Source organism: Ambystoma mexicanum, chromosome 7q (assembly GCF_040938575.1).
Source record: "Ambystoma mexicanum isolate Mex_15411 chromosome 7q, UKY_AmexF1_1, whole genome shotgun sequence".
Lineage (NCBI taxonomy): Eukaryota > Metazoa > Chordata > Amphibia > Caudata > Ambystomatidae > Ambystoma > Ambystoma mexicanum.
Window position 1 is genome coordinate 538,946,802 of NC_090941.1, and position 72,089 is coordinate 539,018,890.

Sequence of the window (72,089 nt, forward strand, 5' to 3'; positions counted from 1 at the left end):
CCCCCTATCTACCACATGCCAGCTATAAATGCACACACGCATTTTAGAAATCGTTCTTTCACATCTCGTATCTCTGACTATGGCCTTCCAAAGGAGGTTCATCCCCACAGTATTTTGAGGCCATACCAATGGAAGTAGGCACTACACAAATGCCATATAACAAAACATATAGTACATTTTAATCAGCCAACACTTGTTTTGCATACATGGTGCTGCCTCATAGATTGTAGAATTTAACAATCATCACTTCAGGTTTTGATTTTGAGTAAGAACCAGAATGTTAGCTGGAGATTGTATCTGGATAGCTTGCTATCTCATTAATAATTTGCAAAGCAGCATTGCACAAGTGTAGCGCCACAGCCACATCCCTGCAGCATAGGGAATTTAGCCCATGAAAATTGGGCACTAAGGGAATGTTACTTAACTTTGCCACAGAGAAGGCAACCCAGAGTGGAAAAATACATTGAAGAATGTGTATGGGTAGGAAGTTGTCCCTTTAAATAAGTTTGGTAGTGCTGAAGTGGATTCAGGTGGTGTAACAGGCATGGTTGCACTCAGTATCGAATGGATGGCGAAGTTAAATGTAGTGTAATTTGTCATTTGTATAGTGCCTTTTCCCATTAGTATGGTCTCAAGACGCTGTAAGGTGAACGTCTACGGGGGACCAAAGTTCAAGGTATCTGTGCATTTTAGCCAATACAAAGGTGGGTAGGGATGACTAAGTCCCTACTAGCTACCAGTATTGAGCTGGCATGTGGATGGGTGCTTTGAGGTTGTCTGGAGATTATGTGAGTGCAGGAACTCATTATGTATTCACCTAGACCATATTTTTGTCATGGGGGATAGCTACATCTTTATGGCAGAGGTCTTGTGTGATGTGTCTTAAAAGTGGTGTGTGATAGCAGTTGTGTGTGGGTGCGTTGCCTTGCCTTCGGCTATTTTCCATAAGCATGGAGTGTTATATATACCCATGTGTTCTGTCTGGTTTCTTGGTTTCCTAGATGTGGTGTGGATTCTGTCCTGTGGTCTGCTGGAGTTTATTCTCGCCATCGCTCTGTACATTTTGTGGTGGGTTCATTGCTGCCCCGGCCCATCTTAAAGGTGGTTGAATAAATTAAGTGTGGCATGGGTTTTGGCAGGATGCAGAGGGGAAAAGCCAGGTCTTGAGGGCCTTCCGCAAGGCAATGTGATCCTCTATGTGTCGAACGCTAAGGAGAATTGAGTACCACATTGAGGGGGACTGGACGTAGAAGGCAGATCCCATATTCTTGTTGATTTGAAGGGAGGGATCACAAGGGGGACTGCAGTGCCTGTTCGCAGGTTTCTGTTGGATTGGTGGTGGATGAGTTTCTGTTGAAGGTATTCTGGACCTGTCTTGTGGCGGGCACAGTGGGTAATGCACGTGAGTTTGAAAGTGGCCTGTCCCCCAACAGGAAGCCAGTGGAGGACATGGATGGTGGGTGTGATGTGCTCTCTGGGAACAACTGCCAGGAGGAGCCTAGCTGCAGTGTTGTGTACACATTGGAGCTTTCTGAGTTGATATGTGGGGGTGACCAGGTAGAAGGATTTGGGGTAGTCTAGGCAGCAGAGGACGATGGACATGATTGCAGTGACTTTGTGAGGGTAGGAGAGGGGTAAGGGAAAATGTATCTGAGAAGGCGTGGTGTAGATAGCAAGATTTCGCAACAGAGTTAATGTGGTCTCAAAGTGTCATATCAGCATCCATTGTGCATCCCAGGTTCTTTACTGTGTTGGATGTGGTGGGGGAGGGCCTAGGGAGGATGGCCAAGGTGTGGGTTTGGGGAAGAGAGCTGTTTTCCTGCTGATCATGACTTTGGTTTTCCCAGGGTTGAGGAGGAGTTGGTTAACCATCATCCAGTGGTCAATGTCTGTGAGGCAGGATGCAAGGTCAGGGTGGGGGATGGAAGAGGCCTTAGGGATTCGGTGAGAAGCCTTAATCCCAACATCCTTTTCCAGACCAGCCACATTGCTGCTGAGGTGAAGTCCAGATCCAGGTGCTGAATTCAATTGCTTAATATCATGACATGGCAGTACCTGACTCTGAATGGAGAGTGTCCAACAACTCGAGGATGAGAAGCAAACATGAGTTTGATTATCAAGGGTCAAGAAGGACACATGGAAATACATAAAAGTCTAAAACAGAAAGTAACTCTCTTTGTGCATCCTGGTAGGAAGAACGATGTACAGGGCACTAGGGATGGGTATATGACTTTATAATTTATGCCCGTAAAGGAGAAGCTATCCTAAAATGTGTGTTGTGTTTTTCATTTCCATTATCTTACACATTTTCCCAACCTTGCAAATACCCCAAATAAAAACTGTTTTACTTTTGCAACGTAATATAGCTCTTATAGTCTTCATGGCAGTACATAGTCCCAATTTCATTGGTGACATTCACAGGTAACAAGTCCGATTATTTGTATTGTTGCTTAGATTGATTTCCCAAAGGGAAAGAAATCTGAAAGAGTCCACCATGTAAAGGCACAACAAGAGTTGACTGAAAAGGATCAATTTGCTACACAGGAGCTACCAAACAAATGTTGACCAAGGATTCTGATGAAAACTTGAAAGGTTGTGAAATCTAACCAATAGTCCAGCAAAAAGGAATTAAGGGGCAATGAAACAACCACAGTTTCAGTTGTTGCAACCAACTATCACTGCCTCCATGTAGATCTTGCAAACCTAGTCAGTACATGTCACTGATCTTGTTTAAATAACATTTCAGTTGTTCTTTGTCAGCTCGGTGGCCCCAGAGAAAGTATAGCAATCCTATCCAGTTGTTTACATCAGAATAGATTACTCTCTGTGAAGGCATCATGAAGCAAGACACAGACAACAGATTCGAAGTTCAAAATAAAAGGGTTTATTAACTCATATTTTAGCATGGTAGAAGGCTTAACTTGCCCTATGATAAGGTGGTATTTCCTTACCTGAACGAAACTAAGAAAGGTCTGAAGTCAGAAAGTTCAACTTAAAAGTCTGTGTTCAAAACCTATCCTTGCCCTCACAACTGAAGCTAAACAATGTGTCGGGATGTCAATAACAAAAGAAATGGTGATCAATGTAAAGTTCTGAGCTTCCAGCTCTTAGCTTCCTTTTCAGCTCCTCTTCCCCAAGTTCAAGAAAGTTCAACAAAAGTTTCAAGATCCCCTTCTCAAGTTCAAGGCAACACAGTTCCTCACAATCACTGGGATTCCCTTGCCCAAGTTTCAGACGACACAGTCCAAAAGGAAAGGGGTCTTGAGGCTTCGTCCTCAAGACAGCTTTTGCAGTTCACCTCAGGGTTCCCTTCCCCAAGGCTTCAACATAGCAGCGGATATTTGCTTCAGTCGTTCAAAGTTCAACACAACTTGACCTTTTTTCTGGCTCACCAGTCTATATACCTTCAATGCTTCTTCTTAGTTTGTTTCACAATGTCTTTGGTTTACACAATTTAGGGCGCACTGGTCGAGGCACAGTTGTCAGACCACACAGTCCACCCATCACATGTCACGCAACAAGGAACCCTCAGGCTCTTCAGCCCACACAGATTTTTCTGTACTTTCCCCTGTGTACTGATTCATATTCCCTTAGCTTCTCCTTGCCATACTCTTCGCTCTATGAGCAACTTCACGCTCGCCTGGATTCTTCTAGTTAACCTCTTGGCTTTGCTGTAACGTGTCACATCTCTTTCCAGCCTTTGGCTTAGACGCACTGTATCCACTCATAAAGTTCACTTGGTGGTGGTCTGGTTCATGCCCCACCTTTCTGTCGCATTCTTTCACACTTGCACTTTTTTCCGCAGGTGACTTTCAAATGGGCATGTTCCCTTTTTGGCTTTCTTCAGCTATTAGCCTTGCCCATAACGTTTTATTAATTTCTGCAATCAATATACTTCCTTTCAGATTTTCATACAGTTCAGTATTCAATATGCTTAGTTTAAGTTCTTCATTCAGTTCGTTATTCAATGGGTGTATTGTCAGTTTTTCATTCAGTTCGGTATTCAATAGGCTGAGTTTTAGATTTTCATTTGTTTCGGTATTCAATATACTTAAATCAGCTTGATTTTAAGTTTTCATTCATACGGCACTTTGTTCCATATGCGCAGCCCACTAGGAGCGCCCTGGCTTTTGAGTGGCTTCCCCGCAGACACTTACCGGTCCTCGACGGTCCACTCCAGTGGCTCTGCTCTGTCCTTTCTGCTTCTCAGGGCGGTGGGTCACCTAGGCAACTCCACTGTGTCAGCACAGATGCAGACGGCATCCTTTCTTCTTGTTCCATCACTCACAGTTCCAGCTACTTTATTTTCCACACAGAAGCTCCCATGCCTGTGGCAGTCTAACAGCCCCAGTAGCCCGGGGCTCCACATGTCCTCTGCAACATCGCCCAGCGTCCTGGCCTCCTCTCAGGCCCCACCACAGATGCCTCCTTCTGAGAAGGGTCCCCTGTTGGTCCCTACCTGTTGCTCTCTAAGATGCTCTTTGGTTCTCCCTTTATACACCTGCAATCACTTGACAGGTTGCAGGTGTGGAGTCTCAATTGGTATTGCCTGACTATAACTAAAGGGACATGCTTGACCCACACAGTACTCTGCAAGCATCTTCCTCGTCACAGTACTAGAGAGCTGAAATTAGGTGGTAGTGTTCTTTACTCTCAGTCGCCGCTTCCTCATCCCAGTACTGTCAGAGGTCAAATGTGGGGAAATGAGGGGAGATGTTTTACAGTAGCCTATAAAGGCCGGGGAGGGTTAGGTTGGTCTTCAATAGGGAAAGGGGGATACCATGTCTCGCATGTGGGCACCCCATTCCCAATCCCCAAGGACCCTCTACCCTCATGATCCTCCCTCGCTTCCCTACCCGCCAGGTCTGAATCCAAAAGTGATGGCCTTTCCCTGGCCACTGAGAAGATGATCCAGGGGGAGTAGGAGTGAGGATACCCTCGTGTTTTTGTGGACATCACCTTATTATGATGTGCAAACAAGACAACAATTTAGCTCAACATAACTCTAAAAGTACATGACTCCCAAAGTACAAAAGGGATAGACAGTATAATTCAGTTCACTATAATACACTGCATGGCTCAAATAACGTTGTACCAAAATGTCTGCAGACAACACAAAATCTGTGCATATGGCAAACTAAAAAACACTGCACCACTTGTGAAGTAGTGAGAATATCATAGCAGATAGCTCAGGGGCAATGTGCTCAACTCGGTAACAAGACAAAGCATTGCAACATGAGTTTTAATAAATGGGAGAGTTTATTCTGATATAAATTCTCCACTTCAAATGGGAGATTGCATGTTGCTACTGAGTCTCCTCTTCAAAGGGGTTAGACAATATTCTGCTATGGAGTCTCCCATTTGAAGGGGGAGTTTATTCTGCTATGGAGTCTGCCATTTGAAGGGGGGAGTTTATTCTGCTACAGAGCTTCACCTTCAAGGGAGTGAGTATATTCTGATAGAGTCTCCGCCTTCAAGGGGAAGAGTTTATTCTGCTACAGAGTTTACCCCATCAAGGGGGAGAGTGTATTCTGATACAAAGCTTGACCTTCAAGGGGAATGTATATTCTGATACAGATTCTCCCCTCAAGGGGGAGAGTTTATATTGTTGTCGAGTCTCCCAGTAGAAGGGGAGAATTTATTCTTATATGGATTCTCCTCTTCAAGGGGTTTATTCTGATACAGTGTATCCTCAAGGGGAGAGCTTACTGTGATAGTGTCTACACATCTGCTATGGAGTTTACCATTCAAGGGGGAGAGGTTGTCTTCTGATACAGAGTCCCCCTTCAAGGGGGAGAGCGTATTCAGCTAAAGAGTCTCCCCTACAACGGAGATTTCTTTTGGATACAGGTAACGGGAAAATAACGGAACATCTTGGGAACTACTTACCAGTTCGTCAGGAAGACCATCACCTCCAAGACATCTTTCGTCCCTTGGATTCCTGAGAACCATTCATCTTTAGTTCTTCTCGACCTGCAAGACAAACAATAGCACAGGTTAGCCATTTGCAGGACGCTCTCTGCGCCGCTTGGCGTACCATATTACCTTCTTGAACTTGGCCCCAGCTTCCATCGCAGCTTCCAGCACCTGCAAGAAGAAGGGAAAAGGTTACTTAGTACAAACCCTGATAAAGACATTGCTTTCACATTTAAAGACTTACCTGAGAAGAAGGAGTTGCAGCCGGTCTGAACTCCGGCCCTCGCCAGTGAAGAAACTCGGCGGAACGGTGCCTTTAACAACGCGCCCCTGCCTGGTGCGGCAGGACGGAGAGCGCATCCTTATAGAAATCAAGATGAGAGACGTTCCCTGGAAGGGACAGCAGTTAAACTTCACCTCCTGTCTTCTAGAGCCGATCCTCGACAGCCCGAACTCCAGGAAAGGTGAGAGGTCCCGAAGAGCATCCCGGCTCATCGTGAGGTGTCCCCGTGGAAACAAGGTGAGCGTTACAGTTTCTCCCATTAAGGGGGTGAGTTTATTCTGCTGCAAAGTTTCCCTCATCAAGGGGGAGAGTTTATTCTGATACAGATTCCCCCTCAAGGGGAAGACTTTATTCTGATACAGAGTCTCTCCATCAAGGGAGAGAGTTTATTCTGTTACAGCGCCTCCACTTCAAGAGGCAGACTTTATTCTTATATCGTCTCTCCTCCACAAAGGGGAGAGCTTATTTTGATACAGTGTTTCCCCCATCATGAGAGAGGTTTTATTCTGATACAGAGTTTACATTTCAAAGGCGAGAGTTTGTTCTGCAACAGAGTCTACCATTCAAGGGGGAGAGTCTATTCTGCTCCATGGTCACCCAATCAAAGGGGAGAGTTTATTCTGATACAGAATCTCCTTCTCCATCAAGGGGGTGAGTTTATTCTTGTACAGTCTCCCCTTCAAGGAGGAGAGTTTATTCTGATATAGAGTTCCCCCAAAAAAGGGGGTTGGTGTTATTCTACTGATTCTCCCATTTAAGGGGCAGAGTTTATTCTGATACAGTCTCCCACATCAAGGGGAGAATGTATTCTGATACATTCTCCCTTTCAAGGAGGAGAGTTTATTCTGATATTGAGTATCCCCCCAACAAGGGAGAGGGTTATTATGCTACATAATCTCTCCTTCAAGGGGGGAGTTTATTCTGATACAGTGGCTCCCCCTTCAAGGAGGAGAGCCTTTTTTGATACAGCATCTACCCCATCAACGGAGAGGTTTTATTCTGCTACAGAGTTTAACTTTCAAGGTGGACAGTTTATTCTGATACAGAGTTTCCCTTTCAAGGGGGAGAGTTTATTCTGATACAGTCTCCCACATCAAGGGGGAGAATTTATTCTGATACGTTCTTCCCTTCAAGGAGGAGAATATATTTCTGATATAAAAGGGGGGTGGGGCTTTTCTGTTACAGTGTCTCTCATTTAAGGGGGAGTGTTTATTCTGATACAGAGTCTCCCACATCAAGGAGGAGAGTGTGTTCAGCTATAGGGTCTGCCCTACAAGGGGGAGAGTTTATTCTAGTACAAAGTCTCCCTTTCAAGGAGGAGCGTTTATTCGGATACAGAGTTTTCCCTTCAAGGAGGAGAGTTTATTCTGATATAAAGTCTCCCCCCAAAAAGGGGTGCAGGGTTATTCTGGTAAAGAGTCTCCATTTAAGGGGCAGAGTTTATAATGATACACTCTCCCACATCAAGGGGGAGAGAGTATTCTGATACGTTCTCCCCTTCAAGGAGGATCGATTATTCTGATATAGAGTCTCCCTAAAAAAGGGGGATAGGGCTATTCTGCTACTGTGTCTCCCATTTAAGGGGGAGAGTGTATTCTGATACAGTCTCCCACATCAAGGGAGAGAGTTTATTCTGATATGTTCTCCCCTCCAAGGAGGATAGTTTATTCTGATACAGAATCTCCCCGAAACAAGGGAGGGGGTTATTATGCTATATAATCTCTACTTGCAGAGGGGGAGTTTCAACTGATACAGTGTCTTCCCCTTCAAGGGGGAGAGCCTTTTTTGATACAGCATCTACCCCATCAACTGAGAGGTTTTATTCTACTACAGAGTTTAACTTTCAAGGTGGAGAGTTTATTCTGATTCAGAGGGCCTCATTACGAGTTGGGCAGTATCCCGACTGGGATACCGGCCAACTTTATTTGTGTTAGTTCCCACCCATCCGGCGGGTTGGGCACTAACACGGGTTGTGGGCTAATCATTACTCCCATTCCCCCATTCTCCTATTCCCCATTGAGTCCATTGGACTCAATGGTGAATTTTCACTGCAATTACCACACGGTAATACCGCCAGTGGTAATTGTGCCAAAAATGAGAATTTTCTGGCGTGTTTACCCCCAGTTCTGAGCTGTGGGTAAACACTCCAAGCTCAATATTGGGCAGAGTGGTAAATGCGGCAGTAACACCATTACTGCCGCATTTAAGGGCTACTGCCCAACTCAAGATGAGGCCCAGAGTCTCCCTTTCAAAGGGGGAGAGTTTATTCTGATAGAGAGTCACCCCAATAAAGGGGAATAGTTTATTCTGATCGAGAGTCTGTTGGTCAAGGGAGAGAGGTGATTCTGTTACAGAGTCTCCTCTTCAAGAGGCAGACTTTATTCTGATACAGTGTCTCCTCTTCAAGGGCGCGATCTTATTCTGATACAGCATCTCCCCCATCAAGGCAAAGGTTTTTTTCTGCTACAGAGTTCACTTTTCAAGGGTAAAAGTTTATTCTGCGATAGTGTCTCCCCTTCAAAGGGGAGAATTTGTTCTGATATAGAATCTCCCCCATCAAGGGGGAGAGTCATTCTCTATCAGAGTCTCCCATTCAAGGAGGAGAGTTTATTCTGCTCCAGAGTCTCCCCCATCAAGCGGGAGAGATTATTCTGATACAGGGTCACCCCTTCAAGTAAAAGAGTTTATTCTGATATAGAGGCTCCCACTTGATGGGGTGGGGTTTCTGCTACAGGGTCTACCATTCAAGGGGGGGAGTGTTTACTGCTACAGAGTCTCCTCTTGAAGGGGAGAGTTTATTCTGATATGGAATCTCCCCCTTCAAGGGGGAGAGTTCATTCTGATACAGAGTCTCCCCTCAAGGGGGAGAGTTTGTTCTGCAACAGAGTCTCCCAATCAAAGGGGAGAATGTATTCTGCTCTGGGGTCACCCCATCAAGGGGGAGATTTATTTCTGATACAGAGTCTCCCCATCAAGTAGGAGAGTTTATTCTGATACAGAGTCTCCCCTCAAGGGGGAGAGTTTGTTCGTCAACAGAGTCTCCCAATCAAAGGGGAGAATGTATTTTGCTCCGGGGTCACCCCATCAAGGGGGAGATTTATTTCTGATACAGAGTTTCCCCATCAAGTAGGAGAGTTTATTCTGTCATAGAGTCTCCCCCTTCCAGGGGCAGAGTTTTTTCCACTACAGAGTCTACTATTTAAGGCGGAGAGTTTATTCTGATCCGGAATCTCCCCCATAAAGGGTAGAGTTGATTCTGGTACAGTGTCTCCCCTTCAAGTGGGAGAGTTTATTCTTATACAGTCTCTCCTCTTCAAGGGGAGCAGCTTTTTCTGATACATTGTCTCTCAGTCAAGTGGGGAGTTGATTCTGTTATAGAGTCTCCTCTTCAAGAGGCAGACTTTATTTTGATATAGAGTCTCCCCCATCCACAGGGGAGAGTTTATTTTGCTACAGAGTCTCCCCTTAAAGGGTAGAGTTGATTCTGGTACAGAGTCTCCCCCTTCAAGGGGGAGAGTTTATTCTGATAGAGATTCTCCCCTCAAAGGGGTGGGGGGGGGGGTTTATACTGCTGTCGAGTCTCCCCCATGAAGGGGGATAGTTTATTTTTTTTCCAGAATCTCCCCTTCAAGGGGCAGAGTTTATTCTTATACAGTCTCTCCTCTTCAAGGGGGGCAGCTTGTTCTGATACATTGTCTCTCAGTCAAGGGAGAGAGTTGATTCTGTTACAGAGTCTCCTCTTCAAGAGGCAGACTATATTCTGATACAGTGTCTCCTCTTCAAGGGGGAGAACTTATTCTGATACAGTGTCTTCCCCATCAAGGGAAAGGTTTTTTTCTGCTACAGGGTTCACTTTTCAAGGGTGAAAGTTTATTCTGCTATAGTGTCTCCCCTTCAAAGGTGAGAGTGTATTCTGATATAGAGTCTCCCCCATCAAGGGCAAGAGTTTTTCTGCAACAGAGTCTCCCATTCAAGGGGGAGAGTTTATTCTGCTCCAGGGTCTCCCCCATCAAGCGCAAGAGATTATTCTGATACAGGGTCTTCCCTTCAAGTAGGAGAGTTTATTCTGATATAGAGGCTCCCCCTTGAAGGGGAGGGGGTTCTGCTACAGGGTCTACCATTCAAGGGGGAGAGTTCATACTAATACAGAGTCCAGAATGTGTTTTCATGTAACACGTTGAGAGACTTGAGCGAACGTCCATTGATGTCAGTTTTACTCCCTGTTTTAGATAATTGTTAATAAAACAGCTAAGATTTGGCAACTTCCTGAGTCAGTCTTATTATTGGTGTAAGAGTAAATTCTTCATCCCCATCCATCCCATATAGCGCTACCTCGCGTAAAGGGCCTACGGGTTCACTGACACTAAGATAAAGAGAATTGCACCCTATCCTTTACCAGAAAGGGTATGGAAACCTCACTGGACTCAAAGATACGGTTCACATTGAGTTTACCCACTCAAAAATGCCTGCCATGTAATCCGAATCATAGGCTAAACCGGTAACTCAGAACCTGATCCCATACATCTTTTTATGTTTCTGAGTGACAGAAACACACGTCTTTGAAATGATGTTATGGATGAATCCATGCAGATGTCAGTGAGGATCCTGACCCCTTATACAACCCATCCTCTTCCAAGAATGCAGCGTACCAGGTTCAGAAGAATCTGATTAAATACTGGTGAGAATTCTGCAAAGCCGCTTGACATTATTAGGTACTTAGTTGCAGCAGCTCTTTTTTCAGGCTCTCCTCTAAAGCTTCCCGATTGACTATGTATAACACAACATAGTTATTGAACGGACTACTGTTCTTGCAAACTAAAGGAACACACCATAGTCCAGTAATTATCTCCAGTATACAGGAATCCAGTCTCCTTGTTGCAATAGACATCAGTTGGATTCCCATCCAGTAAAGAGGGCATTTTTTCTCTATCAGTGCCTCCTTCGAAATCCAGACGGACAGAGGCTACCGATGGCCTTTGCTACGGTCCCCCAGTCAATGAGGGTTTTTTCTTTTAAAACTATTTTTATTGATTTTATTTCAACAACCAACACAAACCAAATTTGCAGTGCATATATTAATATTTGAGTATACATCACTTTATCCGAGTCCACTGTTTCACCCTTTCCCACCCACCCCTCCGAGACTACTCTCCTTCTTGTTCTGTTTCTCCATCTTGCAGTGGGGATTCCTTTTCGATGGTTTCTGTTGGATCCCAGTCACTCGACCCACCATGCATGGGCCCAAATAATTCAGCTATTAGTTGCTTCCAAGCTATCAAGGTTCCAGCCTCTTCCTCCCCCCAACATTGCTTGCCTCCTGCCATACTGCAGTTTCTGCCTCTGCCCATTTCTGTAGATCTCTCCACCATACTTCTATTCTAGATCTATGACATGCCTTCCACCCCATTACAATTCTTCTCTTTGCCAGTGCATACGCTAGGTCTTTCAATTTGCTCACATGCTTAAGTTTACGTGGTCTAGAAAACCCTCCTAGCAGACAGCCCACATTGTCTCTACCTCCATTTTGATCCCTTTTTCCTCCACCCTGTGAGCTATTTCTCCCCAGAATCTCTCTATTATCGGGCATGACCAGAACATGTGTACCATTCCAGCATTTTCTTTGTCGCATTTGGGGCATGATTGTCGTCCTACATTTTTGAATTTAGCTATCCTTTGGGGTGTCATATACGCCCTGTGAGTTATATATAATCTGTTGTAATCTAGCATTTCTTGACACTTTTTTGTGATATCCTTGGGCACGCTCCCATATCCCATCACTCATTGGGGCACCCACTTCCTCTTCCCAATCCTGTCTAAGTTGTACCACTTCCTTCCCCACTTTGGTCATCATCAGCTCATATATTCTAGATATTTCATGTCCCCCCTCTGCTGTCATATATTATGTCTATAATGACATCCGGTTCATCTGCTAGTACTACTTCGGACCATGTCTCTTTAATTTGCTGCACCACCCTATGGTATGTGATATACTGCCCTGCGTGTAACCCTGTTTCCTCCACCAGCCCCTCAAATTCCTTTATGCTCCCCTCTTGCCACATGTCGCCCATTGTTGCTATCCCCACCGGTTCTCAGTGCTTCCGAATCATTAGTCTTAGTTGCTTGCCTTTTCCTGCCAGAGCGACTAATGGAACCTGTGGGGAACACGGGGATGGATTCTCCATTATCTGACAGGCTCTCTGCCATATTTCGCACCTGAGTGTCATCATCCTTGGGCGCCCCTCCATCCCCCAGTCAATTAGGGTTAACCACCCCTGGCAGGTATTATCTGTAAACATGGGATGAAGACAGGAGGAGTGAACTTGACTATAGTGTATCTAAAAACCCTTTCTGTTTCCCCCTTGCTGCAGGTCTTCAATCAGCGAAGACCTGCCCACCTGAATCTCCAGCACTCAAGATTCTTCATACCAGCAAGGTGAGGAGGGGAGGGGTTTGGTTGACTTTTGTCACAACCCTCCTTCCTTTCCTTTTCTTGTTGACTATCTTCATGGTTTACGAAGGTCAGGTTGGTATCTGAAATTGCCTTATTGCCTTATCTGACAGCAAGAGGGTAAAACATTGACGATTCTTTAATATGCAGTACAAGGTGTGTGCCTGGTGTTGGGTCTTTTGCCCCGCGATCTACTGATCATAGGCAAAAATGACCGAATACCCAAGCCAGTAAGCCCACCAGCCTGGTAAGCCACAAGTGGGCACAGGGGCTGACAGGGGCAGCTGGGTCAGAAAAGGGAAGTGGGTGTTGACGGGGTAAGCGTGTGCATGCGGTTTTGTGTGTCTATAGGGGGAAGGTGGTAGAAAAGGGGTTTTTAGGGCGGCACTGGGTGCATTGCTCATGGCTGGGAAAGGAGGGAGTGGAGGGAAGTAGGAGGCTCAGAAGTGAAACCAACCTTTCGAAAAATGTGGGGGTGAGTTGGGGAAGGTCTCATAGGAGAGTTTGGGGGTGAACCCCCTGAAACGGTGTCATAATCCTTGCCATTGAAGGCCTAAAAAATCTGCCTTTTTCCATGTGGCCTAAAACATTTGGGATTATGGATAGAACTATGAGTTTTGGCTTTCCAAGTCTGAGCTTGTATCCCCAGGAATCTTTGTTAAAGAACCTTTACATCAATGTCAACAACAAGCTAATCACTTACCTAGCCATCATGGAAAGGGATAGTATGCAACCTATCTCATTCAACAATCTTCTCAATGGAATGCCACCTACCATCAGTGAAGACCCACCGACAATTCAACCAACTCCAATATGCTGGAACAAGAGCAATGACATTGTTGAGCTATTTCATGTAAAAAGAGTCTTCTTTTTGGGGAAATCCAGCACAGAGAATAAATGATTAGAAGCTCAACTGGACATCTTGCCAGAAGTTTGAAAATTGGTCCTTCACCAAATGGTTTCCTACGATTTAATTACAAGCTAGGTGTCAATTAACCTTGTAGGTATACTATGCTTGTGAAGTGGTTTGAGGATTTTACCTCTGCATTACATACTCATATTTACAACCCTCTGACCTCCTTCCACTTATCCATGACCTCCATCCTCTCGGCCATGACCATGTAGGTAGTTAGGTGCTACAAAATGGATATATCCGTGGCGCTGTGCTTTACAAAACCCAATAATATAAAGGTAAATACAAGCAGTAAATCTCCAGAGTGAGGCTAGATGGGCTGACACTTTGGGTATTTCACTAACTGAAAAGAAACGTGACCCACATGTGCTCCAATTCAGCAAAGATTGAACTGGACCTGTGCTTGAGGTACACACAAAAGCGTGTAATACATAATCTGTTGTCATCTAACCATACAATGTACCAACATGAACTAAACCCAGGTGATCAGTGTTAATCAGTGTCATTACATTGTCATCACTACTTGAGCCTTTGCCTTAAAGTTAAGGTATCTATTTTTTTTAGCATATACCATGGCATTCTTCCAAATTCTGCATTCATTAATGCCAATGGAGTAGTTTTTGCCCGGCCCAGTAACTTTCGATACATAAATTCATCCTATTTATCCTATTTATCCATCCTATGCAAATCAACATAATCTCAAAATTCAGCAACATTCAGGTAACACAAAATATAAACAATATATTGCAATAAACAACAATGAATAAGGCCAGTTCAGCAAGTATGTTTTGGCAATTTTCCATAAATGTTTTTATAGTGCCCTTTTTAATTAATGTACTCACAATCAGAAAATCATTAAAAAGAGAATTAGGTGGCGCCTCTACTCATTTCCTGTATAATAACAGTTTTTTCCATATGACCTGGGTATTTACTAATGCTATAATCCCAACTCGAATGCAAAATTTCTGAAGGAACCCAGTTGGGAAGGTTAAAAACTTCTGCCAAATAATACCTCCAAATAAAGCTCATATCCATTTGCGTAGATTGAGGAGAGGTGTCCAACCCATAAATTAATGTAGGCACTGCTTTTGCTCTATAAAGGTGAATTGCAGGTAAAACCGAAAGTCTACCATATTTATGTAATACTTTCCTCATCTGTGAAGATAGCTGAATTGCTTTCCGTCATAGCCTTTGGATAATAAGATCTTCATTCGGCCTTGCTGAAATATTTAACCCCTACTGTATCTGGCCATTTACAATGTTAAGATTATGCCCTCTGACTTTCCATAAAAAGCCATATGATTTTGTGCTATTAGAAAACTGAATGATATTCATCTTCGATGGATTTATTGACAGACAGTTAAATAAAGCATAGAGATGAAACGTGTCTAGGAGTCACTGTTCCCAATCTGGGTATAACCATCAAGACTTTATCATCGACGTAGGCAAGCCAGCTAATTTTAAGTGTGTCTAAATGAGGGGGAACAAAAGCAACTTTATCTAAACAGTCACCTTGGTCTGACAGATGTATACTAAATACACAAGGGGCCAATAAGCTGCCCTATTTTAAGCACCTAAAAGTAGTAATTGTAGCTGATAAATAACTTTGCAAATTAGTTCTGACCTGCATTGAGGTGTTAGTATGGAGTGAGACTAAAATCATGAAAAGATCTTCAGGTACCCCATCTTTTCAGTTTAAGCCATAATCGTTCCCTATTGAACTTATCAAAAGGGTTCCATGTCATTTCAGTGTAGTAAATTACTTAATTGCACTTTACTTGGTTGAAATTAAAAACCTTCAAAATGTTTGGGGTTGGGGGGTCGGGAAGGATTCCTCCCTAAGCCCTCCTTTCCCTCCTTCCCATCAGGCTACTACAGCATCTACAGCATCTGTGCAATACCCATATATGAACAAATTGGGGCACCTCCCCGGCCAAGCTCAGGACCACCTGCCCAGCCTATTCAGCCTACCCTGCCTTGAAAATGACCCCTGAGGGACAAATCACATGTAGGGTACACAATTAAAACACATGTTGCACCTCTAAACCAACTATTTCCTGCTCATTATTAGAGAGATCATGCTCTCATTCTCATTGCAATACCTGGCGTGAGTGTGAAGGGTTCAATACCCCAATTACAACTTCCTATCCAAGGACAATGGGGCACTGTCCGAATTTAACCCTACCACACACAGCAGGGTATACCTCAACCACTGAATCAAGCATGAGAGTCCCGTGTTTCTAGTGCTCCAACCCACTCTTTGCCATCTGAAATGTATTTAGATGTCCAACATGCATGTCCTATTTCTCCGCATCCCTTAACACCAGTGCAGTGAAGATTTTCACATCTGGTAGGGTGATTGTTTTATATTTGATATGATTAAGACAATCTCTGTTTTTGAATATTGGCACTATACGACAATTAATGCAGGAAGGGGATAGGCAGCTTGTGCATATGATTATGTCTGAACAAAATCAACAGGATAGCAGCCCATATCTCAGTGTTGTCTTTTAGTACTCTATTGCAAAGGCCATTGGGCCAGGTGAATGCAAGTTATACGCTTCTTGATGCATTTCACAATATCTTCCCTGTCAAAACTACTGGATTAACCAGCCATATCTTTCCGATATTAGAATTATTTTGAACCTGGAATTAACACACATAGATCAGAGAAAAGGTTTACCGATATATATTATATTTAAGAAGATTTTGCGTTTTGTCAGCCTGATTTACTTCCAGATTATTAACTAGGGTCCTGCAATGTTAATCCAGTTTTATTAAGAGACACTAGGGCATACTTTCACCTTCCCAGTGGTATAGTTCATGACAATGGCCAATACGCCAACTTTTATATTTTGACTTGGCAGCTTTAATAGCTTTAGTTCAACTAACAGGGTTAGATTCAACCCACTAGATAATTGTAATACTAGCTTGAAGGTTTTTTTTTTGCCTTCTTCACTTTATAGTCATATCCATGAGGCTAATATTGATTGTACTTGATGATGATGTGTCTTATATTATGCAAAATGCTTATAGTTTCAAGTGGGTGTACTGTATTTGTCAGTTTCTTCTCAATAAAATTAATATGCAAAAACGTAGTTGAAAAAATATTGTGAACCACATAATCTTTGTTGCAGTCATTTATCATTAATTAGAATTATAAATAAAAGACTAAAATAACCTCAAAATGGATCCGAGATTTTGCTTATGTGTTTGATGTTATCACATTGCAACGGAGTATGGTTACCATCATGTTTGCAAACATCGTTCGAAAAATCAGCCAAATGTATAAACACCGAAGTACAGTGCAGGGCACAAGCATCACTGAAAGCACAATAGAGTGAAGACTGCTAATCTTGCTCTATGCCTTTCACTCCCTCTCTTTTTTGAGAAAAATGTTTCAAAGAAGACCACTGCCTTAGTGTCAGGGTTCCATTAGATGTCTCTTTCTCTGCTCATAAAGTGGTTCCACATAAGGACAAACATACCAGAATTCACAGTAGAGTGTACAGTTCTCACTCTAAAGCGGGACGCTCTTTAACTCCTCGGAAGCATGGTTCATCTTTTGACTCGCTTCCGTTCAGGAAACGCTATGGGTTGCCTTGTAGACGCTGGCGCCCCTTGCTTTCACGTAGGCTTTCAGGCCTACGAAGCCGCGTTATGCATGCGGTCAGCTGACCAGTATTTAAGACCCGCCCACGCGCACGGCGGTGCTTCTGAATTTGCAAACCTTCCTAAACTACGCATCTTGTTACCTTGTCTTCTGGCTCCTTGTATCCCTTGCCTTCTTTGTGACTTTCTCACCTTGTTCTTGTCATTGCCTTCGTCTTACCTGCTCATTGCTAGATCCGGAACGGCTACGGACTGCATTCGTCTCATCCCTCAAGTCTTACCTGCTCATTGCTAGACCCAGAACGGCCATGGACTTCATTTGCCTCCTCCCTCAAGTCTTACCTGCTCATTGCTAGACCCGGAATGGCCACGGACTGCATTCGCCTCATTCCACAAATCTTACCTGCTCATTGCTAGACCCGGAACGGTCACGGACTGCATTCGCCTCATCCCACAAGTCTTACCTGCTCATTGCTAGACCCAGAACGGCCACGGACTGCATTCATCTCATTTTTCACATCTTACCCGATTATTGCATACCTCAGAACTTTCTCGGACTGTCTGGTCTTCTCCTTTATGTCCATCCCAGTTTTCCAAGACCTAAGTCATTTGGATTGTTTCTTCTATCATCAGTGCTACGTCCTCACTCTTCTACTGCCCAAAGACTGTCGCGCATCGGCGCAAGGATCAAAGGACATTTGTGCAACGGCGCAAGGATCAAAAGACTCTTTAGGCGTCCTCGTGCTGGCGGGAATAGGAAACAGAACATTGTGTTTCCCGGATTACCGCTTCATTCCCCAGAACACATCTGCTGTTGCTATCCTGTCCACTCAATTGGTAAGCCCATGCAGTTTAGTTCTTTCTTTTTTCTTGTTCTATTGTCCTCCTGGTAATGGTTGCCTTTCTTGTTCCAGGATACACACCAATCTTGTTTGGAACTATTCAGTCCCATTCTGATTTCTCGCTTGTAAGTTTCGGATCTTCATCTTGTTTTGAGATAACAGTGTTTGAAGCCTAACGTTAATACTTGGTTACTTTTTCTTGCAGCCAGCTGTCTGAGTACCAGGGTGTACACACTTTTTTCGGGCAGTACTCACCTCAATCTGTCCTTTTATACACTTGAGGGGTATATTGTCAGAAAGACTCAATTGCCTCACGATGTGTCAAGCCACCACTACTGGATTTAGTCCTTGGGCTCTAACATATTCAGAAGCCTACAAAAATAGAAGAAGCTGCTGATCATTTAGCAGCTTTATCCAAGGTGGTGGCTGACCTCATAACAAAAATGACAGCAGAACATGATGCTACTCAACGTCGTATCAATGAGTTACATGCTGGCTTGCAGTCAGGAGCTGGAGCATCTAGTCCTGGAGCGGATTCAGTTTCAGGAAGGGCTCAAACGAGAACTGACTCAAATCCTGTCTACATGGCAGCACAGTTTCCATTGGCTCCTCCAGAAAGGTTCTTACGGGATCCTAAAACCTTTTGAACATTCATTAATCAGTGCTGTTTACATTTCCTGTGTAGGCCTGCCTCCTTTCCGGAAGCTACTACAAAGGCGGCTTTTGTTCTGTCTAACTTTGGGGGTACTGCTGCAGTATGGGCCAATCCCCTGCTGGAACAGAGTAGCCCGCTTCTGTATGATTGTGAGGCACTGATTACGGCTATGACCCGTGTTTTTGAAACCAGATATAAATCACAGGCAACAGACCTTGAATTGCTTTCTTTACAACAAAATGACAAACCTTTTTTGGATTACCTGGCAAAATTTAACCAGCTAGTTGCAGAAACTGATTGGCCAGATGAAAATAAAGCTGCCTTGTTCTATAAAGGTCTTTCGGAGAGTTTAAAGGATGCTCTAGCAACGGTACCGGTTTTGCCTAGTGGTTTCCCAGAAGTGGTGGACCTTGTGTTGCAGATTGACGCCTGCAAGGCAGAACGAAAGGGTGAACAAAGAACCACCCCAGCTGTTCCGTCTGTGTTGACTCCTGTTTCAACCTCCGAGCTAATGCAGATTGGTGCCATTTGAGGTCCGCTCACTCCCTCAGAAAGGGAGCTCTGGAGGGCTAACCATTTATGTTTCTATTGCGGTTCGTCTGGTCCTTTTTTGAAGCTTTGTCCCAAGAAACCTAAGAAGGCGGGAAATGCCAAAGCTCGACAATAGACAGGGTCCCTTTGTCGAGTCAAGTGTCATGGACCCCAGATCATTGGTTCCTTTCTCAGTCTTGGCTACCTTGTCTTCTACCTCCGAGAAAATCTGGTCTGTTGAACCCATGCTTGATTCAGGTGCAACTGGTAATTATGTGGATGCACAATTCGTACATGATCATTCTATTCCATTGATTTCCAAGAAAACACCAGAGTTAGTTGATGCAGTGGACGGTACATCTCTGATTTCTGGTTTGGTGACGGAACAAACCATTGACCTTGTGTTTTCCATTGGTGACAATCATTCGGAGATGATCCATTTTGATGTTATTTCAGCTCCACAACTCAAGCTGATTCTGGGTCTGCCATGGTTAACTAAACACAATCCTACCATCGATTGGTTATCTCGTTCAGTTGAATTTACTTCGGACCATTGTCAGAGGTTTTCTCATGTATCCAAGTTGGAATCCGGAAATCCTAGTTCCTTGCTTCTGGATATAGCATGTACAATTGGGGCGATCACTACAGAGCTCCTTCCTAAAGAATATTATTCTTTTAAGGATGTTTTTGAGAAAAAGGTGGCAGAAAAACTACCTCTGCATCGTCCTTATGATTGCCCGATTGCACTACTAGCAGAGGCCTGTATTCCTTCTTGTAGGATCTATTCACTTACGCAAAAGGAGGATGTAGTGTTAAAAGAGTATTTAGATCAAGCACTCAGGATGGGGTTCATCCGTCCCTCTATGTCTCCAGCGGCATCACCTCTTTTCTTCGTCCCCAAGAAAGAGGGAGACCTACGCCCTGTATTGATTACAGAGAACTGAACGCAGTCACATTCCGGAATCAGTATCCTATTCCATTGATATAAGTCCCGTTGGATCAACTGGGTTCTTCAAAGTTTTTTAGCAAACTTGATTTAAGGGGAGCCTATAATCTGGTGAGGATCAGGGACGGTGACGAACGGAAAACAGCCTTCAAGACAAAATACAGTCTTTTTGAATACTTGGTTATACCATTTGATCTATGTAATGCCTCAGCTACGTTCCAGTATTTCATCAATGCTGTGTTCAAGGATTTACTGGACCAGTTCATGGTTGTATATCTTGATGATATCCTCATTTATTCCTCGACATACAAAGAACATGTTCGACACGTCTCCACTGTTTTACAGAGACTGCGTTAAAACAGTCAACGGTGCAAGGATCAAAAGACTCTTTAGGTGTCCTTGTGCCGGCGGGAATAGGAAACAGAACATTGTGTTTCCCGGACTACCGCTTCATTCCCCAGAACACATCTGCTGTTGCTATCCTGTCCACTCAATCGGTAAGCCCATACAGTTTGGTTCTTTCTTTTTTCTTGTTCTATTGTCCTCCTGGTAATGGTTGCCTTTCTTGTTCCAGGATACTCACCAATCGAGCTTCGAACTATTCAGTCCCATTCTGATTTCTTGCTTTTGAGTATTGGTTCTTCATCTTGTTTTGAGATAACAGTGTTTGAAGCGTAACGTTAATACCTGGTTACTTTTTCTTGCAGCCAGCTGTCTCAGTACCAGGGTGTACAAACATTTTCGGGCAGTACTCATCTCAATATGTCCTTTTGTACACTTGAGGGGTATATTGTCAGAAAGACTCAATTGCCTCACGACGTGTCAAGCCACCACTACTGGACTTAGGCCTTGAGCTCTAACACTTAGAAACATGTGTTTTCATGCAAATGAAAAGCATTTCCGCAGGCATACCTCCTGATTGTCCCACAGTCAAATTAGCTTTAGGATTCATAATGTGTCAACCATTAATTTAATGCTTAACGCATTCAGCAGCTATTGAAAGATCAATATGTGTGGTTGTTCATCCACCATTCTTGTATATCTTTACTAGTTGTATGTATTATTGTATTCTCAATCTGAACTATAACATTAGCCTCTCTCTCTACAACTACAGTCTGGTGACCAAACAGAGATTTTCCAACCCCAAAAGGGTTTCTTGTGAAGGGAATTTTTTGTTTTATTTTTAAAATTGTAGATTCTAGCTTCTAAGTCTGAGATATAAAAGCACATACGGCACAAACTGTCATGATTTTCATCAGACCCTGCTTGTCATAACCCGATATCACCTTCAAAATCAGTTGTAATGCCCACCTCGGACTATGGCAGGTTTTTCTGGCAGAGAATAGTGCTTTAGCTGATGCAAGCCTCTGGCAAGAGTTGGGCGACTGCTTTTAGTGCAAAAGAATCCACTTCCCCTCAGCACCTGCCAGGTTTACAATTGAACCGCAATATTGTTGTGGGACTACCCTCATCTACCATCCAATTCCTATTACTTTTGTGTGTATGATTAACATTACATGTCATCAATAACTTCCATACACAGCTTCATTACTATAACAACAAGCATGTACATTTGCAATAGTGGTCTTTTTCATATTCATAAAAAGAAACACAGTAAAAAAAGATCTGACTACTAATGCTCTCACTCATTTGTTAAGCATTTATAAAGATGTATTCTCTTGTACAGATCCTATATGAAAACTAAAAATAGTATAGTCAAACAAAACGTATTGCCCAATATTAGCAATAATATAGTTAAACATAGTCCTAGCATCCCACTTGTCTATTCACCTCTAGAAATAAAGAACCAACGACCAATCAGCAATATGTGTAGTCATCTAAAATATGGCACAGTAAAACGTACAATTTCACTTACAGTATTGTTGGCAGAACTGATGATACAGTAGACAGGTGGGGGTTATACCAACCCTGTAAATCCATAAAATGGAAATGGCTAAAAAAGACTCTACCAATAGGCCATGGTTCCTTATGCCAGTTACATAAAAACAATATAAAGACAAGCATTACAATTTCAGATTAAACCATTGAATCCACCTGCTGGATTTCTCCTTTCCATCCACTAGTGAACATGTTGGTCCACGTATCCTGGCCTTAGACCTGCAAGTAGGAACAGGGGCATTTATATGCTCTTTGCCCAGCATTGCAGCACACCAAACTCAGTGCTTTCTCACACTCTAGAGAATAGTTGGAAGGTAATCTATCAGAAATGAAGCTTGGTCTCTAATGTCTATCAAGACCATGGTAAGAAAAATATGTGGAAACAAAATTGTTTAAAAAAAAGGCTTGAATCAGCACCCAAAATAGAAAAGTACATACAATGAGAATTTACTAAAATTGGCAAAGTGCCAATTTAAGGCACAGAAAACAATTTTACTCTGCTTTGGTAAATGCATTAAAATGGCTGTTTCTCTTGCCAAAGTCTGACAGGATCCCTAGGCAGTTATGTGGTCTAAGTCCACGTACCATATCTGCCATCCCACATCAAATCTGTTTACCAGGTAATTCTGGAACTCTGTGTGTCAACTCCGCACTGGAGCTTGAAAAATGGTTGAAATTAAAGATCAAGCTGAAGATGTGCACTGTAAATGGAGGCTTTAAATGTGTTTCTTTCTATGTTCAAGGGCATGTAATTCATGAAATATAAAGAATAATTTTACGTTGTATTCAAAAGGTAAACCACAGATGCATTTGAATTATTTTCTATCTACACATACTTTATATAAACTGAAACACTTGTATAGGGGCGCACAATAAATAAAATCTCATATATTATTTGTTTTGGTATTGCAATAGCCTGTCAATACATTTCTTGCGATTAAAATGCAGCACATTTTCAAACAAACAAAAAATCAAACCTATGATAGCCTATAAATTCGTTCAGATCAGGTTTGGGTTCTGTGAACATTTTATTTTGAAAACCTAATGAAAAATGCTGATAATTCAGCAGAGCAACATTATCAATACCACATATTAGTGTGCCACTCATGATTTAAAATCTGATGGTAGAGTATTGTCTAAATGTCATCATCTACATTCTAAGTGTATCTCACTGTTGTCAAATATACACATGTTGAACTAAATAGAGCTTTTCGATAGTAATGGACATCTGAATAGTGTTAAATTGCAACAACAAGAATATTACATAAGATCACACTTATAGCGTGACTTCGTTTGTATGGTGCTCAAAGCAGGTTTACATAGAATATGTAACAGCCTCCTCTGTGTACTCTTACAACCAAGTGGTACATTCACATCTGACATTTAGCTACTCCCCTGTTATAGACTTTAGTGATGGTCCCTTAATGGGACCCTAGTTAGTGGCCGATTTTGGGACCAAAGACTTTGCCTCTCCTCTCAGCTGCCAGCTGCTATCAGACCAGCACCTTCACTTTGGTGTCGCAAGAAAACGATTGTTAACATTGCTACAATTACTCCACTTGCCAATCAGCACCCTAATCAATGTTTGTCTGGTTCTCCCAGTGTATTCCTGGAGTTGGGGGTTCAGCAAAGACATATGCATGTCCATTCACCACAACATCGAAAATCGAACAATTAGAAATTGCAGCATTATATTTCTGAATGTGGCTTTATTACCATAAAACACTGACGGCCACATTATGAGTGAGCCGGTCTGTAAATAAAGGTGCCGATAACAAGTTACCAACACCTTTTCCGGAGCGGCTCCCTGAGAGTCTGCCGGTAGGGGCATTGAACTACTGGCAGGCCTGACAGGTTTTTCACTGAAGCACTGGCACCATTTCTAACAGTGCAGCTGCTTTAGGGTTCCCATTCCCATAGAGTCCTACGCGACTCCATGGGAATGGGAACTTAGCGCACCGCCTGTGATATCCCAGTAGCACCAGAATATCAGGTGGCAGTAACGGCAATACGAGGTTGCTGGCAACCTGCCGGTAGCACCGGCAGGTTACCGGCAACCTCGTAATGCAGTGAATAAAGCAAGCTGTACTCTTGGGCAGACAACAGCTGTTCCTTCAAAGCACAATATTAACATGGTGACACCCAATGGCAGATTTATGCTCGATGCATCAGGGAATAATTTGCTACTCAGATCATAGAGCGATAACATTGATTGAACGGAACAGGAAACCTGAAATCTTTACAAACATATCCTAGCAGAGGGTTCTGTTTTGGACTACAACTCCTATGATCCTGCACTATTGATAATGGTGGTTAGGGCTGATGGGACTTGTAGTCTAAAGCATCCTGAGAAACACATGTTTCAGACCCCTACCAGGGCATTATGAATGGAATTTTTTGCCGCTATACTGAGCATGGATTTACCAACTTTGGCTCTCCAGATGCTGTTGACTATAGCTCTAATCATCCTTAGTCAAATATGGTCAACAGTGAGGGGCCAGGAAAGTTGTGGTCTAAAACATCCAGGGAGACCCAAGTTGCACACCTCAACTTTAATCACTGCAATAATGTATGCATTTACTGTACCGTATGTACAACAGGATCCACTTTCGGATTCCTGATCTTCAATTCAAAATGCAAAGTTAGGTACATAGCATTCCTATAATGATCAGGTTAAAGAGTAGAGCAGCATACCCTGTTTCACATACCGTAAACATAGCTACACTAAAGTCCTAGCAGCCTCTGGCAACTGCAGACAGGTCAAATCTAAGTCAAATATAAGTCAAATCTACCATTGTTTTGCTTCTTAAAAAAACACAATTTCTTGGTCTCTATATAAGAAGGATTGCTGAAGGTCCATGCCCACTGCACGCTCGTTTTGGGGGTGTACCTGTGCGTTAGCAGGTGAATTACTATACATTGTACACCACATCTCTGACATTGCCAATCACATTGTTTCTCTCTCAATGAGGTGCAGTCTTTACCAGAATGTGTTCTGTTCTGTGATGATGTTCACATTCGAACATGCTGTAAACGGTTAATATGGTTTTCCTTAACATAGGCCCCCCACTAGTCATGTGTTTTGATCAGGTTCTTTGGGTTGGGCTTGCTTGAAAAGTGTCCTTTCTTCCTGAATACCATCCAGTTGAATCTTTCGAGGGCAACAGTAGTCTTGTTAGTGTATATTGATGTCCCTGGACGTTCCATCATCTACATCCAGAGCTTCACGTGGGCCATGCTTTTCCTTTATGATGTCACAGATCATAGATCAGAGCCTATGGAGCATGAAAAGGCAATGTTATGATAAAAGAAACGAACACTGTGGTTGAATGGGGTGAGGTGGAGTGGATGAGCTTGATGAGGTAGAGTAGGTGAGGTGAGGTATGGTGGGCGAGGTGAGGGAGAGTGGGGAGAGTTAGGGTGAGGAAGATTGGGGAGCAAGGTGAGATAGATTGGTTGTGGTACAGTAGCAGTCAGGTGAGGTAGAGTGGGAGAGTGGGGGTGAGATTGATGGGGAGAAAGCGGAATGAGTCAGTACGGGCATGTAGAGTGGGCAGAAGTAGAGAGGGGTGAGGTAGAATATGTGAGTGGAGTGAGGTAAAGCTGGTGTGTAGGGTGGTGTATGGAAGAGTTGCTGGCCTTGCAGTCCTCCACTTCCAGCCCAGAGCCCGGTAATCATGGTAGAATACACCTATGATGACAGTGATTCCATGATAATGTAAAAAAATTGACTTTATCTGCCAAACTGTCCTCTCTTCATCAGGTTGCAGCAGCGTGTCTATGATCGTACACGGATGCCTAAAGTGAATGATAGAACAATACATGTTCATGTACAGTACCATAGCCTACGGTTACCACACTTTCATTAAGGAATTCTGGGACATGGGTCTCATCACGAGTATGGTAGTAGCCATGCCGCTTTTAGCGGCATGGCTACCCCCATACCGGTTACCAGGTCTGGGTCCAGCAAAAGGGGACTTACCGGGCTGTTCTGACCTTAGAGGGCCGGGTAAATCCCTTTTGCAGGACCCGGACCGGGTACATCCCCATTCCCATTTGAGCCCCCATAGGGCTCAATGGGAATGGGGAGGATGCTAACAACGGGCCCGTTAATGACAGGCCGGTTGTTAGCATCCTGGTCTGCTAGCGGATGCCGCTAAGGACGCCTGGTCTGACCAGGCCTTCCAGAGCGGGACCCGCTGCAGACCTCGTAATAGGGTGGCCCGGAATAAACGTAAACGGTGCCGTTCCTTACCGGCACCGTTCATTCCGTGGTCGCCTACCTCCTAATGAGGCACATTGTGTATCATTCTTGACCATGTGTATGGAGTTTTATTTATTTATTTATATACAGGGGGACAATGCTCGTTGATCACAAGATCTTGATATAAGTGTAATCACTACTTACAGTATGTACATGACTGCTTTCACACAATCTCGGCTGTTCACGTGGAAGGACATACATTTGTCAAGGATGTTTAACAATTACAGACTTGCTTCCCCCTAACTAGGGCTTCTCACATTAAAGTAATTTTACTGTTACTACACCTCTTGTTGTCTGTAATGGTTGTCCTCTGACTCTGGGCAGCATCATGCTCGATTGTCCCATGTACCTTCTATACTAATATCATGCCCTTGGGCCTCATTACGACTTTGGAGGCAGCCATGCCCTTTATAAGGGCATGGCTGCCTCCAAAATCGTGTCCGGGTCCGGGTTCCCTGAATGGGGAAATACCGGGCCATTCCGAGTATGGAGGGCCCGGTATTTCCTCCTTCAGGGAACCCGGGCCCTGTCCTTCCCCAATCCCATTCGAGCCCTCGTAGGGCTCAATGGGAATAGGGAGGGAGCTAACAACGGGCCCATTACGAACAGGCCCGTTGTTAGCTCCCTTGTCCTCTTGCGGGACCCGCTATGGACATCTGGAATAACCAGACGTCCAGAGCGGGTCCGGCGAGGGGACCTCGTAATTGTGCGGAATGTGTTTAACGGCGCCGGCACCATTACAGGCGCTGTTAAACCCATTCCGCACAAGTTATAATGAGGCCTCTTGTCTTTATTTATTTATTCATTTTATTTGTAGAGCGCTGAAACTAGGCCCTTAAGCATGGAAGCATGGGGCTGGACGGACAAATAAGAGAGTCTTCAGCATACGTTTGAACGATGTCAGGGAGGAGCTAGATCTCAAATCAGGCGGCAGTGCATTCCAAAGGTCAAATGCTGCCATAGGGAAGCAGCCTTCCGAAACCATAGTCAGATTGGCTCTTGGGGTCAGAAGGAAACCCGAATTGTTGGATTTTAATATGCGTCTGGCCAGGAGCCATCCCAGCATAGATGAAAGACAGACTCGGCTCTTGCCAAAAAGACAAGAGCAAGCAATGCCCAGCATACGGAAGATAATACGCCTCCCAGGGCTTTAAGTGGGCCGGGGCCTGCCGGCGCTGGGCCCCGGCAGGCTCCGAAATTTCGTTTTGAGGCGGGGCCCTGCCGGGGCCCAGTAATCTCCCCTGGCAGCTCCGGCCACTACACGAAAAGGCATTTTTTTCTACAGCCTGAAGCGCTCGCTCGTTTGCGAGAGCTACAGGCTACAGAAAAAAATGCCTTTCAGCCATAATGGTGGCGCCGCACCTGCGAGGCATCCCTTTAATCCAGAGATTCCCGTTGGCCGGCGCCACCATTATGGAAAAAACGTGAGGCCGCTGAAAGCAGAGGCCTTGCTTTCTAAATACTGGAGCTGCCGCGCATTCGCGAGAGTTTCAGTATTTAGGAAAAAGGCCTCTGCTTCCAGTGGCCTCACCCTTTCAGCCTTAATGGTGGTGCTGCCCCTCCCCAGCTGGCGAGGGGCAGCACCACCATTAAGGCTGAATAGGCAGGCGCTGTCCCCTGCCAGGCAAGCCTACACAAAATAAATGCAGAGATCAGCACCCTCTCCCCATAGGGGAGAGGGTGCTAATCTCTTGAAAGGCTGCCTGGCAGGGGTGGCAGTAGCCCATTGAGCCCGGGCTCGTTAAGGGGGCGTGGCCTAACGGGCCATCAAGACCCCCGCTGTTAGGCCACGCCCCCTCGATGAGCCCTGGCTCGATTTGTAGTGCCACTTAAGGCACTGAATTGCCTCCTAATAGGAAGCCAATGCAGGGATTTTCTTGCTAGAGATACGTTGTCTGATTTGTGAAGGCGCAAACTACTCTGAGGGTGTTGTTCTGCACAATAATGAAATCGCCCAAGAACAGGCCTCTGTTACTTCTTGGAAGGCCTATGCAGGGGCCAGGAAGGATGCTGAACTGGTCCAACAGCAGGCCTGCAAGCACAGTTAGGCTGTTTTCAGTGCTGTCAGTGCTCCTCAACTCTGGTGTACCATTTGGCCCGCTACATATGTCCCCTCTGCCATTAGATAATGGCGGCAGCCTTGCCTGTAGTCCAAGTTGGAATAAGCTAGCAGTAGTCCATTGTCCACATGCACAAGTATGCAGGCAGGGAATCTGTCTCCATCTATACCTCTTCCATTCACATCTCTGCCCTCTCCAACAGCACATCAGCTCCCAGTGAGACACACACCAGATCCCTGCTTATAGTTTCAGTTGCTTCTCCACCCATCAACACCAACAAAGGAGGTCCCTTAGCACTATCAACAATGTTGAGGTAGCTGGACCACCTCCAATGTACCCTTCCTTGATTGTCTTCCCCATTCCAAATTCAAATGTTGTGTTTTTTATTCTACTGCGTGCACTGTTTTTAACATTGTTTCGACTGGGATATGTTGGACCTGAACCTGGAATCCTCACCCTTGGATTTTACATTGAACCTTTGGTTTCCATTGACATTTATTTTTTCGGACATCCTTGTTTCCCCAAACTTGTTTTCTGACAGCAAATGGTGCAGCAGCACAGCAACCTTTATTCCCTACCCAATTAATCCACTCCATACATGAGTTGTGTTGCATGTCCTTTGGTGGTGTTTGTTCAGATGGGCAGATAAGTTGGGGGTGCTGTCTGACAACATTTGCAGGGATGCTCTCGGCTCTCTGAAGAAGCTTTTAATGAGTTCTTCTCCCATCAAACTTCCATCAAAAGACCCCTAACGCTGTCCACACCCTAATGGCTATCTTTTATGCCCATTGTCATCATCATCATATGAGTCAGTGCCATAATTGGGCATGGGAGAGAAATGCTAAAGTGGAGGCGGAGAAAGTGAGGGACAGAGGCAGGTTGAAGGTGAGAGAAAAATGTTAGCTAGAAGGCAGATGAGGGGTAGTTAAGAGGGTAACTCGGATGCGAGGTGTTGGGCTTTTAGCTTGGTTTTGAACAAATCGATGTGCCCTGTTTCTTGGATGTCTGATTGAATAGAATTCCATACAAGTGGAGCAAGAAGAAAGAAAGAGCAGTAGCGAGATGAAGCACAGGGAGGATGCTGTTCCAGAAGGGTAGCAGAGCAGAGATTACAACAAAGTTTGCAGATTTAGATAGAGATGGATAGATAGGGTGGTGCATTACCGTGGATACATTTCTGAACCAGAAATGTAACTCTGGCCTTCTTTTGCATTGTCAACCCTGGTTACAATACAAGAAAGTAGGTGTGAAGTGGGGGATTTCAAAGACAGCCCTGGTAACAGAGTTAATTATCTTGTTGAGAGGACAGAAAGCTTAGTTGGATAGAACAAAGAGGATGCTGGCACAGTAGTCCATTTTACAGAAGACAAGAGTGGTTAAGTGATGCTTAGCAGTGTTGAATGGAATGAGGTGTCTGATTTTCCGAATATTTAGGAGGTTTAGGTGAGCCGCAGTTGAAGTTTTGGAGATAGAGAAGGTGTGAGAAGTGTCATAGATGACGCTGAGGTTTCTAGCTGAAGATGAGTAGGTAAGAGTGTCAGGTGAGGACTGGACAGGCAGGGGAAGAGATGAGAGAAAGTATTTGGCAGGGAAGAAGAGCACCTCTGTTTTGTAGTTTAACATCAGAGAGTGCAAAGCCATCCAATATTTAATGGCAAAGAGACAGTTGGACATTTTGATAGACAGATCTGAGGAGAGACCAGGAAAATAGAAAAAGACTTGGTATGAGAACGCAAAGGAGGAAATAAGTGCCCCAAGAACATAGGTGTAGAGTGTAAAGAGGAGATGACCCAAGACAGAACCTTGTGGAACACCAAGTGTTAGAGGAGTGAGTTAAGAGGTGTTGTTGTTCCAGGAGGCTGAGAATTGGCGAGGTGTCAGGTAGGATTCAATCAAGGGCTTGATCGTGAATCCCAAGAAAAGAGAGAGTATTAAGGAGATCAGAGTGATTGACAGTGTCAAAGGCAGCAGACGCAAGGAGAATTAGAATAACGGAGGCAATGAAATTGGAGAAATTCATGAGAGCAGTTTCTGTGGAGTGACAGTAGCACAGACCTGCTTGTAGGGGTTCTCGAAGTTTGTTGATATCTAAGAAATGTGTAAGACAGTTGGAAACAACCCTTTCAAGCACTTTAGAGTAGTGCAGAAGGAGAGACACTGGTCAAAAGGTAGGTTGAAGTCAGCCCCTTACTTTTCAGGAGAGGGTTGACCGTGGCCACTTTGAAAATTGAGAGAAATGAAAGCAGAGTCAAAGCACAGGTTGAAGAGTTCAGCGACTTGCAAAGCCACTAAAAGGGCAATAGGCTTGACTACCAAGGATCAAGAGACAAGATGGGGCACAAGAGGTGTTAGCCTTCATCAGTAGAGATAGGACATCTTCATTATTAGTGTTCAAATTTTGAGCTAGAGGCAGAGGATGATGGTAGAGTAGGCAGAGTCCAGAATGGAGTAGGAGGGAGGAGGAGGAAGGTTAGGATAGAGTCTCTAATTTTGGAAATGTTTGAAGAGAAGTATTCAGCTAGGTCTTTAGAAGTGAGAGTGGAGTTTATAGTCATAGGTTTAGGAGGAGTGAGGAATGAGTTTATAGTCATAGGTTTAGAAGGAGTCAGGAATGGGTTTATGATGCCATGTAGCCAGAGAGGATGGTTGGAGTGAGAGTCAATGAGAGTGAGATAGAATTGGGTTTTTGCTCTATCAAGAGAGGACTTCAGAGAGTTAAGGGTAGAGAGGTAGAGTTGAATGTCCTAATGTGGGTGGGTATACCTCCATTTGAGCAGCAGCATATGCATGTCTGTGTGTAGACAGAGTATGAATGAGGTGATCCATGGTTGAGAATGCTGAGACATATGGGTGAAAGTTAGCAGTGGAAAGTGAGAGGATAACTGGTCATATAATAGGGATTGTTAGCTTGAGAAGGCAGTGTTACTGGAAGAGGCATCAGGTGTGACGGAGGAGAGTAAGGACTGTATTGCCATTCCCCTTACTCAGCAATGATAGAGAGATGCTACCATACAATTTTAGGTGCATGTTTGAGTATAGTCACTGTATTGAATTTAGGTGCATGTTTAAGTATAGCCACTGTATTGAACTTAGGTTTATATTTGAGGATAGCCTCTGTATTGAACTGAGGTGCATGTTTAAGTATAGCCACTGTATTGAACTTAGGTGCATATTTGGGTATAGCCTCTGTATTGAACTGAGGTGCATGTTTAAGTATAGCCACTGTATTGAATTTAGGAGTATATTTGAGTATAGCCTCTATATTTAACTGAGGTGCATGTTTAAGTATAGCCACTGTATTGAATTTAGGTGCATATTTGAGTGTGGCCACTGTGTTGAATCTAGGTGCATATTTGAGTATAGCCACAGTATTACATTTAAGTCAGTTTCTGAGTATAGACACTATATACTGCATTCCGCCGACCAACGCTGCTAACAACTTTCTAATATTTTGCATACTCACCCTCTAAAACCAAACAAACCAGACACACACCTCTGCCGCAAAAATACCAGAAACTACTGACATCCCACAATCACCCAACAGAACACTAAGCCAAATGCACATAAACCACCCATATGCAACCTGCACCAAACAAACCAGTACACAATTATTGTTTTTTCCCGAAATTAAGCTACCAACAGCACATCACAGCTCTCTTGCACTTTTTCCTCTCAAATACACTAACCCCCCCCCCCAACTCCATTCCTTTTCATATCCGCCAGAGCACCTGGAGACCATCAAAATGGCAGTGGTGTGTCGTACAAATCATAGTAACATAAAATAACATAACTATCAGGAAATAGGCACGTTTTCCATGGTGTGCTTGTGGGGTTCTATTGGGATCGATAAGTTGGGGGATTCCAGGTGGCACGACTGGCTACAGGGTCAGTGGGATTGTCAGAGACGGAAATATGTGATCACTGCGAAGGCCGAAAATGCCGACTTTTTCTTTTTTTAACCCTTTACACCACATATATATGCGGGGGGAGATCCCCCGCAGTCCCCCCATATTAATACCATAACCTAAACCCCCCCACATAGATATATATATATATATATATATATATATGGTGTAAGGGAGGGATTAAAAAGAAAATAAAAGTCGACATTTTCGGCCGTCGCAGTTCCCAGGTCGACATTTTTGTATGATTCCTCAGAGGCTCAATATGTTTAAATGCATGGCTCTGCATTCTCCCCATGAAATGTCTGGATAAGAGTGCAGGCCCTCGGGCTACAAATTGTTATCCTGGAAGAGTGATGATAAGATACCAGGAGTTTCAGGATGCTAGACAGAGTAGGTGACTGGGATGCTTAGTCACACATGACAATATGACAGACAGAGGCTAAGCCACAAGCAACATGATGGATTAGTTGGGTATTGGTATGACCGAATAGCATGACAGCAGTAGGGGTCAATTTGAGGCCATGGCATTCTATTTTCAGTAAGAGCACCTACCAGGAATTGGATGGAGGGAAGGGCATGGAGGCTCTGGAGCAGTGCACTTTTTCATTGGCATGAAGTGAGTCCCCCCTACCTGTAACCCAGGGAGTGCCTAGGTGCCAGGAAATGTGGAGTGGGAGATGTGATCATGGTAAAACTGGTCATGAAGGGACATCTCAGAAAAGATGATGCAAGTATCAGAGACCTCAGCCCTGCAGTTCAGGAGAAGGGTGAGTATCATGGAAGTAAGATGTGGTATGGATGTGTTGCATTGCCATGAAGACATTTCAAATATACATTCTCATCCTACAGTGATGTACAGCATATTGGACTTGCTGTGGGCCATGGGACTGGGACACTGTGCATTTCTCCACTTGCATTGCCACATGGGCCCTCATTTCTACATCTATGAACTGCAGTAGCTTGCGTACACATGTGGGCTTGGGTATCCAAGAGTTGAAGCATGTGCTGTGCATCTCCAGGGCATTTTTGTTTCGTACTGGGTTCAGTGTATGTGGGTCATGTGCCAAATGTCCATTGCCATCAACACCATCTGCTAGAACAGGCCTGTGTCTTAAATGCACACATGCATGTGGCTTCCGTGGAGCATCCAATGCTATTGTCCCGTATTTGTGCAGGATGTATTTACCAGCATGTTGATGCTTGGGTAATCTGCATGATGCCATTGTAAGTATGTGACTCACATCTTGAACTGCTAACCTGTGACTAAAGCAGCTGGACACAGGCTGAGCACTGAAGCAACAGCCACACATTTCACTGCTGATGTTGCTGGTGCAGCACATGTTATGTGCATATTGGCCATGCTGACACCCCATTCATTGGTGCATGTGCATGCTCACCCCTGAAGTACATTAGAATCACTGGGTCTACTTTGTGTACATGGAGCTGTGCTCTCATTCATAAGTCCACAGGGGGTACAGTTCAGTGGTAACTCCATGCCCCTGGAAAGGTTGTAAAGAGGTGTGGAATACTGGTGTGTGTTTGCTCTGCTGATCAACAATGTTCTGGTATATTGAGTGATACCAACTATTGTTTAATGAGACAGCTATACATGGTATGTGTTACTGAGTGTGGTCAGGTGTACACATTCACCTGTTTCACCTCATGTGGCCCTCATCTTCCCATGTGCACATGGGATTTATTGGCATGTAGACAGAGGAAAATGTACATTGGCATTAGGAAAATGTCTTGTGGGTTACATACATTGTCACTGTCACGTGTCCATATCATTGGTCACAGAGAAGTGGGAGTGTCTTGGGAGCTCATACTTATTTTTGGGAGAATGTGCAGGTCTTGGCCAACCACACACACACTTTACCCCTGAGGTTGTTGATGATTATGTCCAATACATTGGACTCATCTTCAGCCCCGTCTCGACTCCTCCAATTCTCTCAAGGATGCTAACATTAATGACTGTCAGTGCCTGCTCCATGGCCCCACATCTAGGGGTGGAGGTGGTGAGCCACCTCCTGTGTCCAGACACTCTCTACAGAGCTTGGCATCCAGCTTTCAGACATGTCCCTGCATGCCCTACTGGATCTGGGCCACACTGCGTTATGTGTTGATGGCATTTACATTTGGCAGGGTGGCTTTCAGATTATTTGCACTGGCATTACAAGATCTTCAGTTACTCTGCACCTAAGGGTCAGGCCACCTGCTAAATTACTCCCTCCATCAGGAGCATCAGCTTGTCTGTGAACTTTGTGCAGCTTTGCTGAGGCATGGACATGGTGTGTTCCCTGTGTTGTGGGGGCAGAGAAGGAGACAGGCTGAGCCGGTAGGGAGTTGGCCAGTGGCAGTGGTCACAAGAGCAAGCAGTTGGGCAAAAGACTGAGGATTTAAAGGGAGACAGAGAATGTGGATGAAGCAACTCTAGGGCAAGCCAGGGAAGCTGGAGGCACCAGATGGGGGGTGGCCTTGCCAGGAGTAGAGGGGTGGGAATGTGTGCAGGCTTGTGGGATGTTTTTAGCCATGCATCCGAGCCCTACCACAAAAACTGTGCCTTACTGGCATTGAAAACATCATGATGGCCAGAACATCCCAGAAAATGCACAGGGAAATGCATGAAGAATAGGCTGCCACCCATTTTTGCCTATGTTGTGGGCACAGAAGGGCACTGCCTAAAACCACCATTGGGCTACACACAGTAGCCTGAACCATTGCACAAGGGGCAATGCTGATTGCCAAAAGCAACCCATAACTATTGGGAATTCATTTTCTTCAGGTCAAATATTGTTAAATTATGGGCACAAAATTATTTTACTGCAGAACCACACCAGTGCCATGTGCTGAACCTGGATAATATACTTCCATGTAAAATCTCTTGTTTGAAATGCATTAATTCAAGACTGATCCAAAAAAAAAATGCATGCAGTACCCGCTTTGGACTCAAGGCGGCGCTAGCGGTTTAAACTCTGACAGGAGAACTGCTACTTCAGAAGCTAATCAGCCTTCTGTGACAATTGGGACTTCAAAAGACTGTGGGTTAGTTAGAAATCTAACCACCTGCTGTTCCCTGATTTGATTAACAGGCCAAAAGGCTGGGAAACCTACTCACCTCAGAAAGCCCAGGATATCACATGGTCATGCTAACCAAATGCAAAGTGGCCCCCTGGTCTGTTGACCTCAGCTTGCTGGATCCCACACAAAAGACCTTTTCCCTTGAATAGGATATGGTGATTTTGACTGTTTCCTGTCAACAAAGATCTGCCAGCCAGGAGAGACATGTGATCACTGTCATCCCCAAACTTTGGGGGCGGACTCAAACACTGCAGTACTTAGAACTGAAAGCAAATATATATTTTTTACAGAAATACTGATAACTCTTGGTAACCAGATGACAGAAATGTGAAATTTGGGGATCCTTAAAATGAAAACTTTGCCCACAATTCAAGCCCAAACTCCAATTTGTGTGATGTTCTGGGGCAGAACCCCACTATTTATTGATACTACAGACTCTGTGTTTAAGCTAGAGACATGGGAATTTACTGGAGTATGTATGGACAGGCCGTGTATATGTGTATAATTTTTAATGAAAAACCAATGTTGCATAACCCACTAAAATCGAAAATAAGTTGCCATTTCTTTACCCAAGCTCCTGGAAACGCCAGAGGCGGAACAGTGCCTACCTCATGTGATATATGATGTGTGTAGGTGATGTAAAAACAACTGTGTATTTGGGAGAATATGTATTTGGATCAAATATAGATTTGTGTGCAATTTGACAGGGGAGTGTCCTTTCTGCAGGCCATAAAATGACATCACTCTGACACACTATCCTTCACCCAATCAAGGGAGAAAGGAAAGCTTGGCCAATGATAAATTGAGAGAGGGGCTGGCTTAGTGATGCTGCGTACACACCCACTTTCTAAACACATAAAAGCAGACAGTGCAGGACAAGTGGAGATCCCTTTTTCACTTTCCGCGGGACGCTCTGTCGGGAGACTTCAGACTTCAATCTATCAATCTTCAGAGACCAAGACTTTACTTCAGAATTTGTAAATAACAGGCCTAACCCACAAGCTGAGTTCTCTTCAGCAGGCCTCAAAATCATTTGCAGACTATTCACAGCCGGCTGAGCTGTTGATTCCGGCCTGAAACCCTGCGCCAGAAAGATCCAGAAGCAGTGCTGTACCCAGAGAAAGCAGAGACACCCAGAAAGCAAACCAGAGATCCAGAGAACCACAGGCCGCTGTATCCAGGGAGCTGACCCAGACGCTGTGAGCAGAACCGGTGCCTGACAGACCCAGCAGAGCGGAGCTGACCCAGGCGCTGCGCGCAGAGACCGTCCGTGGCGAGGGAACCGCAGCCAATCCTGTCCCGATCCGTGGCGAGGTCCAGTCCTTTCAAAGCTAGGAGTGAGTACTTAGATCAGATTGTGACAGAAATAAGCTCTTAGTTAAAATAATTTAATCCAACTATTTTAATCTGATTAGAACTGTCTCCTAGAAATCATGTCACCTGTCATTTTCAAAGCTGTCACCTGTCAATTTGAGTTACTTTAAATCCGAAAAATTACCTTTACAAAATCGTTCATATCTCTGGAACCGTTTGTCCTAGGAACTTGGTTTAACTTTCCTCTGAAAGCTTATACTTTTGCCGTAATCGTGATTCACGCACTCGCGAATTTTGCCGCGATTTGCGATTTGGCCTGATTTCTTTACCTGTAAAAAGATAGCAGCTTTTTGCTTTCCTTTGCTAAAAATTTGTTTGCCTCTTAATAACCATCCCTGAATCATTGCTAAAGTGAGCCTGAGCTGATCCCAAGTATCTCTCACTCACCCTGAACCTCCTAAAGGGAATTAAAAGCATTTTCAGCATATTTCTCACTTCATTGCCACCACATTCAAAGCACTTGGGCCTGTGTTTAAAACTCATACCTGTTTTCTCTAAGCTTGCTGGTGTGGGAATTGAATTTCGTATTGTATTTGATTGCATTCCTGAGAACTGTGTGTGTTACTTCCATCTCCTTGCATTGCATATAGGGGGGGGGGTGAATTGCCACCAGGGGAAAAGTGAACATATGATATCTTGTGAAACCATATTAGTTAGTTTCTGTACTGCAATTTCATTCAACATTGCATCCATTTGAAACCATAAAAGTATTTTCGCTGCCTTATCCATCCTACACCAACTCCTCATGGATTATAAAGAAGTGTGCTAGTGTCAGATTACCCATTGTTGATTAACATTATATTTATAAGGGCGATATCGATTATTAATTTATTATAAAAGCGTGGTATCTATATTTTGTTTTATTTCTCAAATAAACCTTTTAAACTTGCATAAAAATATATCAATAAGGGTTTCCATTCAGTATCCCAGACTAGGCATTGACTTAGCTGTAGTGTTGAAATGAATCCTCTTACAAATTGGGGGCTCGTAGCCGGGGATTCCGGATTAGATCTATCGCTTGTGCAGATTAATACAGTGTGCTAACTGACAAGATACATACATCCGGTCGGATCACCACGCTGTGTTACGCTGTAAAGCACTCCTCAAAAGGACGCTCTAAGGGAAAGGTCTGTTTTGCAAAAATAAAATACTAATTTCTGTAAGTCAGGACGGAAATCAATTTCTAGAATGACGACCTTGGTAGACATGAAAATAGCGAGGGAGCACCTCTTACATAAGCTATTTGTGAGAGGTGAGTGGACTCATCAGGACCAAACGGTCTGGTTGCAGGCAATCGCGCAACAGGTCACTGAAACAGGGTCAGATATATGGAGAGATCAGGGTCCCCTACATGTGGCCCTGAGTGAACTATATATGGCCCCTAAAGCCAAAGAGGAACATAACAAGATTGCCAGGATAGCGGCATACTTGTACCTGTATATGGGAGTCATACAGAATAAATGTGCTGAAGGCCATGATCTGGCAAATAGGCAACAGATGGCGTTAGAGAAGGCCCAATCTGACCTGGTCTCTTCTGAGCAAAGGCTGCAGAGGAGCCAGGAGTCAGAAAATGAGAGCAGACAGTATCTCATTAGAATCAAAGAGGACATGTGTATCCTGCAACAGGAAAAGTCTGACCAGGATACCAGATTTCTGGCTTTGCCGAAAGAGTACCAAGAAGGTTTGGACTCCCTCCTGCAGAGCCAGAAAAAGCTGGAGTAACAACTAGACTTTAAAAGGGCATGCACAGAGCAGGTAGCCACCCTGCAAAGTCATCTAGATAGAATGAAGGCAGAGAGCAACAAACTGATTCTGAAAGACCTGGATACCCAGGCAGAGTTTGATGAAGAGCGCAGACAGCTGGTGCCTTTCAAAGGCAGAGGGACGACCTGGCGTCACAAATTCAGGCTCTTGGTCAGGAAAGGGACACCTTAGGCCAGGAAGTCTGCCATTTAAAAAGAAAAATGGAAGAAAATCACCTGGCCCTCCAGGGACTGGGTGACCTCCAAAAGGAAAACCAGAACTTGTTAGAGCACACCAGGAGGGTGGAGGAGGCTCTGGCAAGAAAGGAGCAGGCCGGTAGGGAAGGGACTCAGGGGGTAACCCTCCTGCAGCAAAGACTGGCCCAGTACTCCAGGACCAACCAGGAGGCACAGAGAGAAAATAAGGCTCTCTGTCAGCACAATGATAGGCTCCAGAAACAGGTAGCCATGCAGGAGAGACTGATAGAGTCTAGTAAGGCCTTAACTGAGGAACTGAAGGCGCAGGCTCTTGCATTGCAACAGGGAGCAGGGGCTGATAGAGACAAGGTTCGCTGGGAAAGGGAAGTACCGGAACATAACCTTGGGAGACCTAGTACCGGAGGCCTTCATCTCTCTCAGTCCCTGGACTCTGCCACCCCCATGTCCCCTGGCGCACATGAGCACCGGGCCACAGGGATGGCAGATTACTATCCAGCCAAAAGCATGGGTCTCATAGGCCAGTACCTCCCAGGAATGGATGGGCGGGTATCCGGGTATGGGCACCCAAGCACAGTGCAATTTAGTGGGGAACCCCAGGAGAGTAGGCCCATTAAGGGCATCCTGAAAACCTCTGCCCAGTTAGGTCAGTGGGGGGGATACCCAGCAAATCCTGGTAGCAAGGAGGGATCTGAAGACTCCTCTGAGTGTCACAGGACACAGGAGACCACATTCTGCCAGCCATTGCCAGGCTCGCAGAATCCGGGAAAACCTGGAAGATCAGACGGGCACCTCTGGGAGCAGCGCTTCTGAGTCGGAGGATGAATGGACCAGGGTTACCCGAACCAAAAAGGCCAATAAGGCAAAAAGGGCCTTGCTTAAGGACCCATTGAAACAAATAAAGGCAATAAGGAGTGTCATCACGCCTTATCATAAGAACGCCAAGTATTCTGTTTGGGAACACTTGGAGCTCTATGAGCAAATGATGGAGACTTTCCATTTGAAGGACAGCCAAAGCTGTATTCAATATGTAAAGTGGACCTTCTCACCAGAATACTCCAGTTTCTTTGCGGGGCTGGAGGATCAAAACCATTCAAGGTGGTCCACATACAGGGCGGCCATCTTGAAACATTTTTCTGTGCACAGAAATCCTCAAGAGGCTCGCAAGGCAGCCTACAATTTGCAATGTGGGGAGGATCAGGCCCCACACGATTTTGTGCAAGAATTAAAGCGTGCTTTTGCGCAGACCACCAGAAGGGTGCGCACGGATAGCAGAGAATTTATCAATACGTTTTTCCATGCCTTACCCAAATACATAATGACCCAGCTCGTGAGAGATTTTCATGAGAAAAGATCTTTAGACTGGGTCATTGAACAGGCTACCCGGATCTATGAGGTGCAGAAGCCTATCGAAAATAAAAAGAATGCGCCGAAAAACCCCAAAACCAACAGCACTCCAAGGTGGCAGAGGTAAAGGTTGCCCCCGTTTTAGATTTGGAGATGGGGGGGCCTAAAAACCTGCCTGCACCAAATAATTCACGACCCAGAAGGCCCTCGGGCCAGTCACAGACAGGGAGTCGAGGAGGTAGTCCCACAAATGGGGTTCCCCGCTCCCCTCACTATGTAAGTCCCCGCTACAAGGGAAACCGACCAATCCTGGGTTATGTGTGGACTCCTCCAGCCCAAGGGGGGGGATCCAGCCAAGCACCTGACCCGGGGAACTTCCCTCCTAACTTCCCTCAGGAGGGCAGAAATTCACCAAATACTGGGCAGAACTTTTTTCCCACTTATCCACCCAATTTCCAACCCCAAAACCATCCATCCTTCTTTCCACAATTCCCTGAGCCCAGACAACCTAATCCGGGAAAGGGGAGGCCAAGGGTGGAGGGGTACCCAAATCTTCTCAATCCGGGGTACTACCAGAGAAGGGATAGCTACCCTTCCCGGGATCAGCCCAGGGGAGAAAATAGAGCCCCGTATCAGCCTGAGCGGGTTTCACAACTTGAGCGCCAGGTCCAAAATATGGCACGAGATCTGGGTCACATACTGACGGCTCAACAGAACCCTCAGATGAGCATGCCACCCCAGAATGCCCCAAACTCTGGACCGGGTGCTCCAGAACAATGACGGGGGCAGCACCCCGATAACCCACCGGTTCCCAGGGAGGAGGCACAAGGGGAAGGGGGGTGTAAAGCCTTGGAGGAAGCTTCCTTCCCAACTTGTAAACAGCCCCTGGAAAACCAGGAACCGGAAACAAAATCTCCTGCCCCTGAAAGCCTGCCTCCCAAGGAGCAGAGGGGGGGTAGGAGAAACAAAGGACCCAAACAGACCCACTTTGTGGAGGAGGTACAGGTCTTCCAATTTGAGGGAGAGGGATCCTCAGAAGATCCTGGGAAAAGGATCTTCTCCTTCAGAGATGGAGGAACTCCTCCCAAGGAAAAATGGGTCCCAAGAGATGTCAATTCAGACTGGAGAGATGTGGAGACTGAGCTACCGCCACCCATCATCTCATCCCAGAACCGACGATACCGAAATCCCCTGGTTCAAACCCATCCTGTTGACTGCCTCCAAAAAGGGGGGGGCGGCCCAGAACCCGAACCAGGGGAACCCACAATGGCTCTGATCTCCAGTTGCCAACTTTTTCTTTCAGATTCCCAAGGCTCTCCACAGAATTCTGCCCAAATCTCTTCTCTCGCCATGTCCAAAACCAGAAAGTTAGCCCACCAGTTGTCCAAAAATGTGCATTATCTGTGCCCCCTTGAAGAGAAGGAGTGAAGATACTATGCCCCGGTACAAGTACAGGGGCAGGGTACAATTTTGGCACTGGTGGACACTGGATCCCAAGCTACCCTTCTGTCCAAAAGGGCCTTTGAGGAACTAAATGCAGGAAGGGGGGAGAATTACCGAATTCCTCTCACCTCTCTTCCTGGACAACTGCAGAACTTTGACGGGAAGGAAATTCCCGTTGAGGGGACTGCAGACTTGGACATTAAAATTGGGCGACACAAGGTGAAACACCCGGTCATAGTAGTGACTCCACAGGGCACCCCTTGTTTACTAGGGAATGACCTCCTGAGAAGGTTGTCACCCCTAATAGATTGTGTAAACAAGGTCCTCTGGACCCAGACTAGCCGACCAATAAAATTAAAACAGAGTGTCAACCATGTTAGTTTAAACGGCACCTGCCACATGGTTGAACAAAAATCTGACCAAGTAGAATTTCACCTCCAGAACAACCAAATTCCAGACGTGACAGTAATAGCAGTAGGACAACAGACTGGTGATGGGGGGTCCTCTCTATTTCTGAAAATCAACCTTCCTTCCAGTTTAAGGTGGTATTCCAATCTGGAAGGAAACACCCTGAAATTCTTTACTAATCCACAATCAGAAACTTCCACTCCTATAGTCCAGAAAGATGTGAAATCAGCTCAGAGCCTGGCTGATGTTCAGCAAATTGGACATCAGTTGTTCATCCCTGTTCAGTTAAATGATGGGAAGGACTCTGTTCTCGCTCGAGTGTGTGTGAACAACGGTAAGAGCTTCATCAGCGAAGCCATATTCCGCCAACTCCCAAAAGATCCAGCCATTCCCACATTCAAACTGATAGACAAATGGGAAATGGACCTGGAAGCACCTAATTCCAAACATCTCCTGCCAAGCAGTTGTATGCTCAAAATCTCCATTGGCATCAAGAGCATAGTCCATAATTGTTGGGTCGTGCGAGACGTCACTGCCGCCTTTTACTTAGGCAGTGACATTCTCAATCGCTTCGCCATTAGTTTGGACCTAATAAACTTCAAAGCTTGGTCCCGATTAACGGATAATCCCATGGGTTTTGATGATCCAGAAAAAGCATTTAGGTCAGCTCAATTGCTACCTTATGCAGTTGAAATTCAGATCAAAGAGGAAGTCACCATCCCAGAAAGGACCCGACAATTCTCCCTGGAAGTGAAAGTTAAAAGAGGACAAAAATTGCAAAACCCTGATGCTTATATACATCTAAATGCTTCTCTCCAACAGCAAGGGTTGGGGGTAAACCAAACTCCATTAGTCAACATAGAACAGGACACCATTCCAATAGAGGTGGATACCAGCGACTTAAAGAGTATTACACTAGCCGCAGGCACCATTATTGGAATGGCGGTTGATGACTGACATTTCTCCATTTATTTAGGAAATGAACTGTTAGGACCGATCCCCAAGGACTGTTTTGACAGTGACAGTGAGGGCAATACAACACCAAACAGGATTTTCACCCGGCATGGTTGGAACTTCCTGGTGTACACTTCTTGCCCTTATGGTAAGGAAGATGTGACTTGTGACTTCAGGAGGGATGAGGTGATTTTCCAGGTCCATGAGGGCTGCCTTTCCCACCTGAAGCCTCCAGTCCAAATCATCACTCTGACCAGGGACTTCTCCACCCAGCTGGAGGAGGCCGCTGAGATAGCCAAACCGGAAGTCTTTCCAGGCTTCAGGCAGATGGTGGAAGAGAGAGTCAACTTAGCTGATGCCTGTGTGACTCTGGAACAGAAGCAAAAGTTGAAACAAGTTTTCTTGGATTTCCAAGATCTCTTTGCGGTAGACTCATATGACTGTGGTCGCACCGACATCCACACAACAACAATTCCCACAGACCCTGGCATGACTCCAGTGTTTGTGAAGCAATATCGCTTGCCTCTCGCATCCATGGAGTCCCTTACTGAAATAATTAAGAACCTTGTGTCCCGGGGAATAATCCGTCCAGTACACAGCACCTTCAATAATCCGGTGATGGGAATATTGAAGCCAAACGGCCAGTGGAGGCTATGCGCCGACCTTAGGGAGCTCCACAAACTTCCCGATGGCCTCTGCCCTACATTGACCAAGGGCTGGCCCAGATTCAGACCCACATGGACCCGGACTCCCTTCGGATACCTCAACTCCGGCAATTAATTCAACATTTTCCTACATAAGGCCATGCCCGACCTGGGTGCGAGGAGTAACCTGGCTTATGTAGATGATGTCCTCATCAAAAGTTCATCTGCGGAGGAACACATAGCGGAGATCCGTTATGTTCTGACGCAGTTGAGGGCCGCCGGAGCAAAACTTTCCTTTCAGAAAGCACAGTGGTGTAGAACCCGTGTTAATTTCTTGGGGCATGAGATTACTCCTCAGGGTCTCTGCCCCCAAGAAAAGAAAGTGGAAGCACTCCTGAAACTGAAAGACCCCACAACTCTGCGGGAACTAAGGAGCCTCCTTGGACTGACTAATTACAGCAGAAAGTTCATTGAAGGCTACGCAGAGATCACTAGACCCCTGATTCATCTCTTGAAGGGGGGGTCAAGTGGGAATGGGGTCCAGAACAATCCGAGGCGGTAAGACAACTCAAAAGAAGCCTCTCACAAGCGCCTTGCCTAGCTTACCCTGTCAGAAACAAGGAGTTCTTCCTGGAGACGGGGTTTTCTAATACGTGCTTGATGGCAGTATTATACCAAAAGCATGACAAGGTCAATAAAGTAATCTCCTATGCGAGCAAAACTTTATCCTCTGTGGAGGAAAAATTCAACGATTGTGAGAAGGCACTCCTGACGACGGTGTGGGCATTGAAGAATTACCGCCCGTTTATCCAGGGGGAACACATCATAGTGGAGACTCCACACCAGCCTCTGCAATATCTCCAAAGTGACAGAATCTGGGCCGGAAATGTGAGTAATTCCCGAATTACTTCCTGGATTCTGTCAATGCAAGGCTTTCCTGTGGAGGTCAGATATGGCCAAAACAAGAAGAGTCCCCTCGCGCAAGGTCTGGCTGACTTGCATGATTGTGCCAGAGAAAAATGTCTCGAGGACGAAAGTCTAAAAATCAAGGACAACATGGAGGCATACCTTAATTCCCCACACAAAGTCTTTGAAGAAGACAAGTGTGAGGGAATGCCACTGTCTATGTGGATGGATGCTCTTACCATGTTGACAACGACGGGGAGAAAGAACTGGTGGCTGGCGTAGGGAATGCATGGGTGTAGGAGTTCCCAGAACCCTCCGCTGGATACAAAATTGGTCCCCGAAGTAGTCAGGTGGCAGAATTGATGGCTGTGCATCAGACCATCCTCACTGCTGTCCAACATCAACTCCACGAACTGGTCATAATCACAGATTCGGATTATGTACGGAACGGGTTCGTGGAGCACCTGGTTAACTGGAAAACCAGAGGCATGTTATGCGCTAATAACAAACCCCTGAAACATGGGAAGTTAATCCAAAATATTGATGATCTGGTCACATCGAATGGGATGACCATCTACTGGAAAAAGATCAAGGGTCATTCCAAAGTAGAGGGACCAGACAAAACTGGAAATGACTTAGCTGATCAGCTGGCCAAAACCGGGGCCATCCAAGGGGATCTAATAGAAATAGAGTTCCTGTTGGGGGAAATCCAGGTCACTGCTATCACTAGGTCCCAGACAAATGCTCACAATGATCTTTCAACTGCCCAATGGAGCAAGGAGACCCCTGATGCTGATTTGATTACAGCTCAGAAGGGGGATCCAATCACTGGTAAGTTTTACCAACACCTTGAGGACCCTGAGAACTTTCCCCTGACGGACACAGATTACATTGGGAAAGAGGACCTCAGAGTGTTGATGAAATGTCCAAAAATGTTCCGAATCCAAGACTGTTTGCTGGTAAGGAAATCCAAAGCTGGCCACGATCAGTGGGTGGTTCCTACCTTATTCCGAAGCCTGATGTTAAGTCACGCCCATGATGCGGCCACCGCCGGTCATAGGGGGTTTCACACAACACTTGAAATCTTAAGAGAGGTTGCATACTGGCCACACATGGGGCAGGACCTCGACCAATACTTGAAGGGGTGTCTTGTATGTGTACAATTTCAGCCATCATCCCTAACACACTGTGCGCCTCTCCAAAAGAGGGGGATGACACTCCCATGGTCAGATTTACAAATCGACTTTGTAGGCCCCGTGATTCGCTCCGCTAGGGGAAATAAGTACATGTTGACCGTCACATGCTTGTTTACCAAGTGGGTGGAATGTCTCCCAGCCCCAAATTGCAAGGCAGAAACAGCAGCTGCCCTGATGATTAACCACATCTTTTCCCGTTTTGGTCTACCTCAAAGGATTGAGTCAGACAGGGGTAGCCACTTCACCAGTGAAGTAATGACAAAGATGTGGGAGATACTGGGGGTCAAAAGGAAGTTACATATTGCTTACAGGCCAGCTTCTTCTGGAGCAGTAGAGAGATACAACCGAACCATTGTGAGCATATTAAAAAAGTTTGTGGCAGATTCTGGGCCAAGTTGGGATATTCGATTACCTCTGGTCCTAATGGCCATCAGATCTACCCCTTCATCTGCAACCAAAATGTCACCATTTGAGTTGATGACCGGACGCAAGATGGTGCTTCCCCAGCATCTGCTCTACAGGACCCAAGAGCAGACACTGATAAATGCCTCCACAACTCATGAGTATGTGGAGAATTTAAGGAAACACCTTCAGCATGCTTTTGCCTATGCTCAGCGGAATCTAGAAAAATCAGCCGAGAGCATGAAGACCCACTATGATTTAAAAACTACCCGAAAGGAATATAAGGTGGGTGATCGGGTCTATCTATACAATTTCTAAAGAAACCAGGCCAAACAGAGAAAATGTTTGCCTACATGGAAGGGACCGTTTGAAATTATAGACAAGATCTCCCCTGTTGCCTATAAGATCTGCATCCCCAAAGGCAGTCTGGCGGAAGGGGAAGACAAGTGGGTACATATAAATCAGCTAAAGTGTTGCCATCCCAGGCACACTCTGCAACAACTGGAGGAATCCACTGGAATCCCAGAGAGGGCTGCTCCAGAGTAATTTAGTTCAACCCTAAAATATTCCACATATAGCATATCAAATTCTGTGATCCTTGTATATATATATATATATGTTCTTGTCTCCTAATTTAAAAAAGAAAATGTATATGTTCATATCTTCTGATTCATAAAATGTATATGTCGCCCCACTATATCAATAGTGGGGGAGAAATGTCTATGAATAGGTATTGCCGCTTTCCTTTGTCGTCCTAGGAGAAAGAAAACCTGGACACTGGCCAAGGAGGACGATCCCGGGACCGGCAGCAGAGACCCGAGGGGCCCGGGGTACCGCCCAATCCTCCCATCAGGACCAGCAAGGAGAACTGATTGATCTAACCGGATGGGGGAAAAGATGCTGAACTGTGCCATCTACCGGAAGAAGATGAGGAAAACATCCCAGATCTTGCGAGTTCCATCTGTGAAGGATCAGAATGGCCATCGCAAGAAGGGGGGGCTTGTGAGATGTTTTTACCCATGCATCCGAGCCCTACCACAAAAACTGTGCCTTACTGGCATTGAAAACATCATGATGGCCAGAACTTCCCAGAAAATGCACAGGGAAATGCATGAAGAATAGGCTGCCACCCATTTGTGCCTATGTTGTGGGCACAGACGGGCACTGCCTAAAACCACCATTGGGCTACACACAGTAGCCTGAAACCATTGCAAAAGGGGCAATGCTGATTGCCAAAAGCAACCCATAACTATTGGGAATTCATTTTCTTCAGGTCAAATATTGTTAAATTATGGGCACAAAATTATTTTACTGCAGAACCACACCAGTGCCATGTGCTGAACCTGGATAATATACTTCCATGTAAAATCTCTTGTTTGAAATGCATTAATTCAAGACTGATAAAAAAAAATGCATGCAGTACCCGCTTTGGACTCAAGGCGGCGCTAGCGGTTTAAACTCTGACAGGAGAACTGCTACTTCAGAAGCTAATCAGCCTTCTGTGACAATTGGGACTTCAAAAGACTGTGGGTTAATTAGAAATCTAACCACCTGCTGTTCCCAGAGACAATCTGATTTGATTAACAGGCCAAAAGGCTGGGAAACCTTCTCACCTCAGAAAGCCCAGGATATCACATGGTCATGCTAACCAAATGCAAAGTGGCCCCCTGGTCTGTTGACCTCAGCTTGCTGGAGCCCACACAAAAGACCTTTTCCCTTGAATAGGATATGGTGATTTTGACTGTTTCCTGTCAACAAAGATCTGCCAGCCAGGAGAGACATGTGATCACTGTCATCCCCAAACTTTGGGGGCGGACTCAAACACTGCAGTACTTTGAATTGAAAGCAAATATATATTTTACAGAAATACTGATAACTCTTGGTAACCAGATGACAGAAATATGAAATTTGGGGATCCTTCAAATGAAAACTTTGCCCACAATTCAAGCCCAAACTCCAATTTGTGTGATGTTCTGGGGCAAAACCCCGCTATTTATTGATACTACAGACTCTGTGTTTAAGCTAGAGACATGGGAATTTACTGGAGTATGTATGGACAGGCCGTGTATATGTGTATAATTTTTAATGAAAAACCAATGTTGCATAACCCACTAAAATCGAAAATAAGTTGCCATTTCTTTACCCAAGCTCCTAGAAACTCCAGAGTCAGACCAGTGCCTACCTCATGTGATATATGATGTGTGTAGGTGATGTAAAAACAACTGTGTATTTGGGAGAATATGTATTTGGATCAAATATAGATTTGTGTGCAATTTGACAGGGGAGTGTCCTTTCTGCAGGCCATAAAATGACATCACTCTGACACACTATCCTTCCCCCAATCAAGGGAGAAAGGAAAGCTTGGCCAATGATAAATTGAGAGAGGGGCTGGCTTAGTGATGCTGCGCACACACCCACTTTTTAAACACATAAAAGCAGACAGTGCACGACAAGTGGAGATCCCTTTTTCACTTTCCGCTGGACGCTCTGCCGGGAGACTTCAGACTTCAATCCATCAATCTTCAGAGACCAAGACTTTACTTCAGAATTTGTAAAGAACAGGCCTAACCCACAAGCTGAGTTCTCTTCAGCAGATTCAAAATCATTTGCAGACTATTCACAGCCGGGCTGAGCTGTTGATTCTGGCCTGAAACCCTGCGCCAGAAAGATCCAGAAGCAGTGCTGTACCCAGAGAAAGCAGAGACACCCAGAAAGCAGACCAGAGATCCAGAGAACCACATGCCGCTGTATCTGGGGAGCTGACCCAGACGCTGTGAGCAGAACCGGTGCCTGACAGACCCAGCAGAGCAGAGCTGACCCAGGCGCTGCGCACAGAGACCCTCCGTGGCGAGGGAACCGCAGCCAATCCTGACCCGATCCGTGGCGAGGTCCAGTCCTTTCAAAGCTAGGAGTGAGTACTTAGATCAGATTGTGACAGAAATAAGCTCTTAGCTAAAATAATTTAATCCAAATATTTTAATCTGATTAGAACTGTCTCCTAGAAATCGTGTCACCTGTCATTTTCAAAGCTGTCACCTGTCAATTTGAGTTACTTTAAATCCAAAAAAAGACCTTTACATGATCGTTCATATCTCTGGAACCGTTTGTCCTAGGAACTTGGTTTAACTTTCCTCTGAAAGCTTAGAATCTCAGCTTTCCAACGAACCTAGAACCGACTTGCTACTCCTTTTGCCGTAATCGCGATTCACGCACTCGCGAATTTTGCCGCGATTTGCGATTTGGCCTGATTTCTTTTCCTGTAAAAAGATAGCAGATTTTTGCTTTCCTTTGCTAAAAATTTGTTTGCCTCTTAATAACCATCCCTGAATCATTGCTAAAGTGAGCCTGAGCGCTCATCCCAAGTATCTCTCACTCACCCTGAACCTCCTAAAGGGAATTAAAAGCATTTTCAGCATATTTCTCACTTCATTGCCACCACATTCAAAGCACTTGGGCCTGTGTTTTAAAACTCATACCTGTTTTCTCTACGCTTGCTGGGGTGGGAATTGAATTTCGTATTGTATTTGATTGCATTCCTGAGAACTGTGTGTGTTACTTCCATCTCCTTGCATTGCATATAGGGGGGGGTGAATTTCCACCACGGGAAAAGTGAACATATGATATATTGTGAAACCATATTAGTTAGTTTCTGTACTGCAATTTCATTCCTCATTGCATCCATTTGAAAACATAAAAGTATTTTCGCTGCCTTATCCATCCTACACCAACTCCTCATGGATTATAAAGAAGTGTGCTAGTGTCAGATTACCCAGTGTTGATTAACATTATATTTATAAGGGCGATATCGATTATGAATTTATTATAAAAGCGTGGTACCTATATTTTGTTTTATTTCTCAAATGAACCTTTTAAACTTGCAAAACAGAACTACTTCTTGGCTCAGTGGGGTCAGGGGGATTCTAAGAGAGGGGTTTTATATAGGGGTAGTCATCCAGAACTCATGAACTGGACATAAAGATATATCAATAAGGGTTTCCATTCAGTATCCCAGACTAGGCATTGACTTAGCTGTAGTGTTGAATTGAATCCTCTTACAGGTCTAAGAGGGTACAGCAGTCAGAGTTTTGCAGGGTTGTCAGTGGCCAAACAGAGGACCCCACCTGTTCTGGGTGGGATGGGGGGGTCATAGGCCAAACATGGGGTATGACCTATCCAGGAGGGATTTCAGGGGCCAAAAATGTGGTGTCACCTGTCCAGGGGGGGTCAGGGGCCATACCTGAAGTGTCCCCTGTACACCTAGTGGCTTGGATATGATATCGACTGATACAGCTCAGTTTAGCTTTAAGCAAGTTTCAGAGGACGATATTACTGCCCTTTTGCCTGAGCTGAAACCCACCAATTATTATTTTTTTCTCAAACCCTGCCCTAGTCGCTAAACGACTTTCACTGGAACTTACTCCTTTTATGACTAAGTTTGTCAACCTACTTACTCAGGGGTTAGTTCCTGATGCGTTGAAACTATCGGTTGTTTAACCGCTATTGAAAAAATTTCGCCTGGACCCCGAGGACTATAACAACTATCGACCAATTGCCGGGCTCTCTTGGCCGGGTAAAATCTTGGAAAAAGTGGTCACTAAACAACTACAGGACTATGTTGAGGACCACAGCCTCCTCCACCCTCTGCAATCTGGCTATTGTCCCTTACATGGGACAGAGACAGCATTGATGGCGGTTTGGGACGAGATGTTGCAGGCTGGGGATGCAAGTAAACTCTCCCTGTTTGTAATGCACGACCTGTCCACTGCCCATGGCATTTTGTTGGATCGTATGCAAAATCTTGTGACAGTGGAACCCTGTGCGTTACAGTGGTTCACATCTTTTCTTACCAGTCGTCAACAACGTATTCAGTACTGTGGCGTGCTGCAGGGATCGTCACTCTCTCCACTTCTTTTTAATATTTATCTTTGTGGCCTTATGAATATCTTAGAGAAATATCATCTCAGATTTAATTCCTATGCTGATGGCACCCAGCTATACATTAGGCTCGATGATGTAGAGGAAGCCCTTGCCCTGGTTAGCAAGTGTTTGGAAGAAATTGGTACCTGGATGGAAAAGAATTGGCTACAGCTTAACCCAAAAAAACGGAGGTGATCCTGTTTGGTTCCAAGCACCTCCTTGTAGGAAACAATTGCCCTCCTCCACCCCAGTTTCTGGGTACCAGCCTTAAGTATTCCTCCAAAGAAAATATTCTTGGCTGTATTTGGCAGAGTGACCTGGGATGTAATGTCCAAGTCTCAGCCAAAGTCCAATCAGTTTTGTCTAGCATCCGTCTTTTGCATGAAGCACTGCCCTATGTACCTATTACCGATCGTGCTGTGGTGGTCGGGGCCCTAGTAATTTTCAATTTAGACTATTGGAATGGAGTACCGGCCAATCAGATCTATCGCCTCCAAAAGGCACAAAGTGCGGGTGTTAGATTGGTCTTTGATGCAGCCAAAAACACCCATATTTCTGGTCTCCGTCGATCACTGCATTGGCTGGCCGTGGAGGATTGGATTAAATTCAAAATTGGGTGTTTGGTCTACAAATGTCTGATTGGGCTGACACCGGCTTACCTGATTAATAATTTGAAGCGATATCGACCAACTCGAGCCCTCAGATCTGACGACCAACTTCTTGTTATTCCGAGGACAAATTGTAGATCGAAAGGAGATTGCTGCTTTTCAGTTGTCAGACCTAGACTATGGAATAGTCTTCCATTGAGCCTAAGACAGGCAACTTCCCTTTTGAGATTTAGAGCAGGCTTAAAGACTTATTTATTCAAGTAAGCTCAGTGATTGCTAGCTTTGTTTCAAGTTCTGTGCCATCCGTTTCTATTATGATTATGTTCTCCTCCTATTATATGTTATCACCTACGCCAGGACACGATTAAGTTTGTGCGCGCTTTATAAATTCTTCAAAATTCAAAATTCTTCAAAATCAGGGACAAAAAGGGGGTGTGACCTGTCCAGGGTACACAGCAGTATTCAGATATGCCAGGGGTCAGCAGATGGTCAGATGGTGCAAGAGGCAGAATAGGTTGGGGTCAGGGGCAGCAGACGTCAGGGGGCAGCAAGAGTCAGGGTTGTGGGGGCAGCTTTAGTTGGGAAGCGAGAGGGTAGTGGGCAGCAGAGGTTGGGTGCAGGGAGCAGCAGTAGGCAAGGGGAGAAGAACTCAGGGGAGATGGGGAAGCAGAAGTCACGAGAGGTAGGTGGCAGCAGAAATAATGGGGCAAAGAACATTGAAAGTCAGGAGGCAGCAGTAGTCGGGTTGTAGGAGGCAGTAGAATTGTGGGAGTGAGAGCAGTAGTCAGGAGGAAGGGCCAGCAGAGGTCAGGGAGGCAGGGGGCAGCAGAGGTCAGAGGATCAGCCGTTTTTTTGGCGGGTGAAATGATTGGGAAAATGTTGGCTCAACATTCCTTTGTTTTGCCCCGCCTTTATGCTGTGGGGCTTCAAGGCGATTAGCACAAGGGAGAGGGGGGGTTCATGTGAATCAAACCATAGAGCAAATCAACGGGATAAATTGCTCGCTGTGCAGGAGCCGAATGAGGGGATAGACCAGGTCAAGGAGAGTAAAAATTCTGGGCACTGGCATCTTTGCGCTCAGGAGCTCTGCTTTCATTTGAGTGGATCTGAAAACGAAATGACGCACCACGGTGTAATCTCACCTCATAAACGTGAAATGTCTATGCCTTGCTTTTTATACCGCATGAGGCCATCCAAGGTTTACCATTATGCCTTGGAAATCCTCCATGCAAGCGCCGGGGCAGGGTATGCTATCGGCAAATGAGGACCAGCAGTTTAAGCTTCCCAAAAACAGCAATGTGGTAAGCACCAAAATAAAAGCAATGTCCAAACAGGCCTATATAAATTAGTCCTGCAATGGAAAAACACACAGCAAAACAGGATAAATATGTACCATAGGCTGGCTACTAAACTGGGAAACATATTGCATGGGGGACTAAAAACAGGCAAACAGATGAAGGAAAAAGTGAAACACAAAAAAGGGTTGCTTTAAATATCTTGGGTAACATAGGCAAAGGAGGCCATTGTCTCTGGGAAATGAGACTTTACCAGTCTCTGGGACCAATAGTACATGCCAAGGGGTCAGAGTCTCTCGGGTGCCTGGCAAAAAGGCACCTATTCCACAAGTAGTTCAGTACTACACTACTATCGGAAGACTATAGGTAAAAGAAAGAAAAAGCTGATCAGCAGAAAGAAAAAGAAACGCAGAAACAGCAGAGTCCAGGGGATGAGTGTCAAAGGTTAGCTGAGGAGGAGAACCCAAGATGTGAGCGTAAGGAGTGGATAGTTGCGAAAGGTGAAAGGAGTCAATCTTGGTAAGAGTGGCTAGTAGAAAGATTAAGGTTAAAGTCACCTAGAAGATAGAAAGGAGATCTAAAGGAAGAAGGAGAGAGAGTAGCAAATCAATATCATCACAATATAGGAGGATACAAAACTGAGCACAATAAACGGGAAAGAAGGTATGTTTGAGAAAAGGAGGCATAGTGATATACAAAAGAAGCAGAGAGTCTATGAAGAACAAACGGAAATGGCGGTGCTGCCACACGTGACAGACACACAGGGAACATGAGAGAGAGAGAGGAGTAAGCAAGTCAGGGCTGCAGGAGTGGCAGTGTTGAAACCAGCCTCCCGGGCGTCAGTAAGACAGAGACATCGCAGATTGAGCTGAAGACAAAGATCGAGTTTAGAGGATGTCCTGTTGACCAATGAACGTCCACCAGCAGGCAACAGAAACAACAGGCTGGAGAGAAGGGAATGTGTCCTTTAGGACTTGATACCAGTCCAGTCCAGCTGCCCCAGAAGAATCTATGTACTGTGTCCCCTGTACTTACAGCATACTCACATGTGATAATCGTGTTGTTTTTGGGAGTGTCTGGTTGCCCATGTGCAGGCTTGCCCTCAGTTGGGAAGCAAATACATACAAGAACAACAAATACACGAACAGTAAGTATATGATTCAGATTTCACTGAAACGTAAGGATAGTGGACACTGATATAGGATTTTTTTTTATTAAATAGAAAAATAATTCTAACTGGCCCATAATAAGCCTGCAAAGGGCTCATGATCCCGTAAACTTCGGGCATCCATCGCGCAGGCCTGTCCTCTCTGGTATCTGTAAAGCCTTACAATGTATAACTGATTATATGAATTATGTATAATGCCGATGGCCTAGTCTGAAATAGCAAGCATATTGCTTTTCACACCGTAGAGTGTATGCAGTTACCTCCCACGGTAGACCTTCTGTGTCTACAAGTCTGGATTCTTGTTTGCTCCTCTAAAATCCTTCCCCGTTCATCGACGTCATAATAGTATTGGTGTCTGGCACTTTAAAGTTCTCATTGTCTAGCGTCTTTAACCTTTGCATTCCTTTTGCAGAGTTTTTACTTGAGTGAATCATGCATATAATTGCCGCGCGCAGACTTCTCATCGTGTCCACGCGCGGCCTCTTATCCTTCTTCCCATTGGGCACCTTTTGTCCTCTGCAGGCTGCACTTATTTTAGTCCATTTTCTCTGCTCGCGGCTCAGAATCCTCCACAAACACCCATGCAGTTTCCACCAACATCATTTACATTATGCCGCAGCAAGCGTCCTCAATCCCTTGAGCTCTCCTCCATAATTAAAGTGTATTATTGATTGTATAAAACGTCTGCAAGGAGGCAGCGAACTACAAAGTATTTTGCTCTGACGCATCTTTCAAAGCAGCTGCGTGAGCCCCTTTCCTCCTCTTAGGTGCAGATTCAGACAGCTTTTTTTTTAAGTTAGCAAATTCTCAGGGATGCTGTAATCTCCCCTCTCCATCGTTAGTCATGCATAATCAGTCTTTGATTTATTTTTTGCAGTAGATCTGAAATGGTGTACCTTGATGTGTGTATTAACCCCTGTCTGCCTGACATCCGCAGCCTGTGCATCGTGTTATTTCATGTTTCCATCTACCCACTGTGCTTAACTAAGGAAATATTTACGCAGGAACAGGGGCTCAATTTACCTGCAGAGTATAGGAACATCCAAGCGTAAAAATGCCTGCGTAAAAATGCATGCGCAAACATTTTAGGCATGGATTTTCCCTACTCCACATTTCCCTTCTTTTGTATGGCAAAGAGGGGGTATGGAACGGAGCATCTATTTCCCCTTCCTCCATCCTCTCCACCATACAAATGCAACAGCATTTACACCAATGACATGGCCCTACTGGTATTAATGATATAGATCCCTACGGAATCAGACCTTTTTTTGCACCAGCACAAAGCAGACGCATTCCAAAGGAATCCAGTGTAAACAACCATGAGGGACAAGCAGTAAAGTGCAGGATAAAAACAGGGTGTGAGAGGAGATTCCAACAGGCAGTATGGAATGTGGGCTTATTCTCTTCAATCTACCCTGCATTCAGTCTCTGACTGGTGCCTCCTCCCTAAATGATAATGAACAACAAAGGAGAAAGAAACTCGCTACCATGGGGCTTAACCATTGGTTGTCTGTTGATATAGTTGAGTTGTCACCGCTCCTCCCTTTCAGATTGATCTTCTTTTACGGGCAGTGCTCACCAGCCAACTTTTGCACAACATGGTGTGGGGCCTGTGATCTTTAACCTTCAAACATTAAGCTTCGTTGGGCACACCTGGCTCCTGTTGCTAACCACATAAATTGCTCCAACCAACGGACTTTGCTGGTCCTATCACGGCAGGTCAGACTGCACAGCCCCTCCGCCTACTGCTAGAATGTGTGTAATCCTGTATGTGCACTAATTGGTTGGGTCCATCAAGAAAGAGTAACTTCTGGTTCATCCCCACTCTCGATCTCCTTCTCCATCCCTTTCATCCTTCTCATTTATATTTGATTCTACCTTTTTACGTTCATTCAATAAGATCAAGACACTAGGTATTTACTTTGACTCTCTCTTAGATTTTTCCATTCCGACTGACCAAATTGCTCTACTTCCTTTTATTTTCACTTGTTTAGACACATTTGTCTTCATCTCTTCCACCATCACCTTATTATTATTGCTCGGGCTATTAACTGTTCAATATTAGATTATTGCACTCACTTTATGCTGACTTAGCAACATTTTTATGCCATAATTTATAAATTCTACAAAACAAAACTTTAAGAACTGTGTTGAAAGTTCCTTTCCAGGCTCACACTACCCCTACATTAAGACAACTGCATTGGCTACCTGTTCAAGCTAGGATCTTACACTTACTGTGGTCCACAAATGCATATATGGTAGGGCAGCACCTTATATTTTAACTAGACTACTTCATGTCTCATCAACCCAACCTTGTTGGGCTTCTACCTTGATGTTACTTACACCTGCAAGGTTCAAACTTACTTCTGCTAGCAGAAGAAGTTTTTTGGTCTATGGCTCTAGGTTCTGGAATAAACCTCTAGTAACCTTCAGAACTGAATCCAACCTCCTTATATCCAGAGGAGCTCTTAAAATCTTTCTGTCTGCCAGCTCTGCATCCCCACATGGAATATGCTCCCTAGGAAACTTCAGGAAGCATTGTGGCTGCACTCCTATTTGCAACTTTGCTTTATATGGTAAAGTCAGGCTCATCTAAACCTGCCTATTTCTTAACACCCAATCCTGACATGAGGGTGTCACTGACTAATCAGCCAGCAGGACGTTTACTAAATTGTTCCCTACCATAGCCAGGAATTAATTAAGACTTCAACTAGTTTTCTCTCCTTATGCAATTTGCTTTTCAAAATTCAAAATATCTGAATGTTCAAATTTCACTTGGCAAGCGAAAAACAATGGTATGGAGGGTTGCCCAGAGCAATGCTAGAGGCTAAGATTTATTATAAACCGTCCAGCCATCACCTCTTTAGTTTTGCAAATTTCACTGCATTGCATTCTCTATAATAGAACATCCAATCATGTTTATTGTTCAAGGGCATGCACCCCATGAAATATAAACAGATTTTAATGATGTTATTATAAGTGTTGGTCATCAGGCCAAAGTTAAAGTCTTTCTTTAAAAAAATATTTTGTGTTGTATTAAAAGATAGCCATGCATTATTTTATTTGCTTTGTGAACCCTGCATTCATCTGCGCGTGCAAATGTACCACTGACAATGAAAAAGGTGCATATTTGCAAAATGAATAAACAACCAAAAAGCTGGTTATATGCTTAATGTATTGTATGTGAAAACCAGGACATTTGGACAGTTTAGTCTTGAGCCCATAAAAGTATTGTTTTTAAAACAAAACACATATAAAGCCACTGTGTGCACATTCTACAGGCACAGACAACCTACGTGATTTGTCTACAGAGTGTCCTGCTCAAATTATAAAAGTTTGACAGCAGAGCAATGTCTAAATGACACATTTAAATCAGTGTGTGCTGAGAGGAGGCTATGCTTGTATTTTGTATGTGGGTTTGCCATACAAATGAAATCAAATATGTAACACATCAAATCCAAAAGTAAGACATGACTTCAGCATCAGTGTAAGCCGTTCACATACATTACAAGTGTTAATTTCATAACAAATGAGCTTTAACTTCTCATAGACTGGAATAATATACCTGGGTATTGAAGAGCTTTCATTCCGAGGCAATTCATACATGCCTAGAATATTCCTATTGAATTTGACAAGGATGCATTGCACTAATGTGCAGTCACAACTATTGGCTTTGACAACTTATCATTTCAAGCACAAGTGAATAATATACAGACTGATCTCAAGTCATTTCGAATTAAATGATAGGGAAAAATAGTGTTCACTGTTATCAATATGAGAATGAAAAGTTCTTGCGGGCAGTCTGCGATGAGGCTATTATGCATATTTGATTAATTTGTAAAAATGTCTTAGACCTGAGAAGGAAATTGATACAACCACATTTTATCAGAAACAACATAAGGGTGCGCTCAGATGCTATATCAATGGTTAATAATTCCAATGACCCACTTTTTCTGCGAGATGTTGTGGAGTTCGTCAAAGCTGTTTTTTTAGCAGATGGCAAAGAATTTTATGAAGTATTTATATGCAATATATTCATGTGATTGTTTGGATCATATGTGTTCATGGAATACTATTCTGAATAAACCTTTGAACTTGAACTTAAACCTGAGGTAAGACATATGTGCCTAGAACATTGCTATTGACAGGGATGCACTCCACTTATGTTTATTCACACCTATTGGCTTTGGCAACTTATCATTTCAAGTGCAAATGAATGATATAATACAGACCGTTATTAAACCCCTTTCAAATTGCATGATAGAGAAAAATAGTGTTCACTGTAAGCGATATGCGAGATATCTGACAGCCACAAAAATGTACATTTAAAATACATGTTTTTCTATGCAAAAATACAAATCGCTTTGGCAAAATACTGCCTTGTGCTCTGCCGAAATGAGCGTGCATAATGTATCACCTGCTATTTCTCTCGTTATAGGGAAACACAGAATCGAGAGTAAAACAATTCACAACAAAAGTACAGGAATTTGTTAAACAGGAGAAATGTATTTTGAAAGCTTTAATTACACAATGTAATAGAAAGACATTTACATTCTCACGCATATCACGGCCTCATAAATTGTGAAGTAGTTCGATTTTCGTTTGCGCCATCTGCTCTGTTCTCTCTCTCTCGCTTTGATTCCTCTTTCTCTCTTTTTCCGATTCTAGTTTTCCCATCTGCTCTTTTCTCTCTCTTTCTGGTGCCGCTTGCTCTCTCTTTTATGTTCTCCATGTTGGTTTCCCTGCCCCCCCCTCTGCCCCTCCCCCGGCCTTACCCCCCCCCCCCGCCTCCCCTGCACACCAATTGGTTGGTGGAAGCCTAAGCCACCCACTTAACAGTAGAACCAAGGGCAGCCTCTGTCCGGGCAGCCACAGCTAAGGGCCTCGAGGCAAAAAGGCCGCCCCTGCAGTAGCAGCTCCAGGTTGTGTTTGCCTGTGTTCACCGGTGGAGTATTCAGCACAGCCGTCAACCATCAGCGTCCGACAAGGTAGGAAAGGTGCAGGCAGGGGGAACATCCATTAAAGCTCCCTATTAAACTGTCACACCTCTCTTATTACTCCTTTTTACCAATGCTTTAGTCTACTGTATATCACCCACATTATTTGATGTCCCTCTTGGGCACTTAGGTCCTATCCAGATAATTTGCATCTAGGTGTCTTTGCTTTTTCTGCTGTATGTTGAAGCCTAGGCTTTCTTCCCTCTTCCAAGAAACTTGCAACTTGGTGTTCTTGATTTTTCTGCTGTATGTTGAATCCTAGGCTTTTTTCCCTCTTCCAGGAAACTTGTACCTTTGTGTCTTTGCTTTTTATGCTGTATGTTGAAACCTAGTGAACCCGTAGGCCCTTTTAAATGAGGTAGCACTATCTGGCATAAATGGGGATGTAGATTTTACTCTTGCACCTATAATCAGACCGACTCAGGAAGTTGGTAAATCTGTAGTTGTTTTACTAACAATTTTCTAAAAAAAAGGGAGTACAACGGGCATCAACAGACGTCGCACAAGCATTCTCAGTATTTCACATGAAAAAAGACATATTTTTTGAAAAATCTCATCATCACTGACATCATACTACATGGCAAAATAAGTGAAAACCTACGGGGGTTTATTATAGGCTTAAAGGAAACATCTAGGTATACTTTCTATGGGGGCCTGCACTGTGATTGGATCTCTAAGGTCAGTTGGACAACTATGCCCACCCCTAGTGCAAGTCATCTTTCGTGTCATAAAAATACACACATTTTCATTGGCTACCAAGTATAGGGCTCTTTGCTACGTGGCCCTCTATAATTGGTTGGCACGCTTGCACCCTTCTGGAATATTTCAGTCGCTAGCAGCACGCAAGCTGGTACCCCAGGTGCTGGAGGATTGTACTTGACCATGCCTCCCCACCCAATTAGCCCATCATTCATCATCACTCCTGCTGTCTGCCATTCATATAGTCCTTTGAACTTGGCTTTGCAAAGGATCACTGTACTTGAGAATAAAAGAGAGTGTGAGCATGGCCTTATCTTCTGGTCTCGGCGTAGCTTGCCCAAAGTCTATTATCATCTGACCATATGACAGGAGAACGTGTTTTGAGCTCCTTCTTTGCATTTAACACCATTAAATGAATAAAACCTGGCACTTCTAGTGCTTTTTTAATTACACCTCAACAGAAGCTCGTCTCGCTTCTCACGTTCATTGTATCTTCTCAAATAGATAGCCAGGTTCTCGGCGGCCCCAACTCTTGACACTGGGCCAGACAAGCCTTCTCAAATCTTCCTTCAGCATCAGCTGCATTCTTGTACTGTGCCACACTTTCAGGCCTTCTTGCGAAAGTGCATTGTGGAACATCCAGATTCTATACACACGTACATATATATTGGCGGGCACTGCCTGCAGTCTATTCACTACGTTTAGCCAGCCTCATGATTACTTAGTCTACATGTGTTACAGCATATATACAATTTGTAAAATGGCTTGCATTTTATTCAGTGCTCTCCGCACATGCAATCTTCATTTTGCTCACAAAATGTTACTCGACTCTTTACTTCGTCATCAGGATCTATAAGATGTATATACTCTCTTCATTGGAATCTCTTCTGGGTGTGTCATTTCTATTTCATGACGTCACCAGTCTTCTCTTTCATTTATCTTCGCACTTCTTCCGAAACTTCCTTCAGAAGACCGTTATTTCTCTGTGGGTACATCATATAGGGTTTTCTCAATAGATACCTTTTTTCAAGGACTCTTCACGGAATAGGTACCATTACTGGCATTGCACATGTGCCAATTTCCGGTTTCCTACATATGGGCAAGATGGGGGTGGGATTTCTGGTAGAGGTACTTGGCTCCTCCTCTACACTCCTCCCTCTGGTTGCTTCATTGACCACTCTCCCACCAGTCTTCGCATCTAGACATCCTCGTCTGAAAAAGTGCTTCTTTGGAATCCATATCTTCATTACTCCTTTCAGAGATCCTGTCGATTTCACTTGCTCATCAACACTCCAGGTCATGAGACTACATTGTCCATTCGGACTGCAGTAGATTCATCTTCCCACATACTTCTTGTGGTTTCTCAGACACAGGAACTTTATTCCCTCAGGTGCTAGAATACTTGCTTCTATCTACTTTTGGATTTCTTCATCTGTCAGCTCTTTGTGTCTAAACACTGACTCTACATCGATCATGATCTTTATTCCTACTGCTTTTTTTTGCTGCCTTCTTGCACTGTGTGATTATTATTCTGATCACACAGAATCCAAACATGATCCTCATCAGAGAAAGTGAGGGAAAAGTAAGATCATCACCAACAATGCTCAAAGGAACTTGAAGCTATTCGCTATCCATTGTGGAACCCATGAGAAGTTCGATGCAATTCAGCTGTCATCTGCAATATCTTCTACTTCATCTTCCATCTTGATATGCAAGTTCGTCAGCATCATTATGGCCTCTGTCAAGGTCCCATTCTCCTCATCCTGAGAAGGTATGAATGTGCAACATGATTGATGATTTTAGCACAAACACCTCCATCCATAGCTGTAATCATGCACAAGACATGTCTGTTCTGAAGAGTCATCAGTTTTACAGCTCTCAGTTCTTCTTTGATAACACTGAATCCCTTTATGGTAGTGTTGATCGTCTGCAGGAGCTCCCATCTGGTAATCTGTAACCATTTGGCATTCGCCATCATCTGGATCCCTAGCATGAAGATTGTCACAAATACTGCTGAAGTCTGACTGAACAATATATGTTCATATGTAGTAGCATCGAAGGCTTTTATCGATTTGGCTGAGAAGTAGTTCTCCCGCTTGGTTCGATTGAGAAATTCAACTGATCTCCTTTTTCTGAGGTGAGCATCTGCTTTTTGAAACTCTCCAATGTTAAGGTCACTCTTCGGAATCACTAACGATGGAACATGGACAATCACTATGGAGCACAGCCCTCCCCAGTCCTTGGGGAACTTTATGTATGCTTTGGATCCACAGGCAGGTCCATTATCACTACTGTTCTATCCTTCATTCCTGGTATATCGAAGATTCGACCGCACTGCTGATTCTCTCCAACTTTTGTTTTGCCATTGTTTCTGAAGCATAGCTCTGCAATAGCTAGAGGCACTATCTGCAACATGCTTCCTTTGTCATCGACCCATGTCACTAACTATGTAAGCTTCGGCCGGAGGGGTTTGCATCCCTTCTCCACATGATCTATGACTGGCTCATAGTGTCCTGTTACCGCCACTGCTCTGCATACAACTATGACTTTTTCCCAACCATCTGGAGAAAGTACTGTTCCCCAGATTTGCATCTGGCCCCTCTCCTTGAATCTTCATATTTCTTCATCATTCTTTCCTTGACCATTGAGCTTGTTATATATTTCCCATCTGATTCCTGCTCCCTTCATTCCAGGCTGCTCGTATCTTATCACATGATCTCTGGTGTGTGTCTTCAAATCTTGCCCGTAATCATCTTCTTCTGGTGCTGACCATTCAGTCACCCATACCAGGGATGCTGTTCAACCCTGGAAATGACCTCTTGTATGGCAGAGTGCAAGATGTGTCAGGAAACAAGCTGTCTGGACTGTGATTACTATAGCTAAGAATATCTTAGAATTCCCCATAGCATAAAGTAGGAGAGCACAAACATAGCAACTCTCCTTAGAGGTTCTTTTTCCCACCTCTTTCATGTGCTGATGCCACATGTTATTCCCCAAATGTGCAGTGCTATCGAGATAATTATTTAACTTATAATCATCTTCACTTGTGCTTCTATTAGGTCTCCTTCTTGCAAGGTGTGCTCGTGCATAATGATCCTGAAGTATATCAAACACAGTTCTTCCTACAGGTGGAATCATAGAACAGTTGTCAGACAAATGCGTGACCTTACATGCGTCACTGGTGTAGGGATAATCACATATTTCTGCATACGTCACTGGAGTAGGAAGAATCGAAGGGACTTCAAACTTACTTGGGCCAACGAAGTAGACAGTATGGATTAGCAACATTAGAAAAACAATGATAAATGAGGAGCACGCATATATTATGCACCAATACATGAGACACCACCATTTGCGATTCACTACATGTCGTTGAGTTTGCTCTTTTTTCGGAACTGCATTATTCATGGCAGTCCACATTTTTTTACTGCTTTAAGGAAGGACAAAACCTTTTTAATCATACAGCCTTGTTAAATGCTCAGGAAGCTGCAGGATCTGTTCAATTATCGCCATAAGTAACCTCTAATTGCAGGGCCATTTTTAGGATCTTGTAGAAACACACATACATTAGTACTACGCCAAACAAGAGCACAATAGGTGTGGAGTATGTATACAAAGACAGCGAGAAGTAGTCTATTGGCATCGACATTTGATAGAACCATGTTTTTTAACCAAAGAGAAACTCAGTGAGGAATGAATCAGGAAACTGCTCCATTTTCCAGTCGTCGAACTCAAAATCTAGATCTGGCATATTTAGAACATCAACACTTTCTAAAGTGAAATTCAAAGCTTTCTGCGGCTCAAGAACTTTTGCTTAGCACTCCTGCTAAAATATCTATAAAGAGTGTCTGAGGTGAGCCATAGTCCAAATGCACACTTGCATTTATTTAATCAGCAATCTTAGCGTCCTTTTTCCTCGTCATGGATGGAGTCTGCACGTGCTGAACTTCTTCTTCTTGTCTTGCTTCCGAATCAATGGTTGGGGGTGCATCGGTCTCACCAACATACAACTTCACATTGGCCAGGGGTATCCAGGTGTGTCTTTCTTGAACTTTTACTGCTGAGGGGGTGACATTTTCATAAAAAAATGGTCCACTAAAACAGGGCTCATGCCATTTCCTTGTGAAGTTGTGCAGTAGGATTGAATCTCCGATAAATATTTTATGTACAGGTAGTAATTCTTGCAGTCTGGTTGCTGAATGGTCTTTATCTGGGTCCTGAGACCGACACCCCTTGTGCTTGAGTTGACCTGAAATGACAGAGATACTAACAGTCATACATGTCAAATACGCACATAACTCATTTCCTAACATTTCTGCAGTCGTCTGGGCATCACTTCTGCTCCTCATTCGCCTTCCTGTCACTAATTCGTGGGGTATGAGGTGGTGGTCTGACCCAGGCTGATTCCATAATGCATATAATGCAAGGGGCGGGCAATACAGCCATCGTATCTTCAGTGTCATTTTTAACTTGGTAATTCTCTCTTTGAGAGGATCGTCGGGTTTCTCACGTTATCCTTTCACTTGCGGGTGATGAGCAGAAGAAAACTTGTGTTTTATGCTAAGCAATAGGCTAATCTGTTCAAATAATTCATTAACAAAATGGGGCCCATTGTCGGACCTCAGCACCTCACATACCCCCCATCTGGGAAATATATCCTGGACTAAAAACTTTGCTGCGCAAGTGGCATCAGGGTGTGTACATGGACCTGCTTCAATCCACCTCGAAAAGGGACACACCATCACTATCATATACCTATATCCACTACATACTTGCAGCATATCAACATAGTCAATATATAAATGCTGAAAAGGACCGTTTGGTTGAGGACTCACTCCTCTGATTGTTCGCAGTGTGTGGTCAGTGGTAAACTTGTGACATACGATACAATTTACTACATAAAATGCAACGTGTTCTAACAGGTTCGGTACAAACCAATCCTCCACAATAGCTGCTGCAAGGCTTTCCCTAGTTACATGCGCAGGGTATTACAGCTGTTCAAGTGCTACCCTTAACAAGACTACAGGTATCACCAGATTTCCAATGCTGTCCTGTTGCCACAATGCTTCAGAGGAGGTTAAAGAAACCCCCTCTGTTCCACAAGTCTTGCTCTTCCTGCGTTGCACCGCCTTGAACCTCCAACAATTGTGTTCTTGACAAATGATTAAACCCTTCATTTACAATCATAATCGTAACCACTTTTTCCTTTACATCTGGAGTATCAACACTAGAAATATCTGGTGAACATGCAACCCTTTTGGCCTCTTCGTCTGCGGCTTTGTTCCAGCGAGGGATAAAGTCGGTTCGCTTAGTATGTGCTGCGCATTTATTTATTGCAATTGCTACTGGGAGTTGTAGTGCCTTAATAAGCCTGTCCAATAATTCTGCGTGTTGCAGTGGAGTGCCGTCCGCTCAGAGTTAGCCCCTCCTTTCTAACATGCTAGCCCTGCATGCACGTTTGACATCACATAGGTGGAGTCACTGTACACCATTACTTACTGTTCTGCGTGTTTCTCAAGCACGACAATAAGCGCCAACAATTCTGCTGCTTGTGTTGAAAAGTGAGACGGTACTCTTGCACTTGCTACCACTTCAAATTCCCTATTAGCTCTGTGCTTACCACCTGAATGCCTTTCCCCATTAGTTTGATCAATTTTTGAAGACCCGTCAATAAAGGGAATCTCTTCCCTGCTAGCACATTCTCCTTTACTCTTGGGATATCATCATAGAACTCTTCGTAATTGGAGCAATCATGCACCTGCTCACCCTCTGCCACAGGCTTGGCTACAAACATGTCAGGGTTCACTATTTTACACCTGACTATTTTGATTGTTGGATTCGATATAACTACTTCATATTCAGAAGCCCTCTGAGATGTCAATGTACCCTCCACCAGGCCCCCACCCATGTCTCCCACCACCCCCCCCCCCTCCAGCAGTGCAGGGGCAGCCTCCACCAGGCCCCTACCCATGTCCAACTCATGTCTCCACCACCCCCACCCCCCAGCACTGTGGGGCACCTGCCAGCAGGCCCCCACCCATGTCCAACTCATGTTCCCCACCACCCCCACCCCCCAGCACTGTGGGGCACCTGCCAGCAGGCCCCCACCCATGTCCAACTCATGTCTCCCACCACCCCCACCCCCCAGCCACTAGGGGCAGCCTCCACCAGGCCCCCACCCATGTCTCCCACCACCCCACCCCCCAGCAGTGCAGGGGCACCCTCCACCAGGCCCCCACCCATGTCTCACACCACCCCCACCCACCAGCAGTATAGGTGCACCCTCCAACAGGCCCCCACCCATGTCTCCCACCACCCCCACCCCCCAGCAGTGCAGGGGCACCCACCACCAGGACCCCACCCATGTCTCCCACCCCCCCACCCCTCAGCAGTGCTGGGGCACCCTCCACCCATGTCTCCCACCACCCCCACCCCCCAGCAGTGCAGGGGCACACTCCACCAGGCCCCCACCCATGTCTCCCATCACCCCCACCCCCACGCACTGTGGGGCACCTGCCAGCAGGCCCCCACCCATGTCTCCCACCCCCCCACCCCCCAGGAGTGCAGGGGCACCCGCCATCAGGCCCCCACCCATGTCTCCCAGCACCCCCACCCCCCAGCCACCAGGGGCAGCCTCCACCAGGCCCCCACCCATGTCTACCACCACCCCCACCCCCCAGCAGTGCAGAGTCACCCTCCACCAGGCCCCCACCCATGACTCCCACGCCCCACCCCCAGCACTGTGGGGCACCTGCCAGCAGGCCCCCACCCATGTCTCCCACCACCCCCACCCCCCAGCAGTGCAGGGGCACCCGCCACCAGGCCCCCACCCATGTCTCCCACCACCCCCACCCCCCAGCCACCAGGGGCAGCCTCCACCAGGCCCCCACCCATTTCTCCCAGCACCACCACCCCCCAGCCACCAGGGGCAGCCTCCACCAGGCCCCCACCCATGTCTCCCACCACCCCCACCTCTAGCAGTGCAGGGTCACCCTCCACCAGGCCCCCACCCATGTCTCCCACCCCCCCACCCCCCAGCACTGTGGGGCACCTGCCAGCAGGCCCCCACCCATGTCTCCCAGCACCTCCACCCCCCAGCCACCAGGGGCAGCCTCCACCAGGCCCCCACCCATGTCTCCCACCACCCCACCCCCCAGAAGTGCAGGGGCATCCACCACCAGGCCCCCACCCATGTCTCCCAGCACCCCCACCTCCCAGCCACCAGGGGCAGCCTCCACCAGGCCCCCACCCATGTCTCCCACCACCCCCACCCCCCAGCAGTGCAGGGTCACCCTCCACCAGGCCCCCACCCATGTCTCCCACCACCCCCACCCCCCAGCAGTGCAGGGGCACCCACCACCAGGCCCCCACCCATGTCTCCCAGCACCCCCAGCCACCAGGGGCAGCCTCCACCAGGCCCCCACCCAGGTCTCCCACCACCCCCACCCCCCAGCAGTGCAGGGTCACCCTCCACCAGGCCCCCACCCATGTCTCACACCACCCCACCCCCCAGCAGTGCAGGGGCATCCACCACCAGGCCCCCACCCATGTCTCCCAGCACCCCCACCCCCCCAGCCACCAGAGGCAGCCTCCACCAGGCCCCCACCCATGTCTCCCACCCCTCCCACTCCCCACCCCCGCAGTGCAGGGGCACCCTCCACCAGGCCCCCACCCATGTTCCCCACCACCCCCACCCCCCCAGCACTGTGGGGCACCTGCCAGCAGGCCCCCACCCATGTGCAACTCATGTCTCCCATCACCCCCACCCCCCAGCCACCAGGGGCACCCTCCACCAGGCCCCCACCCATGTCTCACACCACACCCAGCCCCCAGCAGTGCAGGGGCACCCTCCACCAGGCACCCACCCATGTCTGCCACCACCCCCCACCACTGTGGGGCACCTGTCAGCAGGCCCCCACCCATGTCCAACTCATGTTCCCCAACACTCCCACCACCAGCAGTGCAGGGGCACCCTCCACCAGGCCCCCACCCATGTCTCCCGCCACCCCCACCCTCCAGCAGTGCAGGGGCAGCCTCCACCAGGCCCCCACCCATGTCTCCCACCCCCCAGCACTGTGGGGCACCTGCCAGCAGGCCCCCACCCATGTCACCCAGCACCTCCACCCCCCAGCCACCAGGGGCAGCCTCCACCAGGCCCCCACCCATGTCTCCCACCACCCCACCCCCCAGCAGTGCAGGGGCATCCACCACCAGGCCCCCACCCATGTCTCCCAGCACCCCCACCCCCCAGCCACCAGGGGCAGCCTCCACCAGGCCCCCACCCATGTCTCCCACCACCCCCACCCCCCAGCAGTGCAGGGTCACCCTCCACCAGGCCCCCACCCATGTCTCCCACCACCCCCACCCACCAGCAGTGCAGGGGCACCCACCACCAGGCCCCCACCCATGTCTCCCAGCACCCCCACCCCCCAGCCACCAGGGGCAGCCTCCACCAGGCCCCCACCCAGGTCTCCCACCACCCCCACCCCCCAGCAGTGCAGGGTCACCCTCCACCAGGCCCCCACCCATGTCTCACACCACCCGACCCCCCAGCAGTGCAGGAGCATCCACCACCAGGCCCCCACCCATGTCTCCCAGCACCCCCACCCCCCAGCCACCAGAGGCAGCCTCCACCAGGCCCCCACCCATGTCTCCCACCCCTCCCACTCCCCACCCCCGCAGTGCAGGGGCACCCTCCACCAGGCCCCCACCCATGTTCCCCACCACCCCCACCCCCCAGCACTGTGGGGCACCTGCCAGCAGGCCCCCACCCATGTGCAACTCATGTCTCCCATCACCCCCACCCCCCAGCCACCAGGGGCACCCTCTACCAGGCCCCCACCCATGTCTCACACCACACCCAGCCCCCAGCAGTGCAGGGGCACCCTCCACCAGGCACCCACCCATGTCTGGCACCACCCCCCACCACTGTGGGGCACCTGCCAGCAGGCCCCCACCCATGTGCAACTCATGTCTCCCACCACCCCCAGCCACCAGGGGCAGCCTCCACCAGGCCCCCACCCATGTTTCCCACCACCCCCACCCCCCAGCCACCAGGGGCAGCCTCCACCAGGCCCCCACCCATGTCCAACTCATGTCTCCACCACCCCCACCCCCCAGCACTGTGGGGCACCTGCCAGCAGGCCCCCACCCATGTCCAACTCATGTTCCCCAACACTCCCACCACCAGCAGTGCAGGGGCACCCTCCACCAGGCCCCCACCCATGTCTCCCACCACCCCCACCCTCCAGCAGTGCAGGGGCAGCCTCCACCAGGCCCCCACCCATGTCCAACTCATGTCTCCACCACCCCCACCCCCCAGCACTGTGGGGCACCTGCCAGCAGGCCCCCACCCATGTCCAACCCATGTCTCCCAGCACCCCCACCCCCCAGCCACCAGAGGCACCCGCCACCAGGCCGCCACCCATGTCTCCCACCACCCCCACCCCCCAGCCACCAGGGGCACCCTCCACCAGGCCCCCACCCATGTCCCCCACCCCCCCACCCCCGCAGTGCAGGGGCACCCTCCACCAGGCCCACACCCATGTTCCCCACCACACCCACCCCCCAGCACTGTGGGGCACCTGCCAGCAGGCCCCCACCCATGTGCAACTCATGTCTCCCACCACCCCCAGCCACCAGGGGCAGCCTCCACCAGGCCCCCACCCATGTTTCCCACCACCCCCACCCCCCAGCCACCAGGGGCAGCCTCCACCAGGCCCCCACCCATGTCCAACTCATGTCTCCACCACCTCCACCCCCCAGCACTGTGGGGCACCTGCCAGCAGGCCCCCACCCATGTCCAACTCATGTTCCCCACCACTCCCACCCCCAGCAGTGCAGGGGCACCCTCCACCAGGCCCCCACCCATGTCTCCCACCACCCCCACCCTCCAGCAGTGCAGGGGCAGCCTCCACCAGGCCCCCACCCATGTCCAACTCATGTCTCCACCACCCCCACCCCCCAGCACTGTGGGGCACCTGCCAGCAGGCCCCCACCCATGTCCAACTCATGTCTCCCACCACCCCCACCCCCCAGCCACCAGGGGCAGCCTTCACCAGGCCCCCACCCATGTCTCCCACCACCCCCACCCCCCAGCCACCAGGGGCAGCCTCCACCAGGCCCCCACCCATGTCTCCCACCACCCCCACCCCACAGCAGTGCAGGGGCACCCTCCACCAGGCCCCCACCCATGTCTCCCACCACCCCCACACCCCAGCACTGTGGGGCGCCTGCCAGCAGGCCCCCACCCATGTGCAACTCATGTCTCCCACCACCCCCACCCCCCAGCCACCAGGGGCAGCCTCCACCAGGCCTCCACCCATGTCTCCCACCACTCCCACCCCCCAGCAGTGCAGGGTCACCCTCCACCAGGCCCCCACCCATGTCTCGCACCACCCCCACCCCCCAGCAGTGCAGGGGCACCCACCACCAGGCCCCCACCCGTGTCTCCCACCACCCCACCCCCCAGCAGTGCAGGGGCACCCACCACCAGGCCCCCACCCATGTCTCCCACCACCCCCACCCCCCAGCCACCAGGGGCAGCCTCCACCAGGCCCCCACCCATGTATCCCATCACCCCCACCCCCCAGCAGTGCAGGGTCACCCTCCACTAGGCCCCCACCCATGTCTCCCACCACCCCCACCCCCCAGCAGTGCAGGGGCACCCACCACCAGGCCCCCACCCATGTCTCCCAGCACCCCCACCCCCCAGCCACCAGGGGCAGCCTCCACCAGGCCCCCATCCATGTCTCCCACCACCCCCACCCCCCAGCAGTGCAGGGGCATCCTCCACCAGGCCCCCACCCATGTCTCCCACCACCCCCCACCACTGTGGGGCACCTGCCAGCAGGCCCCCACCCATGTGTAACTCATGTCTCCCACCACCCCCAGCCACCAGGGGCAGCCTCCACCAGGCCCCCACCCATGTTTCCCACCACCCCCACCCCCCAGCCACCAGGGGCAGCCTCCACCAGGCCCCCACCCATGTCCAACTCATGTCTCCATCACCCCCACCCCCAGCACTGTGGGGCACCTGCCAGCAGGCCCCCACCCATGTCCAACTCATGTTCCCCACCACTCCCACCCCCAGCAGTGCAGGGGCACCCTCCACCAGGCCCCCACCCATGTCTCCCACCATCCCCACCCTCCAGCAGTGCAGGGGCAGCCTCCACCAGGCCCCCACCCATGTCCAACTCATGTCTCCACCACCCCACCCCCCAGCACTGTGGGGCACCTGACAGCAGGCCCCCACCCATGTCCAACCCATGTCTCCCAGCATCCCCACCCCCCAGCCAGCAGGGGCAGCCTCCACCAGGCCCCCACCCATGTCTCCCACCCCTCCCACCCCCCAGCAGTGCAGGGGCACCCTCCACCAGGCCCCCACACATGTCTCCCACCCCCCACCCCCACAGTGCAGGGGCACCCTCCACCAGGCCCACACCCATGTTCCCCACCACCCCCACCCCCCAGCACTGTGGGGCACCTGCCAGCAGGCCCCCACCCATGTGCAACTCATGTCTCCCATCACCCCCACCCCCCAGCCACCAGGGGCACCCTCCACCATGCCCCCACCCATGTCTCACACCACCCCCACCCCCCAGCAGTGCAGGGTCACCCTCCACCAGGCCCCCACCCATGTCTCCCACCCCCCCACCCCCCAGCACTGTGGGGCACCTGCCAGCAGGCCCCCACCCATGTCTCCCACCACCCCCACCCCCCAGCAGTGCAGGGGCACCCGCCACCAGGCCCCCACCCATGTCTCCCACCACCCCCATCCCCCAGCCACCAGGGGCAGCCTCCACCAGGCCCCCACCCATGTCTCCCACCACTCCCACCCCCCAGCAGTGCAGGGTCACCCTCCACCAGGCCCCCACCCATGTCTCCCACCACCCCCACCCCCAGCAGTGCAGGGGTACCCACCACCAGGCCCCCACCCATGTCTCCCACCACCCCCAGCCCCCAGCAGTGCAGAGGCACCCACCACCAGGCCCCCACCCATGTCTCCCAGCACCCCCACCCCCCAGCCACCAGGGGCAGCCTCCACCAGGCCCCCACCCATGTCTCCCACCACCCTCACCCCCCAGCAGTGCAGGGTCACCCTCCACCAGGACCCCACCCATGTCTCCCACCACCCCCACCCCCCAGCAGTGCAGGGGCACCCACCACCAGGCCCCCACCCATGTCTCCCAGCACCCCCACCCCCCAGCCACCAGGGGCAGCCTCCACCAGGCCCCCACCCATGTCTCCCACCACCCCCACCCCCCAGCAGTGCAGGGTCACCCTCCACCAGGCCCCCACCCATGTCTCCCGGCACCCCCACCCCCCAGCCAACAGGGGCAGCCTCCACCAGGCCCCCAGCCATGTCCAACTCATGTCTCCACCACCCCCACCCCCCAGCACTGTTGGGCACCTGCCAGCA